The following is a 52593-nucleotide window of genomic DNA, read 5'->3' as shown; positions in this document are numbered from 1 at the left end:
ATATAATAGTACTATTTACAAGATATGTGTATTTTTTTGGGGATCTAACTGGTAGATTTTTTTATTTTATTTTTATTTTAGAGTAAGATTGTGAAATTCAATTTCAAAATAATGAAATGAGATTAAAGTTTCGTGATAATAACAAGTTAAAAGCAATCAAACTCAAATTAACAATATTAAATATAAAACTAAAATAAGAGAGACAAGATATGAAAATTTCTTTTCTCTCTTTTAAGTATCCATCATTTTTTATTTATAGAGTGTGGTTACAAAAGATTACTTTAAACACGACTAATTATTAAGATTATGGAGAAAGTTTTGAATTAATCAACATTTTCTATTGGTGGAGAGATACAACCTACAAGTAATAAAAATATTGCCTTTGCTTAATCCTTAAGGCAAGGCAAGAGAGAAGACAATTTTAATACTTAATACACATAATACTATAAGAAGTTAAATAAATATTGCAGTAGATTTTATAACAAAGTTTGTAAAAGGACTTTTCATTAAAACTTTGAAGGAGTGGATAGAGATATGTCATCATTTACTTATTCAAGTATTGTTTGCAATAAATAATAAATTGACAGAATAATAAATTGCAATCACAATAAAATAAGAAGAAATAATTTTATTGATAAATATTGCGGGTACAATTCTGAATGTAAACAACAAATTATAAATATAATAAAAATTTTAAAATTAAATTATTTATTCATAAATAAAGAAATATGATGTATATTTTTGGATGCAAGATTAAAAAAAAAACGTGTCACATAAATTATGATTAAGACTTAAGAGTGTACTTAATTCTATCAATTTATTAAGTGAAAAAAATAGATTTACAAAAGAGTTTAATTTATAATTGCACTAAAGATTCTTATTAGTCGCCATAATATTCCATTACACAAACAATAACATATTGATGAAACAAACACTAAATACAATAATCTTTAGGGAAAATTGTCCTCATTCCAAGTTAAGGCAAGTATTATAAAAAGAAAGAAATAATAATATTTTTTTTCATGAAAGGAACAATAAGAATTTAATACACAGTTGAATATTCAAAATAGGAATTACAACTTTTGAAACCTCATATTTTGACTAATAACCATGGCTTATAAATTATAATTCTGCATTTCATAGTATATCAAGGGAATGTTTGGTTTTGGGATTAAGGAAATCATAGTATTACTCTGTGTCATATAATTTGGTATTTTCTGTGTTCCTTTTAATGGATTATCTTTTGCCAAGTATGATTTCAATTTGTATATTATATAAGTCATTTAATTAAATTAGGGAAAAAAGTTTGAAAAATACTTCAACTTTGGCTGAAATTGCTGTTACGATATCAAACTTTGTGGAGGACCTTTTACCCCTACACTATTTAATAATGTATTTTAAAGGTATATATGTGCCCACGTGGACACATTACTATTTATAATGATGCAATTTTTATGATGTCCACGTGGACACATATATACCTTTAAAATACACTATTAAATAATGTAGGGTGGAGGGTAAAAGATCCTTTCCAAAGTTTGATATTGTTAAAGCAATTTCGATCAAAATTCGGATATATTTCACACCTTTTTCCCATTAAATTATTGTATAACTTTATTGTTGGACAAATAATGTTGAAATGATCACCCTTCTGCCGACTATAGCTTCGTCCTTGATATAATTTAAGCATGATACATAAATATATTTTTTAATTTAAATTTAGTAGATATTTGTGTTTACTAATTTTTAAATATGTACAAATAGACACTTAAACTTATATAAATTTGAATAAAGTAGACACATGCTTTTACATAGGGGTGACAATTTAGTGACGGTGGGTTGGATCAAATTTGGACGGATTATAATGAGTTAAGATAATAATCGAGTCAAGACCCAATCCAATCCAAATTTGTTTGGATCGAAATGAGTCGGATCAGAACGGATTAGGTAATGAGTTATATAATGGGTCAAAGATTCAACCCAACACAATTTTTACTAAGTTTAATTCTTTTATTTGTTCATTTTAGCACCTAATATTTTTTTTTCTTTATTATGGTTATATATAACATATCAAATTGAAAAAAAAAAGTTTTTAAAATATATTTTGACAAGATTTCTCATGAGTCAATTCGAGTTACATATCAACCCAATTTTTAATGGGTTGAAATGAGTTGAGTTGTACTGGGTTGAGCTAATAAATTAACCCGCTCAAATTTAAATGGATTGAACGAGTTGAGTTTGATTTTGCCTTTTGTACTTCTACCTGATAATCTGCATCCTTCATGACGACATATATATATTACGTCACGTATATCTACTCGTACACCTGAAGTTGAAGAATATATGCCGAAGGTGATTTAAATAAAAGTCTTTGAGTAAGAAAAGGTCTAACCGGCACCCAAAAATATTTTTGAAAAATTGTATTTAAATCAAATCAAAAGAGAATGAATATGAATATGTCAAAAACACCCACAAAAGGCACCTTGAGTCCTGACTTACTGTATATACAAGAAAGTCTCTCACTTTAGCCATCACTGTGTCTCTCTACGCGTCTTTTTCTTCTCTTCAATTCTCTTTTCTCTCAGTTCTATATTTATATATATATCAATTTTGGTACAGTTGGATTTTCCGCCAAAAAATTAAAAAAAAACAGAATCGCCGGCGGCAAACTACCGATCAGTTCCGATCGGGTGAAATTCTTTAAAGGGTATGAGTTTTTTGCCCTTATTTATCAATTTTCAATGTGATTTCATCTGGGTATTCAGTAATTTTAGTTCTAACGATTGAATTTTGTATAATGACGTTTTGTATTTACTGATATCTACTGAAAGATCTTTTGAAAATTTCATCATTGCCGGCTTTGACTCGGATCTATTCAATTTTTTGTGATTAACTGAAAAAAGGGTTTTAGATTTTTTTTAATTTTTTAATTTTTGTTTGTTAAATATATTTACAATGTTTTCTATTTTTAATGACAGTATCAGGATACATGGGGTATGTTGTTGGTTTTTATTCAGGATATGTAGAATCAAACAATTTTTTCATACCCTCAAAATATTTTTAATTACAAGAGTTGTTTTCAAATTTTAATCATAGATGAGAGGATCATACAATTCAGAAAAGAAAGGCGGTGGGTTGGAGTCTCACTCTAACCATAATTAAAAAAGAAGAATTATTTTCACATTGTTGGCCTATAAAGAATTAGGCTTATAATTATGTTAATAATATGTTCTCTCGTACAACTTAAAATTTTAGATGAGATGGTCACGCTTCGACAAGATGCATTTTACTTTTTTTTTTAATTCTAGTTGTAATCAATTTGAATAGTGGAAAATAAATAATATTAGATTAAAGGATTCTTTTTTGTTGTTGTTTTTGTTTTTGTGAAAGGTGATTAAAGGCACCAAGTTATTGGATTAGATAATTGTGATGGCTATGAGTATTAGGAAGGCAATTGGAGCAGTGAAAGATCAAACTAGTATAAGCCTAGCTAAAGTGACTGGCAATGTTGCGCCGGACCTTGAAGTATTGGTGGTGAAAGCAACCACTCATGATAATGATCCAGCAGATGAGAAATATATTAGGGAGATTTTGCACTTGACCTCTAATTCTCGAGGGTATGTTAGTGCTTTTGTTTTTGCAGTGTCAAAGAGGTTAAGCAAAACCCATGATTGGGTTGTGGCGTTGAAGGCCTTAGTGCTTGTGCATAGGCTATTAACTGATGGAGACCCTGAACTTGGTCAAGAGATCATGTATGCAAGTCGGAGAGGGATGAGGGTTTTGAATATGTCTGGTTTTCGTGATGAAGCGCACTCGAATTCCTGGGATCATTCTGGATTCGTTAGGACTTATGCCATTTATTTAGATCAGAAGCTTGAGTTTTCTACTTATGATAGGAAGTTGAATGACGGTGATGGTTATGGTCAGTATCGGTCCGATGGACATGGGATGGATAGGAGAAAGAGGTTCTTTAATGAGCCTGATGAGTCTACTGGAAGGGAAGAGAAAAGTGGGGTGACGCCAGCCAGAGAAATGAAGCCTGAGAAGGTTTTAGAGAGGTTGAATCAATTGCTTCAGCTTCTTGATAGGTTCTTGGCTTGTAGACCGACTGGTGCAGCCAAGGATAGTAGGATGGTGCTGGCGGCATTATATTCTCTTGTGAAGGAGAGCTTCAAGCTTTATGCTGATATTTGTGAGGTATTACATAATTTGTTGGATCGATTCACAGAGATGGAGTATGCTGATTGTGTCAAGACTTTTGATGCTTATGTTAGTGCAGCAAAGATGATCGATGAGCTTGTGGGCACTTACAATTGGTGCAAGGATGTTGGGATTGCAAGGCCATCCGAGTTCCCAGAGGTGCAAGTCATCACTGATAAGCTTTTGGGCACACTTGAGGGCTTCTTGAGAGAGAGGGCAAATAGGCCAAGGAGCCCTGAGGTAAATAGGGTGGAGAGTTCGTCAGCAGTTAAAGAGGAGAAAACACCAGATATGAACGAAATTAAAGCTCTCCCACCACCCGAGAATCACACACCTCCTCCTGCTCCTCCTCAACCTGTACCACAGCCAAGGCCACATGCTCAGCAGGTAACTGAAGACTTGGTGAATTTGAAGGATGATGGAGTGACAGCTGATGGTGAGGGCAATAAAATGGCATTAGCTCTATTTTCTGGGCCTGTAGCCAAGGGGAATGGCTCCTGGGAAGCATTCCCGTCTGATGGAGAGACTGGACAAGTAACTTCAGCTTGGCAGACACCAGCTGCTGAGATTGGCAAAGCTGACTGGGAGTTAGCATTGGTAGAAACCGCCAGTAATTTGTCAAAGCAGACGGCTGATTTAGCAGGTGGTTTTGATTCACTTTTGTTAAACGGGATGTACGATCAGGGAACCGTGAGGCAGCACGTGAGCAATACTCAGGTGACTGGTGGGAGTGCCAGCAGTGTAGCATTGCCTGGAGTGGGAAAGACTGCAACACCTATGCTTGCGTTACCTGCCCCTGATGGAACAGTCCAACCAGTAGGGAACCAAGATCCATTTGCTGCTTCCCTAGCTGTGCCACCTCCTTCTTACGTCCAAATGGCTGAACAGGAGAGGAAACAACATTTGTTAATGCAGGAACAACAGCTGTGGCAGCAATACGCAAGCAACGGGATGCAAGGCCAAATGGGTTTGTCCAGACTTGCAGGAGCTACCCCGGGCTACTATGGCGCTGGAATGCCACCATCAATGCCCTATGGGATGGGACAGCCAGCAGGTTATTACTTCACTCCCCTCTGAATCTCGCCTCTCGCGATACATGTGGTGCTTTTGCTACATTGCAGTTTTCTTTTATTATGCTACAATATTATCATATTCTTGAAACCTGTTATCAGGTCCTCTGCAACACCTATAAGCTGTGTATTCTGACATTTTTGCGAAAGTGAGTTGAAAAAAAGGATATGGAGATACCCATACAATAAGTAACTTTTTAAGATGTATCGCCCTGTTGAAATTTCCATTTCAATATTTTAAGCCAAAGTTTGCAATTGGTGATTGCTGAAAATTGAGAAGTGTTACCTGGTTTGAAGATAATGTGCAACTTTACTTTGTAAGGATGGTGACTTTAAGTTAAAAAAAGTTGGAAATAAACATATAGGTTGAATGAGACCAATTATATTGTTGATGAAGATATCATATCAAGAATAGGTTGGTCCATCCATCCGAAGGGGAAGGTCTTGTATGTTTCATTGATCATTTTGAAGACAAGTACAAACACTGAAACAAAACTCTCTCTCTATATATGGTATCTATATGCATGCCTATTTGTAAACCTTGTGGGATTATAGGACATCTGATTCTCCGGTTGCATACCATCCTCTAGCACATAGCTAGCCAAACCGCGTTGACAATTTAATACATGAGACAGGGACGACTCAAGCACATTTATCTTCTTAACAATAATTTGACTTGATTTTAAAAGAAGGATCATACTTTAAGAAATGATATGATGAGCTATGGTGTTTAAATTTCTAACAACTAGTTATTTGAGTTCAACAATGAAAATGATATGACCTAATTAATCAAAAGTGCAACTTACCTTTTTCTTTAAGATCAGTAGTTTACTATCCCTTCATTTCACAATACATAAAATAGGTTAAAAGGCACGTAATTATGATCGATCAGACTCGTATTTCTTGTGGCTGAACTTGGAAATATAGAAAAACTTTTTAAAGTGGAGTTTAAAATTATACAAAAGAAAATATTGGTGCTACAATTATAAAAGAGAAGTTAAAACTCATGATAAGATTTTCTTCAAATTATTTTGTTACAAACAAGCACTAATCCCACCCAAGGGAAAAGTTACGAATGCATGTTTTTATTGATTTTAATGATGATAACAATAATAATATATTCCGTGAAATCTCACGAATGAGGCATGAGAAGGATAAAATATTCGTAGATTTTACCACTAACTCGTGAACGTAGAGAGACTGTTTTCGAAAGACTCTCAGCTCGAGCGCAACAAATCCAGGCACAAAGAAGAAGGAGATAATGAAGAGAATATTACAAGTAACATGGAAACAATGCAAATTCTATCAGAAAGGAGTCAAAAACGACAATAAAATAATGTGACAATCAAAACACAATAAACAACATATTAGGATAGATCATTGAAAACAATAATAAACACTACATTATTAACCTTCTATCCTAATATGCGTTTTCCACTCCCTCGTTAACCTGAAGTTGCGTCATAACTTGTCTTATCACCTCTCCCAATACTTCTCCGGTCTACCTCTACCTCTCTTCGTACCTTCTATTACCAACCTCTTACATCATCACCTCTCAACATGTCCAAACCATCTCAGTCTCGCTTCCTTCATCTTGTCCACCACAGATCCCACTCCCATCTTATCCTGGATATCCTCATTTCTAATCTTATCACTCCTAGTATAACCACACATCCACGTCAACATCCTTATCTCCATAACATGCATCTTCTGTACATGAGAATTTTTTACTAGTCAAAACTTCTCCCCATACAACAATGTCGGTCTAATTACCATTTTATAGAACTTACCTTTGAATTTTGGCAGTACTTTTTTATCACACAAGACTCTAGAGGCAAGCCTCCACTTCATTCATGCCGCACCAATACAATGTGTGATATCATCGTGAATACTTGACTATTATGTTAGATGGAAAATGTTATGACTATAATAAATAAGATGTAACACCAAATCTTGCCAAAAGTAAAAGTAAAAGTAGATCATTACTTAATTATGTTAGATGGAAAATGTTGTGACTACAATAAAATGAGTCTTAGAGAGAACATGAACAAAAATATATTAATTGCATTTTCTTTTAGCAACTTGTTCACTATTAGGCTATTTACTTGTTTGTTACACCTTATTTCATTCATCATAGTATAAAATAGGTGTATTAGTATACAAAAAGGGACACATACATACATTAATATTTAAGCAGAATTTGTTTTCTTTCTGCTCTTGTCAGTACTACTATTAACTCTACGATTCCCTTGATTGTTACCCGCTCCACAAACAATTGTGAACTCGAAACAATATGCATTTCCAAAACATGAATACAATCCTCCGTCTGTATTCCTTCGTGTGTGTCCCTCTTTTGCTCGTTTCGTTTCCTCTAATCCTTTACCATATGCTTCCTCTGCTGTCAACTCCTCTAATATAGAACTCTCTCCGTCTTCATTTTCCCTATTTGATGGTGGCTGCAATTTCTTTGCTGCTGTCTCCGCTGCCACAATAGAAGCAGATGGACCAATGTCAGAGCACAGTTCTGACCCGTTTATTATCGACCCTGCTTGATTTGGAAATTCTCCATTATTGTTGATCTCGGAATAAGCTACGTTATGTGATTGCTGCCACATTTGAATTTTGTTGGTAATTTGCAATTTCTCATCGGTATGATTGTGGTTATTATTCATCATTTCATCTTGAGCATTGATATCATTTATTTTCCTGTCTAAAATATCTCTATGATCCAACGACAATGGCGTGAATAACGACGGCATACTCCGTTTCGATTTGTCAATTAGGGCAACACCCATATTGAGTATCCCCTGTGGATTACCAGAAGGTCGACGAATTTGAAGAGCTACAAATTTCTTACTCTGATTGCTGGTGTTTTCAAAAGGATTTACGAGATTGTTGATAATAACTTTTACGGTACCTACAAGAATATCACGAAACCATGAAACAGTATAAATTTCAACATGGATAGCTGATGAATCGGAGCTGAGGAATTCATCGTCTACACGGAAAGAGAACTTATCATTCCAATTGGGGTTATTGTGACCATGATTGTCAACACGGGTGGTGCGTTTACGATTGGGATTGACCCAAGTTAACGCATAGGTACGAAGGGATTTACAGACAGGAGATAGATCTTGAGCAGAAATGAGGGTGATTTCGAGAATATGATTATTGTTGTTTGGGGAAGCAGAAGGGAGATGCGGTTGAGATGAGAGGGAGGAATCTGCAGTTATGGTTGATGAAGGAGTCGGTGTTTGGTCCATAATTTCTTCTACCATGCTGCCATCATCCGTGGCGGAGATGACAGTCGAAGTTAGGGGTGGTAGATGGGATTGGAGAAAGAAAATGAATAATGATTTTTCTTTATTCATGGCAACGAGTAATAAGAGGAATTCAATTTCTTTGCACCTTATTTTATTGGTATGGTATCCGTTCATTTTTATTTGTACCATATACTAAAAAATACATATTAACAATCATTTCTCAACTATAGTAAAGTTTTGAGGGCTTAAAGCAAGAACTTAATCAGCTCACCACTTTTGTGTAGACACATATAATTGAAATAAATCACATCCTCATCATCCTCCAGCACAAAACCAGGATAATTTGTAATTCACAATTCAAAAGGCAAGCTAGATACAAGATTCGACTTTTTCCAATCACCATTCAATAAAGATTTTTCAAAAAAAAATTTGGGCGACTCTGAGACGTCAGATTCATGAGATAATACACATGATTTTTTTTTTTTTTTGCATAATTTGTAAAAATCGACTTGTAAATGCAAAAGTAAGCTTGAAAAAAATAGTAGGATTGTACGTAACGTTTCCCTAACTCATAAATGAGGTCTTCATAAATAATTTTTGAGTGCTCTGGGGCGCTAGATCCATGGACTAATATACACGAAAAACTAAGAAAGTCGCGTAATTTCAAAAAGTTGGCTTGTAAATGCGAAAATATACCTAAAAAAAAATGATGAGACTGTACGTAACGCTTCCCCAACTCATCATGATTTTTTTTCAAAATTTTTTTTGGGTGCTCCGAAGCGCCAGATCCATAGGCTAACAGGCATGAAAATTCACGAAAGTTGCGAAATTCCTAAAAGTTGGCTTGAAAATGCAAAAATATGCCTGCAAATGGTGGGACTGTACATAACACTTCCCCAACTCATTACAGAGTTTCTCATAAAATTTATTCAGAATTTTTTTGGGTGCTCCGAGGCCCAAGATCCATAGGTTAATACACATGAAAAAACAAGAAAGTCGCGTAATTTCTAAAAGTTGGCTCTTAAATGTAAAAAAATTGCCTGAAATAAACGGTGAGATTGTACGTAACGCTTCCCCAACTCGTTATGGAAGTCGTCATAAGAATTTTTCACGAAATTTTTTTGATTATTTCGAGGCGTCAGACTCATGGGCTAATACACAAGAAAAACCAAAAAATCGCGTAATTCCTAAAAGTTGGTTTGTAAATGCAAAAATATGCCTGAAACAAATGGTGGACTGTACGTAATGCTTCCCCAACTCATTACGGAGGTCCTCATAAAGTTTTTTTAGAAAATTTATTTGGGTTCTCTGAGGTGCCAGCTCCATGAGCTAATATACACGAAAAACCAAGAAAGTCACGTAATTCCTAAAAGTTGGCTTGTAAATGCAAAATATACCTAAAAAAATGGTGGGGCCATAAGTAACGCTTCCCCAACTCATTACGGAGGTCCTCACTGAAAAAAAATTGGTGCTTTGAGGCACTAGATCCATGGGCTAATACACACGAAAACCAAGAAAGTCACATAATTCCCAAAAGTTGGCTTGTAAATGTGAAAATTTGCTTGAAAAATTGTGGGACTGTACATAATGCTTCCCTAGTTCATTACGGAGGTCCTCATAAAGTTTTTCAGAAAAAAATATTTGGGTTCTTTGAGGCGCCAGATCCATGGGCTAATATACACGGAAAACCAAGAAATTCGCGTAATTTCTAAAACTTGGCTTGTAAATGCGAAAATATGCCTGAAAAAATTTGAAACTATACGTAACGTTTCTCCAACTCATTATGGAGGACCTCATAAAGTGTTTTAGAATTTTTTTGAGTGCTTCGAGACGCCAAATCCATGGGTTAATACACACGAAAAACCAAGAAAGTCGCGTAATTCCTAAAAGTTGGCTTGTAAACGTAAAAAAATTGCCTGAAACAAACTGTGGGACTGTACGTAACGCTTCCTCAACTCATTATGGAAGTCCTCAGAAAATTTTTTCAGATTTTTTTTTGATTACTCAGAGGCGTCGGACTAATGGGCTAATACACAAGAAAAACCAAGCGTATTTCCTAAAAGTTGACTTGTAAATGCGAAAATATGCCTGAAACAAATGGTGGACTGTACGTAATGCTTCCCGAACTCATTACGGAGGTTCTCATAAAGTTTTTTCAGAAAAAAAAAATTGGTTGCTCCAAGGTGCCAGATCCTTGAGCTTTAATACACACGAAAAAATAAGAAAGTCGTGCAATACCTAAAAGTTGGCTTGTAAATGCGAAAATATACTTGAAAAAAATGGTGGGGCTGTACGTAAAGCTTCCTCGACTCATTACGGAGGTCCTCATAAAGTTTTGTTTGAATTTTTTTTTGGTGCTTCGAGGCGCCAAATCTATGGGATAATAATACATACGAAAACCAAGGAAGTCATATAATTCCTAAAAGTTGGCTTGTAAATGTGAAAATTTGCTTGAAAAATTATGGGACTGTACATAACGCTTCCCCAACTCATTACAGATATCCTTATAAAGTTTTTTCAGAAAATTTATTTGGGTTCTCTGAGGCACCAGATCCATGGCCTAATATACACGAAAAACCAAGAAACACACGTAATTCCTAAAACTTGGCTTGTACATGCGAAAATATTCCTGAAAAAAGCTGTGAAACTATACGTACTGCTTCCCCAACTCATTACGGAGGACCTCATAAAGTTTTTTTAGAAATTTTTTTGGGTGCTCCGAGGCGCCAAATTCATGGGCTAATACACACTAAAAATCAAGAAAGTCGCGTAATTCCTAAAAGTTTGCTTGTAAATGTAAAAAATTACCTGAAATAAACGGTAAGATTGTACGTAACGCTTCCCCAACTCATTACGAAAGTCCTCATAAGATTTTTTCATAAAAATATTTGATTACTCAGAGGTGTCAGACTCATGAGCTAATACACAAGAAAAACTAAGAAAGTCGCGTAATTCCTAAAAGTTGGCTTGTAAATGCGAAAATATGCCTGAAACAAATGGTGGACTGTACGTAATGCTTCCCGAACTCATTACGGAGGTACTTATAAAGTTTTTTCAGAATATTTTTTTGGGTGCTCCAAGGTGCCAAATCCATGAGCTATAATACACACGAAAAAAAATAAGAAAGTCGCGTAATATCTAAAAGTTGGCTTGTAAATGCAAAAATATACCTGAAAAAATGGTAGGGCTGTATGTAATGCTACCCCAACTTATTACAGATGTCCTCATAAAGTTTTTTCTGAAAAATTTTTGGTGCTCCGAGGCGCCAGATTAATGGGCTAATACACACGAAAATAAAAAAAGTCACGTAATTCCTAAAAGTTGGCTTGTAAATGTGAAAATTTACCTCAAAAAATTGTGGGAATGTACATAATGCTTCCCCAATTCATTACGGAGGTCATCATAATTTTTTTTCAGAAAATGTATTTGGGTTCTTTGAGGCGCCAGATTCATGGGCTAATATACACGAAAAACCAAGATTGTCGCGTAATTTCTAAAACTTAGCTTGTAAATGCGAAAATATGCCTGAAAAATATGTGAAACTATACGTAACGCTTCCCTAACACATTACGGAGGACCTTATAAAGTGTTTTTAGAAAAAAAAATTGGATGATCCGAGGCGCCAGATCCATGGGCTAATACACACGATAAACTAAGAAAGTAGTGTAATTCTTAAAAGTTGGCTTGTAAATGCGAAAATATGCCTGAAAAAATAGTGAGACTATACGTAATGCTTCCCCAGTTCATTACGGAAGTCCTCATAAAAATTTTTCTTAATTTTTTTTTGTGCCCTGAGGCGCCAGATCCATGGGCTAATACACACGAAAAACCAAGAAAGTCACGTAATTTCTAAAAGTTGGCTTGTAAATGTGAAAATTTACTTGAAAAAATTGTGGAACTGTACATAACGCTTCCCCAACTCATTACGGAGGTCCTCATAAAGTTTTTTTAGAAAATTTATTTGGGTTCTCTGAGGCGCCAGTTCCATGGGCTAATATACACGAAAAACCAAGAAAGTCACGTAATTTCTAAAAGTTGGCTTGTAAATGAAAAATATACCTAAAAAAATGGTGGGGCCGTACATAACACTTTCCCAACTCATTACGGAGGTCCTCACTGAATTTTTTTTTGGTGTTTTGAGGCGCTAGATCCATGGGCTAATACACACAAAAACCAAGAAAGTCACATAATTTCCAAAAGTTGGCTTGTAAATGTGAAAATTTGCCTGAAAAAAAACTGTGAAACTATACGTAACGTTTCCCCAACTCATTACAGAGGACCTCATAAAGCTCTTTTAGAAAATATTTTGGGTACTCCGAGGCACCATATTCATGAACTAATACACACGAAAAATTAAGAAAGTCGCGTAATTTCTAAAAGTTGGCTTTTAAATGCGAAAATATGTCTGAAAAAAATAGTGAGACTATACGTAAAGCTTCCCCAACTCATTATGGAGGTCCTCATAAAGTTTTTTCTGAAAATTTTTTTGGTGCTCTGAGGCGCCAGATCCTTAGGCTAATACACACGAAAAATCAAGAAAGTCACGTTATTCTTAAAAGTTGGCTTGTAAATATGAAAATTTGCTTGAAAAAATTATGGGACTGTACATAACGCTTCCCCAACTCATTACGGAGGTCATCATAAAGTTTTTTCAGAAAATTTTATTTGGGTTCTCTGAGGCGCCAGTTCCATGGGCTAATATATACACGAAAAACCAAGAAAGTCACGTAATTCCTAAAAGTTGGCTTGTAAATGCGAAAATATGCCTGAAAAATCTGTGAAACTATATGTAACGCTTCCCCAACTCATTATGGAGGACCTCATAAAGTTTTTTTAGAAAATTTGTTGGGTGCTCCGAGGCACTAGATTCATGGGCTAATACACACGAAAAACCAAGAAAGTCGCGCAATTTTAAAAAGTTGGCTTGTAAATGCGAAAATTTGCCTGAAAAACAGTGAGACTATGTAACGCTTCCCCAACTCATTACGGAAGTCCTCATAATTTTTTTAGAAAAAAAATTCTGGTGCTACGAGGCGCCAGATTAATGGCCTAATACACACGAAAAACCAAAAAAATCGCATAATTCTTAAAAATTAACTTATAAATACGGAAATATATCCAAAAAAATGATTGAACGCTACATAACGTGATACTCTTCATAGTTGGTTTTTGCATACCAACTCGAAGTATTTCACAATTGATATTGCAAATAAATGTTACGGCTACACATGTATAAACATTGTGAGGTTGTGGAATGACATTGAATGCTCTATTGACAATATAAAGTAAATTTTCCTTGTAAAAGTCGGAGCAGCAGACAAGTAAACTGTTTGAATCTAAGTTAATGATTCATTTCAATTATAAGTAATTTTTTACACCTCACCTAACAAACACATCATAATTGTTTTTATTTTTGGTTTCACACCCGGTATTTGGTATCTACGTTAGAACTCGATTAAATTTGAATTTGTGTCGGAAGTCTCACATTGACGGGTAAAGCGCTTTCTAACAAAGGCAACTTCGAGTTCCCTTGGTATAGAGTCGCCTTTGTTAGGGAGCACTTTACCTCTAATGTGGCTTGTTGGGTTCGAAAATGATTAGAGCGTCATGCGAAAGCTTACAATTGCAAATCAAGACGTTGATAAATTAGATGACAAAAACTTATATTGAAAACATAATATTATTATGTGAAAACTAATATAAAAGAAAAATATTAAAACTATTGAGAGAATAAATCTCCCCATAGACAAAAGTGTCTAAATAACTATATTGTGGATGTTATTGTATTATTGATATGAGAATAAAGATCTTTAATTTATACATCTCCAAACTTTTCTTATAAGGAAAGAATAACCAAATATGTAAAAGAATTATATTTTACTTTCATGCAAAGTTAAAAAGCAATTATGGTAATGCTTTAACTTTCCTTCGAGTAAAATTAAAACTCAAATATGGTAAGAAAATCAGGGCAAAACCCTAACAAATCTCCACTTTTGGCTGAATTTTCTTGACAAAACTTGATCCGCCTTCTTCACATGCATGATATCTTTGTTCTTCACATAGTCTGCTTGTCATGGTTAAAAATAAAGTTTAAAATATATGGTTTAAAAATGATTTTAAAAATATTTTATTTTTTATTTTTTATTTTCAAAGATGCAACAATAGAAATGTTGAAAATATGATTCAAATCTCTTCTTCACATGTAGCTGGACAAAAGTCTTCTTTATCAACAAATTGATTGCAGATTGTTTTGAAACCACATGAACATGTCTTCAACCTTGATGATATGTCTTCAACCTCGATGAACCTGTGTCATTGAACCACTAGCTCTAGAGTTTAGGGTTGAGTAGCCTCCGAGAATTCTAACTGGAATCGAACACACCTTGTAGAGTCCCAACTCGAATTAAACACGTCTTTAGAGTCCTACAAAATTTTAATGTCTACCATTGTATAAGTAGAGAAATAAGAGAATATTTGAAGACAAGTGCAAGAATTGGAATACTTTGGCAAGAGAAATAGCTTATATATGTAATGTTATTCTAATTTGTTTACATTCCTATTGTTGCAGTCTTTGAGTTTTTTCTTCTCTACTTGATGAAGTAGCAATTCAATTATGTTGGGATTGTTATGGCTGAATTACTATAGGCTATAGCTATATATAAAAAAATGTTACTATTAATATTTAGGAAAGTTCATTCGTTTTTTTATATAGTTGCGATAGTAGGAATGTAGTAAATTTTCCTCTCAAATTTTTAAGTTTAAATAACAATAAAACTTTATTTGATATTTTAGAACTTTGAATTAAACTACTTAAAACTTATTATCTATCAATAAGATTTTTGAAAGCAAGAATCAATGTATCATATTGTAATAAATGACTAACATATTATTAACTCGAAAGAACATTTTTCAAGTTATATAATAAGATACCGACTCTTTGTATAAACTATAAACACGTATAAATGGCTAGTTATATAAAAAAAAATTGGGGCTGACCATTTCTCGTTTTAAGGTAGTATTGTTTGTTGATATTCATTTTCTTTTGATTAAAGTTTCAAGAGAATCACTATTTTTTATGTAAGATTTGTTGTTGTTCTTTTTCTCATTTCCCCCCAAAATTGTCCTTAAACTATTATTCATCCTGGTAGAAAGAAAACGAAATAGATAAAATATTGAATGGATCTCAAAGTATAATGGTGTACAAAGTTATTTGTCCAAACATTGAAAAGTTTATATTGTCGAGTGTAGCGTAGGATGAAAAAGAAATAGATAAAATATTTAATGGATCTCAAAGTATAATGGTGTATACAGTTATTTGTCCAAACATTGGAAAGTTTATATTGACGAGGGTAGCGTAGGATGAGAAACTTTACCTCAGATGTCGAGAGACGAAGGATGAGAAACTTTACCTAAACTTTACCCCAATAATTGATGGAGATATAAAATATGATCTTTTTACTTGAATCCATAATCTAAGATCATGACGAAAAGTCTTAGCTAACCAAAACGTCAAAGAAGAGAAATGAATCCCAACTTATCGCTTGTAGACAAAACTAGATTAAATGAAAAGTGAATCCTCAACCTATTGCTTATAAAATAAACTTTCGCTTACAAACTTACCCATTTAATGCGACGCACCTCTAATGCACCAAATTTCGGTTTCATGCATGTGCCATCCACTTTGGATTGGAGCAGTGGCTTACAGGTTATTGCTACCGGTTGATGTTCTTATTCACCCAGTTTTTCATGTTTCCCAACTAAAAAGATGCCTTGAAGTTCCTTCCATCATCAATCATCCTCCTGTTTTCCACCTTTCCAGTCCCTATTGACTTAGTCCTAAGGTTGTTCTCAACAGAAGGCTTGTGAAGAATAATAAAGCAGTGGGACAAGTCTTGGTGAAGTGGTTTGGTATTGATGACACTCAAACTACTTGGAGTTTGAATCTGAGTTGCTGCATAGGTTCCATACATTTCATCCTTGAGGACAAGGATTTTCTTCAGCAAGGGGTATTGATACAAGTTAGGTGTACACGAGCTGAGGTGACAAAAATAGTAGGTGATGTGGCAAGTTAGTTAGAGTTTATTGGAGCGGTTAGCTGTAGCAGTTATAATTTCAGATTTTGTTGTTAGATTCAATTCTATAAATATAGCAACTGCATGTAAGATGCGGTATTCATGAAATAAAATCTGATTCTCTCTTTCTCTTCTACATTCAATTCAGCCTCAATCCTCGATTATAACCCTGGTTTGGCTATCATCTTCTTCGAGTCTATCTCCTAGATTAACTACTTCCATTACAGATTTCTTAATTGCATCAATAACTTTCGCTTACGAACTTACCCATTTAATGCGACGCACCTCTAATGCACCAAAATTTGGTTTCATGCACGTGCCACCCACTTTGGAGCCACATAGGTCACAAATCGTGCCTAACTTGTAGCCGCATAAGTCGAAAATCGTGCATAACTTGTAGACGCATAAGTCGTAAGTCGTGCATAACTTGTGTCAAAGTCGAACCAAGGTTTTGGTTTCATGCACGTGCCACCCACTTTGGAACCACATAGATCGTAAATCATGCATAACTTATAGCCGCATAGGTCGTAAATCATGCATAACTTGTGTCAAAGTCGAATTGATGAGTGGTTTGTTTTGATGAAAACTATACTCGTAGATGTTTAATTTGATGGGCAATTCAACTCTTAAATCTTTATAAGTTATGGATATACTCATTAAAAATTGGATCTTATACAACTCACTAGTATTGTCGCTTGTAACTTAACTTATACTAATGTTTTTGCAAGCCCTTAAACCTTTCAATCCGGAGCCAAAAGGGTGAAAAAAAATTTCAAAAATTCCAAAAGGGCAATAAAATTCAGTTAAGAACCAAAAGGGCAACATTTTAACTCTCAAATTAACGCTGTTGAAATCAGGTCAAACTGGGTAAGACTCAAATTTTTATGTGCCTTACCGCTGTCAGCGTCTTGTAAGACGCACGACAGTTGCGCCTTATGACAAAAATGTAATGATAGGAAGAAAGCAGTAGTAAATTGAAACTTTTGCCATAATTTATACTTTGATTATAGGGAAAAAGGTCTGAAATATATTCGAACTTTGACCGAAATTATCATAACGATAGCAAACTTTGGAAAGGACCTTTTACCCCCTTCACTATTTAATAGTGTATTTTAAAGGTATATATGTGCCCACATGGACATCATAAATATTGAATAATTATAAATAGTAACATGTCCACGTAAGCATATATATACATTTAAAATAAAGATAACTGTAAAAAACACACTTAAACTATCCTCTCTTTTTTTAGTTTCATACCTAATATTGAGAGTGTGAGTTTCATACCTAAACTATCATTTTTTAGTTTGAGAAACACACCTTAGTGGTGTGTATAATGCACTCTCTCTTTTATTTTAAAAAAATCTTGACACATGGCATTCCACATTGATAAAATATTCCACCTTGACAAAAATTAAATAATAAATTATTAATATTAATTAAAAATTAAAGATTAAAATATTACTATCCATAAAAATAAAAAAAATTAAATTATTTTTCTTACCCCACTCCACCACCTCCTCCACGTAACCCTCCCAGACAACCCCCATCCTTTTTAAAAAAAATCTTTTATAAAATCTTTTTAAAAAATCCATACTTCACCCTCACCCGACCCCGCAAACCCTCACCCACCCCCCCAAAAAAAATTGATATTATTTTATTTTAAAAAAAATAAAAATTTACCCCATCCTATTTAATCCTCCACTCCTAATTTTTATTTTTTTTACATTTTTCTCATTTTGTGTTAGATATGTACGTACATATATTTTTAGAAAAAATAAATTCTACTAGTGTACCAAATATAACATAAATAAACAAAAAAATTAAAAAAATCTTGCGGCGGCAAGTAAAAAATATTTTCGATATGTATATATCTAACAATGAGAAAAAAATTTGGATGCGGAGGGTTAGGTGGGGTAGAATTTTATTTTTTTAAAATAAAATAATATCTAAATTAGTATTTGAAGTGGGGTGGGGGGAGGGGGAGGAGATGAAGTAAAAAAAATAAATATTTTTATAAAAGAAATTTAAAAAATAAATAATAATAAAAAGGGCCGAGGTGGGGTGGGGGGTGAGAGAAAGTGATGGAGTGGGGTAAGAAAAATATTTTACATTTTATTTTATTAGAGAAATATTATTTTTTTGGATAATAATTTTTTAATTTTTAATTTTTACTAATACTAATAATTTCTTTAAATTTTGTCAAGGTTGAATGTTTTGTCCATGTGGAGTGTGATGTGGAAATTCTTTAAAATAACAGAGAGAGTGTATTACACATACCATGATGAGAGTGATATACACATACCATGATGAGAGTGATATACACATAGAGAGGTGTGTTTCTCAAACTAAAAAGTGATAACTCACACTCTCAATAGTTTAGGTATGAAACTCAAAAAAAGATATAGTTTAGGTGTGTTTTTGACACTTATCTCTTTAAAATACACTATTAAATAGTGCAGGGGGTAAAAGATCATCCATAAAGTTTGGAATCATAATAGTAATTTCGACCAAAGTTGAAATATTTTTCATACTCTTTTTCCTTGATTATATATTGTGTCTGTGTTTTTGAGAAAATGTTGTGAATTATCTAGCCATGGTTAAAATATTTATATATTAAGATACAGTTATTATCATTTAGTCCATTTTATTATTCCTATAAATGTTCAGGAAAGCAACATTAAGGAGCCGTTTGGTAGGATGTATTAATTAAAATAGTCCTTGGATTAAAATTTAATCCCCCTAATACAATGTTTGGTTACACAATTCAACTCAAACATACATAATACATGGATAACTTAATACATCATATGTGGTCTTATCTAATACCAAGGATATCTAGGGATTACTAATCCCAGGTTTACTAATACTTGGACAAGGAAACGAAATGACTGAATTGCCCCTCAATTTCTATATACATCCTTCAGAATTGGTAAAGAATTCACGCTATTCTGCTTTTTGGCGACTTTCCTTTTTCTCTCGCAGTCTTTTCTCTTCTTTGGCTATGGAGAAGGCGTAGCGTGTAGGGTTAATTTCTGAACAACATCGTCACTATTAGCCGTGTAGGGTTTATACAGGTTTGAACTTTTTTTTTTCTTCTTTTCTTCTTTTCTTTCGTTCTTGTTCCCAAATGGTTGTAAATAGGTGAATTGAAATGTGCTTGCAAATTAATTAGTATTTTGTGGGTTGAAAGTTTCTGAACAACATCGTCACTATTAGTATCTATGCTTAAAATTTATAGATTTCTGTTCATATTGTGTGTATTGATTTTGTCTAATTTTTATGAAAAACTTAGGTGTTATTATGGATCTTCAACATCTTTCGAGTACTGATTATATTATTCTTGAGGAGATAATGTGCCAACAATTTCTTGTAGTCCTTATTTGCCTTTTTATGGCTATTCATGGTCTTTCACTAAGAAGGCAATACAGAAATGTGCATGAGATTAGGTACCGTATGAGTGTCCGAATACCAAAAGTTATTTCTCACTTAAATTGTATCATAAATGATAGTGACATTGTATGTATCGACAAGTTAAGAATGGATAGAAATGCCTTTCATAATTTAGTTCTATTAACTAAGGATGTCGGAGGTTTGACTGATGGTAAATATATGTCAAGTAGTGAAAAGCTAGCAATGTTCTTAAACATCTTGGCTCATCACGAGAAGAATAGATCTATCAAGGTCGATTATATTAGATCTGGATGGAGCGTAAGTCAAGCTTTTAATGAATGCTTGAGAACTATACTCAAACTAACTTCATTGTTCCTTGTCAATCCTAAACCGATCCTTGAAGATGAGATTGAAGATCGATGGAAAAGGTTTAAGGTAGGTGAGATTTTTAATTTTAGCATTTGTATATGACTAAATAATGTAATTTTACTAAGACTTCGTTTTAGTGCGAGATAACTCTATATTTTTTATAGGGTTGTTTAGGTGCACTAGATGGTACTTACATTCACATTAGAGTTTCATCTGAGTACAAACCAAGATACAGGACAAGGAAGGGAGATATAACTACTAATGTATTGGGAGTTTGTGATAGAAATCTCAATTTTACTTATGTGTTACATGGTTGGGAAGGATCAGCTGCTGATGGTCGTGTATTACGAGACGCTGTAGTGCGACGCAATGGTTTAAAAATTCCTGAGGGTATGCCATGTATATATGCATATAAGAACACAAAAAGAATGATGTATTTATTTTTTTGAGAAGGTAACTGTACATGAAAAGAATAGAAAGGTAACTAAATTTTATGTTTATATTATAGGTAATAATTATTTATGTGATGGAGGATATACAAATGGAAAAGGTTTTCTTTCACCTTACTGAGGGTATAGATATTGGTTAAGGGATTGGCAAGGTGACAACCCCCCACCTCGATGTCGAGAAGAACTTTTTAATATGAAGCATGCTAGGGCTCGTAATGTTATCGAAAGGGCGTTTGGTCTCTTGAAAGGGCATTGGGGAATTCTTAGGAGCTCTTCGTGGTACTCTGTTAAAGTTCATAATAGAATTATAAGTGCTTGTTGTTTGATTCACAACTATATCCGTAGAGAGATGGATGTGGATCCTTTAGACATGGATATGGAAGAACAAGTTGAGAATCAACCTGAACATATTGATGTTGTTGAATCATCTGAAGAGTGGACCACTTGGAGGGATGAGTTGGCTCAATCAATGTGGAATGCAAGATCTAATCAGTGATGACATGTTAAGTTTTATTTTTTGCGATGAATTTAGCTAACTTGGGCTTTTAAGGTCAGCCTTATATCAAAAGTTAGAATCTCTCCTCTGTTTCAGTGATCTGGTGATCTTATACAAGTTAATTGGGAGTCTTGAATCCTTTTTGTAACTTTTGGCATATGTTATTATGAAATTTGTAGTTTTCTTAATATGTTATAATTATTACTCTTCATCACTTCCTCTACTAGTAAAATTTGACTTTATTTTACAACTCCAATCTCCTAAAACTAAAAGAACCCTGCAACACTAGTGCAGATTATAATTTTTAAAAGTTGATAGAGGAAAAGAAAACTAAATGATAAGTATGCATATAGAGAGAAAGGAATTAGTATTGCTCTTCCTATATTTGATTTCCAGCAACCATGAAGATGGTCATTAGAGAAAGGAACAAATTGATAACGTCTACATAAAAGGATATAGAGAAAGGTTTTACCTATGTATTGTAGACAATGTATCCACATGAAGCTAGTCAGTTTCTCGACATAATTCCACTTGTGAATGTTTGCACGACCACCTGTTGAATGCAATATCTTTTAAGCTACTAATCTGGAGAGCCAACCACTTCCTGAATATATCAGTTTCTCCTACTTTTTTTTTTTTTATATAAAGTGTTTCTAGAATCAGTTCTTAAGTTCATGACAAGGTTATAGATTTGTTCAACTATTTAATGTGTGCATTATTGTTATTATCATTATAATTTTCTTCCTATTTATTTTTATAATCTATTCCACAAGAATATAAAGGCAAAATGAGCAGTCAAACATCTTCCCACGCATCAAAAAGATCAAGAAATTCAACTCCTTCGACTAGAAGGACATGGACTGCAGCAGAAGAACGAACTCTTATAGATGGATTAAAAGAGTTATGTGTTAATGGTTGGAGAGGTGATAATGGAACCTTCAAGCCAGGATACATAAAGGAATTAGAATGTTATTTATGTGAACATCATCCTAACAGCGGATTGAAAGGTGAACCACATGTCTTATCTAGAATAAGATATTGGAAGAGATGTTATGCAAGTATAGCTATGCTAAAGAGTCGAAGTGGATTGGGATTTTAATACGGTGATGGAGCTATAATAGTTGATGATCCCAAATTTTGGGATGACTTCCTAAAGGTAATTAATACTTTATTAAAGTTATTATAATTTTTTACACTATCTGCCTGATGCTTTTAATTGTTTAGATCTGCACTTCTTCACTAGGGAGTGAATTTGTTGAATATGTTTCATGTGGACTATCCACGACTATCACTAGAAAAGTAAGCGTGCTTCTGCATCCACTTCAATAATATCCATCATACTAGCCTCGTGTTCTCACGGATAAACAAATGAATGATCTTGTTTCAGACTTTACGCTCCTTGTGTTCTAAATTTATGGACAAAAGTTGTGGGTAATCCTCGATTTGCCCTCAACTATAAACATTGATTGGGGATAACTACCCACCAATCTCGTCTATATTTGTCTTGTTCCAGAGTTGAATATTGGTAAGGTTCAAGTCAACTACTGCTTTGGGAGTGCACACTCTGTCCCAGGCCACCAAAGCCTTTATGAATTAGTGTCAACCCAAACATAGCTGCTACAGTGAGCATTAATAAGTCTTTTAGCTTGAATACTGAAAAGTTGTGTCCAATAAATTTAGATTTCAAAGATACCGATTGCACAACTTAGAGAGCTTTTTAGTTGTTCATGATTATAGTTATGTATTTATTTATGTGTTCTATGAAAGAGTTATTAACTGAGTAATATTATATCACTTTGTTTTATTTTGTGATTATTTTCTAGGTTGATCCAAATGCCAAAAACATGAATAAGAAAAAATGGTCGATGTTTGTGGATTGGGAGGAAATCTTTGGCAAGGATAGAGCAACAGGGGAGTTTGCAGAAGGCCCATTAGATGCTGTTGAGGAAATTCAAAGGAGTCAATCCTCAGTACTGTTTAACGATATGAGTTTGGGATTTCCTATTGATCTTGATGGCGATGAAGAAGCTAGTTCTAGTCATAGACCTAATGTGACTACGGGAGAAGCTGGAAATACTACTGGAGCTACTACATTTCCTGAAGCATCTCAAAATGAAAATGCTGGAGCATTTGAACCTGAAGAAGCTGGATCTCAACAAACCAATAAACAAGGTGAGTATACCAAAAGGTCTTCTAATGTCAATGAAAAGGAGAAATGCAAGAAAAGAAAAAAGATCCCGGAGAATGATTCTGAGATATTTCTTAAAGGTATGGTTGAGGTTATAAAAAACTTTACTGACAGTCAAGACAAACGAATGGGTGCCTTGATTGACAAGATTGGAAATCATGACCAATCTGATCTTCGTGATCAAATTTATTCCATCATTGAATCCCCTATATTTGACTTGTACTCCACAGAGCAACGCATCAAAGCAACAATAGTTCTTTGTGATGACGTCAAAAAGATGGAATTATTTATACGCATGGGTGAACTTGAGCATCAAACTATGATGTTTATGATCATCAATGATAAACTTTAAAGTATGGTAGACTGCAAGATAAGTGGAAAGTTCATTTTGCTAGTTTTGCTTAATTGAAGACCTTTAAATATTTGAGTGTAGTGTCACTTTTTGATACCTCGGATTATGTCCTATATTGAAAATGATTGGCGTAAGACAGACACGAGGACAATAGGTTTTGTGTAACTAGAATCTATGGAAAAACTTGAATGTAGTGTCACTTGTGATAAACTCAAATGATGTATGTAAATGTGTTTATTTGGCTTGCTTTTGTCAATTGATGTACATGATTCTCGCTTCTCCTTTTCTCAGTATATACTGAAATGTGAAATGAATGGATTTTCTATATGTATATTCTTTCTTTTGCTTCTTTTCCTTTGTTGTGCTTCACTTCAAAGTCAAGCTGATATAAGTGAGACTGAGTTGTCTGGCCTTCTGTATTTGCTCACTGCACTTATTTTGTGTGGTTATTTAATTTCCATATCGCTCTATATCTTTATTGAAGTCGCGGAAGTCCTACATGCATCATTCATAAATCAGGAAATTACTATGTACGATGATGAGACAGGAACTCCTGCTCAAGCTCATACTTTAAACTTAAATGAGGAGTTGGGGTAAGTTCATATAGTCCTTTCGGACAAAACTGGCACTTTGACGTGCAGCCAAAAATAGACTTTGGATTCGCTTGAAACAGATGAAAGAAACCTCAAACCTGCAATAAAGGGGTTCGTCTTTGGATTATGCAGCATTGTCTATGATAGATTGGCAAAGAAAATGTTTGAAGTTTTACAATGTTCAATATTTGGGATAGAGACAATGTAGCAGGAAAGCTTCACGTGGCTTGCTCATGTTGCTTAATTTTACTAACTTTATATGAAGCTGTGATCAAACTATATTTCTTTTAACATTAGAAACTTCTGCTGCTGTCCACACTGCTTGAACTTTAGTTTTATTTTATATTTTCTTATTTTCTTAACAGAGGAGGGAGGTACGCCTTGGTCGGGGTACTTAAAATAACGTCTTCTCGTTTATGACTTGAGACTTCCTCAAGTGAATTAAATTTGTTAAGCACTTTGTATTCAAGTTTTAATCGTAATAAATATGGTAATTACATGAAATAGATAACATAATAATTCAAGGGTAAAATTGGAAAAAAGTTCTTTTTTAAGAGTTCTAAGCCAAACACAAGATTTGAATAAGCAATAAACCAAACACTGGATAAAAAATAATCCCTGCATTGCTAATCCCTGCATTACTAATCCCTGCATTATTAATCCCTGCGTTACTAATCCCTGCATTACTCATTTTTGTACCAAACGACCCCTAAATGGTTTTGGTCAAAATATGTAATTTTTGGCAAGGTTTGTATTTTAATTATTACTTTTTTAATTTTATTTTATTCAAAGCGTTACTTAGGTTACGAACCTATGGCGATAGGAAGTTTGACTCAAAGAAAATACTTTTTCTTTTGATCATTTTAATTCGATTATAATCAAATCTTATATGATGAAAAAGAAATTTAAATTTTACTATCATATAAGATTTGATTATAATCGAATTAAAATTATCCAATTTACTACTGCTTTCTTCTCATTACCAGAAGCATAGAAATTTGAGTCTTACCTAGTTTGACCTGATTTAAAAGACGTTAATTTGGGCGTTAAATGTTTCCCTTTGAAAATTTTTGACAAATTTTTGCCCTTTTGGCTCCGAACTCCAATATACTTCGTCATGCTCATACACGACTTTGCCCTCCCCTATTCGGGCAGATTCTTCAACATCTACAGTCGTATGCTATCTAAGGGTTATGGGGCTTCACGCAATATCCTAACTTTATAAGAATTTTCAACTTCATTTTTTGTACCAAACATTTTCTGTTTGCTCTAAAACCCTTCTAATAACCCGTCAATTTGACACCCAATCACCCCTTAACAATGAAGGTATGAACTCAATAACTCAATGCTATTACATAATCAATCAATCAATTTACAGTTCCATTCCAATACAAAAGAATTGATTTTGCAATGTGGCAAGCTTTCGAAGGACGTGTATTATGGCACAAAACACTTGAACAGAACAATCATCTCAGTGGTATGAAATTGTGAGTCGTATACATGTCAAGAACAACTGCAACCAGGATGAAAGCATCGTCCATTCTGCCATGGTCGACCCCCAAAGAACTGCAATTACTTCTGTATTGGATAACTTTAATTTGACAGGCTTAAGTCTTTTCAATCTGAGCTGATGCCAAACTGTAGTTCGGGCAAGGGTCTTGGCATTTTATGACAATCGCTTAAATGTCTCGAGTTTTTAGCTCAAATGTATGGTTAAGGATGGGGAGCTTGTTCTGATCACTCGGATTGCTGAGACAGAGATCTTAAGACACGTTGTAAAAGGAATCCCAGCAAAAGTTTTCTCAGTCGGAGAAAGGTTGGGAGTCCATGCAAAGATGGACCAGTTTTCTCTGGTATTGTCCATAGTATTCACCAACTGCATGGACATCTTCACTTTCTGGGTTCAGTCCAGGCAAGTTAACCAACTTATCTGAAGATCTTAATTCATCATCCAAGCTAGATAGATATTCACTATGGATTTCCTGGCAAGCCAGTATAAACATGGCTGCTGTGTCTGGTTGTTGTGCCCCACGAAGAGAAGCTAACGCCTCAGGCAGTGCACCAGCAGCAACATACAAGATCAGTGCCCTGCATTGAGTTATTACTAATTAAGGGAACCATGTGTTTTCTGGAAAATACCATATGAAGAAAAGATGATACCTCCAAATGTTGTGTTCAGAATGAAGAACATGCTGAGCCCACCTCAGCAAAACCCTGTAGGACCGAAATTTTAAGTTCGCCATTTTTGACAAGTATATTGTAAGCAAATCATAGTGGTCATAGAACTTCCATGTTCTCTTCTATCAGAGATAGGTACTAACCTTGCATAATCAGTTCCTTTAAGATGTGTTGCAGCTAATGTTGCAGCATCAGTCCAGCATCCAGCATCTTGTAACTGCCAAATAGATACAACATGAAATTAACCAACAAGTAGAGAAATATGAAATGTGGCATGTAACTGGAGTTGCAAAATCTGTGCAAGTCCATTTATAATGGCTAATGAAAGGAATAATTCTCAGAAAAATAGATTAGTAAGAGGAAGTAAAACTTGTAGCATGTAAGCAACTACAGAAGATGCCCTAGTTAGGGGACTACGAAGATGAAAACACGACCCAGCTATGGATGCATTTGGTACAAACGAAAATATTTTCAGTGGAAAACATTTTATGTGGAAAATGTTTTACCCTGGAAAAACATTTCTTGGATAATTTTCTGGTGTTTGGTAGGGTATAGGTGTAATTGTCACAGCTTAAACGTATAAAGTGTAAGATAGATTTTGATGATAGTGTCTTGGTGATATCTTTGAGTATTACAGATTGATAATAATGTATTCAAATGAAAATTAACAAAAAGATCCAAAAGTGGTTAAAGCAAGTGATAAGGAGTAAAGGTTGGGATATTTGCAAAAGAGAATGATGTTTCCCAAAAGCAATGGAAAGTCATTATCCCGATTTTGGTGGAAACAACATTTCTTGAATAAAACATTTCCCACAAGGAAAAGGCAGTTTTCGCCCATGAGTTGCTGCCTTTTTCTAAAAAAAAACTTCTCCATATTATTGGACTAACCGACTAAGTGCATTTGACCTTGAAATAGATTAGATACTTTGATCCTGACATGGACTGAATCCAATGCACTTTAATGTTTTCCAAGGGCAATTCTGGATTTGGAACTGTGTTGAATTCTTCACCTATAAATTCTTAAAGGAATGTAATCTGAAGACATGATGATAACTAGGGTGTCTCTCAAAGACATTGAACCTTCCTGAAGAGATCGGAACCCATGTTGATTGGACCCTCCAAAAATGCTGCCAGACCTGTGTCAGATCCTCCAAAAATAGATAGTTTTGGAGGATCCAACACACAATCAGCGGTATTTTTAAAGAGTCCAAGCAGCATAGTTACAACCAGTAATTTCCAGGCACGCTACAGTTTCTATTCATCTAACTGCCTCCAATTTCACCATGATGGAGTGGATCGGACAAACAAAATCAAGAACTGCACTTCCATTCTTTTTTTTGAACATTGGTAAAGTTGTATTCTTCAGCATTAAGGACATGCTGGCCACCTTCAAAAATTTACAGCCCTAACCAAAATTACAAGCTCCCTCTTAATTACTGCACTTCCACTCTTATCAATAAATATCGCCTCCCTTCCAATCACTCAATAAGTGATTGTCTTGTGGAGTCAAAATGAGTTTTAAGTTCATTATGCTATTCATCATCCCTGTCACATTCCACCCATAACTTCATAGTCAGCGCCTTCCACTAGTTGACAGAAGACTGCAAGGACCTTAACAATGTTTCCTCGTCAAATATCCTCACAAAGGAGCTAATTAATTCAACACGCTCACCAAGATCAAAAGGAACAAAAAATTTCACACTACTAAAATCTCCAATGGGCAAAATCTCATTCAAGGCCATGCTTCAGCTTACTTCAGATAATGTGCAATTGTACCATTGACATTGTAAGTCTTGGTTTTTACACAACAACTCATCTTTATCCTCCTTATCACAATCACTACCAGCACCCTTCAGGGCAGCAAAATTTTTGCTCGCAATTCAATTGCAGGATTTGGGAAATTTTTCATCACTAGATAAAAACGAGGCTAGAAACATTGCTCCAGTCTATGAGATGGTAAAATACCATATTTGACCTTGAAGTAGCGCAATGGAACCAGCATTTTCATTAATACGGATTACTGTCAGTTGACTTCCGTCAATTTAAGGACCAAATTTGAACCTTTAGTTTAATTAAAGGTTATATGTGCTTGGTTTAATATGATAGGGACAAAAATACTAATACTACAATAACTCAGGAAAAATCTTACTAGTGTCCTCCTTTCCCACTGGAAACTGATTTTCTGAAAAAAGAAGTCCACCATACCAAGCACAATTTATACACATCACATCATTCTTCACTCGCTTTTAGAAGATCAATAATGATTTAACATGGTGGAAAAAGATGCCCCGACCTATACATACATACATATATACAATATATGTGTATATTTCATACATATATCATTTATCAAGCTAGTCACAATTTTCAACATGCAGAAATCAGCCTGAGAACATAGAACCAGACAAGAACAGTGAATGGTTCCACCAAGTAGGAAAGATAAGTGAATAGATCAAGATGCTATAAGATTTAATCATGCATCAAGCTCAATCTGCAATAAGTACACTGCAGATAGTCGATAAATCTAGCCCATTAAAGTTCAATAAAATGAAGGCATGTAACTTTAGCATCAATCAATTTATGTTCAATGCATCAAGATCATTAACAAAAGAGAAAACATATGGAGAACATTACCTGAGAACAAGCTTCTTGATGCCTGCCAACGGCACAAAGAAGATGTGTTCCAGACAAGGACCGGTCTGTTCTAACCATATTGGCAGCAACAACCTACACAAGCATCACAACAAGTGACTTAACAAAGACACCAACACAAAGAAAGAGAAGGAATTTATCTGGAAAAGATAAAATGAAACATTGAAACGAAGAAGCACCTTCACAGCCAGCTCAAGTAAAGACGTCGATACAGCTGAAGAAAGGGCAACAGCACGCAATGCATTTGCAGAGAAATATGAGCTCTCTGGAGGCGTGGAGAGCAGTAAGCTAACTGCAGCTTCTAGGTTTCCAATCGATACTAATCTGGTAATCAGAAACAAAGCTATCTTATTCAACAATTCAAGGTCAAATGACAGTCACCTAATGAAATGCATGTGAAGGCCAGAAATTAATTTTCATATGATGAAAACCCTAATTCTTGATTCCTTTATATGTTCTTTTTTTTTTTTTTTTTTGATGAAAATAATTCCTTTATATGTTCTGTTGTTCCTAAAGAAAGCAATAAATGATATTGGTTCTGTTACGTCACTAGTTTCAGGGATTGGTGAGATTTCCAGGAATATTCGCAATAACAGACTCGTGATTCTGTTTCTTCTTTAATAAATGTAACTCTCAATCATTTCAAAAGCATCTGCATTCAGTCCAACCACTTGGGGCGCATCAAGAGATATCACACACACACACACCTTCTCATTTTGGCAATGTGAGCTCCTCCATGTAGACACTCAACAATGCAAATATTTCAGAAGAGCAAATAAAAGCAAGATGGGATTCATCATTCAATCACTAATTTGTTGAAGCTTATGACAGTATGCATCAGTAGTATTCTGGACTTCATCACTTGGATGGTAATGCTAATGACCAGGTTCTATCTCTCTCATTCTCTTTCCTTCATGTTCTGGTTATTATTTCTGAAACCTATCTTGTTGATCTATCTTACTAGTTTCTTCTTTCTTCTTGTTCTCTGCCTCTCTGCCTAGTTACAGATTACTTCTTGTTGTTTTGCCTTTAAGTTTCAGTTATCTCTTTGCTGTGGTCTACCATTTCTCGGCCTCTAGTTCTTGCCTCTTTTTTTTTCTTCTGATTTTGGTGTAGTTTCTTGACTGTTAGTTTCAGATTATTTCCTGCCTTGACAATTAACAAAGCTAAATATTCTCATGTTCACTACTTACAGATTGGAGGATATACAAGTTTCAAACTAAACTAGGCCAACCCTGTCAACCTCATTGACCAACAATCTTGGTGTGTTGGCATAAGCAGATATAAATAGACCAGTTATATAGAGGACACTCACTCATGTACACGGTTTTGAATTGCCTCTTCTCCTTCCAGCTTTTCATGCCAAGGAATCTGCTCATTAGCACGCCCCCACAACTCTTCTTGTTCAAAGGCCATCAGCTGAAGTTGACCATTTCCCTGCCGGAGAGAAGCCATAAGATCAACAGATATCCTGGGAATAGAATTAAAGGCACCTAATTCCTTTCTTCTTCTTCTATTTTTTTGTTTTTGGCAAGCCACTAAAGGCACCTAACTTAGAAGGTGAAAAACCATTCCTGAGAAATTGGTGAGCAGACACACAGTTAAGAGGTCAAACTATGAGCAGATTATCTGTTTCATGAACACTCAGCAGAATTTATTTGATAATACTAACCAAAGAATTATTTTTCCCCGTTTCGGTCCCCGACTTTCCCTTTGATGATATCCTATTTAACATTGATACTTCATCAAGTTCTGACGTGGAAGCTGATTGAGGGACTCTTGCTGGAGACTTGTTAGTCAATCTTTTCATCCAGTAGTTTAGAGCTCGCGGTAATTGCAGCCAGAAAAGAGCTTCCATGGGTTCCCCAAATATAGCAGCAGCAAAGGCAAACCTTACTGCAGAACCTTTATCCACTAGACCAGCATAGAGTCTAACCATCTCATCATTAAGTATGCACCCTTGAGTAACAGACGTAGAAACATGTCAAATACTTCACCAAGTGTACTGTCTTTTATGCAAAATTTAAGTGTAAATGCTGCTAGATAATATATCCTACAACATAATATAATATTACACTAAAATAATACCTTCTCTACGATAAGGCTCCAGTACTTTGAGAAGCATCTCAGGCACTACAGAATCGCCAATGCGGGGTGATTCAATCATGTGGTTACGAAGATCTCCAGATGTTGGAGTTCCAGGAACTTGGTGGTTCGCGTCATCTGTGGTTGTACTCCATGTATTAAACCATGATGGCTTCACACCTAACTGTAAGATTGTACGTAATGCCTGCAATAACCAGAAAAAAAAACAAAGAGGTAACAAAAATATTTATTTCCAACTTCGATATGAAAATTGTTAAACAAAAATAAAACCACAGGATTTTTTTTGAGAGAAGGGTAACTTTGTATTCACACCAAAAAATTCATCATCCAAAAAATGATGAATTGGAAACTTACATCCCACCCATGGGTATACTTTACAAGTTTCCTATAAAATCAACTAAATCTACTATATCCCCTACAAGATTCTGTTTACACCAAAAAAACAAAAGGCTTATACAATTCATTCTAACCTTCTGTAAGTTAGTCTTTTGTCCCTCAAAACTTCTTAAATTTCTTTCTTTCCAGAGGGTCCACCATATGCAAGCAGGGATAGTTCTCCACCAGTGTTCATTTCTTCCTCTGTTCCCAATACCTTTCCAGCTATTTAGTAGTTCCTTTGTTGTGCTAGGCATCACCCATTTAACTCCCAACAGAACCAAAAACATGTTCCATAGGCTCAACGCTGCTTACAATGAAGGAACAGATGGTCATTGACTTCTGCTTCCTGTTCACACATGACACATCTTGAACAAAATTGCCATCCCCTTTTCTGTAAGGCCTCATGTGTACAAACCAACCAACAAAAACAAGCTACCTTTGAGGGGCATTTGGTCTTCCAGATTAACTTCCAAGGCCAAATGTCTACCATTGACTGCCTTGTGTTAAGATTCCAGTAACATGATTTCACTGTGAACACACCCTTGTTATGTAATTTCCATCTAGGTTTGTCAGGCCTCATAAATAAAGCCACAGGATTTGTTGCATGCCAACGAAAGAACTGACAATTGTAATAATTTAATAACCTCAAACCAAAAAGTTAATTTTGATTGGACTTTGAGCCTGACAACCCTAAGAGCTAGCTTTTCAAGTGAGGGTTCTCCTAGAACATACCAGTAAAAAACTGCTCATTCCCTCAATTAGTATAGGAAACCAATAGCCGGGGCACGCGAAGACTGGAGTTCCAGCCAACATTAGCTAACACAACAATAGGGATCAGTCTGGCTATGATACACTGATAAGAAAAATGGACCTTCGTCCTAACTCGACTTCACAAGCTAGCTATGAGGTCAGAAATCTCCAAGGCCATATAAGGAGGCAACAACGGATCCCATCAACTAATTTGAGACACTTAACAGATTTAAATATTCTTCTCAATAAAGCAATCCTATCTATGTTAGTTTAGCATGCTTTGTGGAGAAAAGGAAAAGCAAAGTTACCAGGGCATGTGGTGTGGGTAGTAATATGGGAGAACACAAAGGCACTGGTCGAAATCTTTCTTTGACTGGTCGAGCTTGTGGACCATGGACCATTTTATTGTCACTCCTGCATAAGCAAAAAAAAAAACAGTTTTACAAAGTTACGCAAGTCAGAAACCAGGAACTCTGAAAAATAAATCCATCTAGAATAGACAAAGGGTTGAATTATAACAAGTGAGATAATTTTTGGGTTATTGGAGAAAGTAAGAAATTGCATCAAGTTAAAGTATTTCAAATTTCTACTGCAAACATCATATTTCTGCCTCCAAGGGTATAAATTGCTCAATATCAGACACAACCGCAGCAGTCACTTAAGTTGTTCTCCCTATGTGTTATACGGGGACTAGCATTTCTTAGTTTTCAAGGCTAATGCGGGGAACTTTAACAGTTTCTGGAAGCTTATTACAGTGTCAGGATTCTCTAAAATGTAGCAGGTAATGATAAGTCAAATTAAAGCCAATTTCCCTCAAAAAAGTGTGTGAAAGAAAGACAATCAGAATACCAAACAATTAAAATTAAACTTATTGAAAAGGACCAGTAATAAAACGAATTGAAACAGAATCACATAGCAAAATAACCAATCAAATCATGATAAACTTGTCCCAACTCCTAAGCACGAATGCAAACTTATGGAAAAAGAAGCAGAAACCAAGATAAAGGATTCTTCTGGCAACTCCAGACAAGCATTTACTTTCTTTCTTTTTATGAAGGCTCCAGGTAAGTGTTACTTCATCTGTAACTACGCATCTAGGAGCAGGACAAGAAATTTGATTAACCTACAGAGCCATTATTCAGACAAGCATTTACTTACTTTCTTTTTATGAAGGCTCCAGATGAGTATTACTTTATCTGTAACTACGCATCTAGGAGCAGGACAAGAAATCTCATTAACCTACAGAGCAATTATTCCAGAGTCTAGAGCACACAAGCTGCTTCCTACCCCATCAGATTTGTACATTTCAATTGTTACTGAATTTTTATTTTATAACCTGGGAGAACAGATAAAACAGATAATGAAACAGAATAGTAAGCTTGTTGGGACATACATATTGACTTCAACAAGGCGAAAGCTGCTATCAGCTCCAGCAATACATAGCACCAGTGGATCATTCTTATCTGATCGCAAAGGCAACCAATCGAGCTCCAATACAAGAGTTCCAGGAAATTGAGGTTGTAAAACTGAATTGGCTAATGGATCAGGTGAGTCCTGCAAATGAGAAATGTAATATAGTTTAGAAGCAATTAGAACACATAACCTTTGAACAGCTAATTATTGAATCTTCAGGCGAAACCCATGCAAAGAACTTGAGGGAAGGGTAATAGGAAGTTCAGTTATTCAAGTATTATGGATCTAAATGAGATAAGACTACAAATAAGGAATCACCCTTCGCTTCGGTTATCGTATTATGTGTTGTTTCTATTGTTCTCTTCTCCATTATGTTCAGGTCTGTTTCACTTTTGAATCTCCCTTTTCATACTTGATTTTATTATGCTTTACTTGAGCCAAGGGTCTATTAGAAAGACAGAAACAGCCTCTTTACTTTCACAAGGTAGGGGTAATGGCGTAAGGCTGCGTATACACCACCCTCCCTAGACCCCACCTGTGGAATTACACTGGGTACGTTGTTGTACAGATAAGGAATCACTCTACGAAATGAAGCAGTAATGGGATTCTGATACTACGGGAAATATATTCTCTCTTTTTTTTTTGACAAAGGTAAAGAGCTGGAAATATATTCTCTTAATCAACAGCAAAACTATAGATAATCTGTATTTCTAAGATAGGGAAAACTAATACAAATTTTCAGGTATGTCGACTTCCATAGAGAAGGAGGAAACAAATGCACTCAGAATATTGAGGCACATGCAAAGAAATCAACAAGGGGAATTTCTCGCTTACCAGATCAAATACCGAGAATGTGTTATCATAAAACAGAACAGCAATACGCCCACGACTACGATCTCCAGGAACAACTGGTGAGAACTTGATTCTACGGATGCCTTCCCTATGGGTGTTAAATGAGGACGACTGTCCAGTAGTAACATCCCACCAGCGAATGTTTCCTGACCTGTCGCCCATAACCTACAGAACGGATGCATTATTGCCAACCTTGTTAACAGATAAGCAATCAGACAGCAAATGACACTTCGATGTAAAAAGAACACACGGCATACCACATGAGGCAGACGATAGGCCATTGCTGTCACCAATCCCTCAGATGAAACAAATGAAGATGAAGGCCACTTTGGTCTAGAAAAATGACAATGTTATGTGAGGTACAATTGTACAGCTGATGGCAGAACAAAGACATTGAAAGAGGTAAGCAGATTCAAAGGTAAGGTAATCTGATTTTCGCTCTCACCCAGGCAACACTTTAAGGAAGGTGAAAAAAAATGTGACCTACACTTCTTTTTCTGAAACTGGTAACTTTGTATATTCCTCAAAAGTGGCCTACACTTCTATTTTAGATTGTCCCAGAAACTTGGCATCTTTACTTACCATTGAACCTAACAAAAACCGATAATACAGAATTTTTCTTTTCTTATTAATAAATTTTCTTTCTTGCTAGATGATACAATGACACATAAAAGAGACCACCAATAATCTGATAACTTGCAGTCTCTGCAACACATACCTCATAACAAAATAACAGAAACTTGCAATACAATTGAACACATGTTATGAAGTCCTTATTTTTGTTACCAAGTCATAAATAAAGCTACAAACCGGAGCTCAGAACTCAAGGAAAAGCAAAGGTTCACCAAAAGTATTCAATCAATTACATTGATTGCTAGTAGGCCACAGGGATACACATTTAAATTCTTGTTATATAATCAGCTTGTTCCCAGCATATAGGCCAGGATCAGAATTGTCCATTTAGCAGCTGACTGCTTGTAGCTTAAGCAGATTACAAAGACTCAGCATTATTTGATCCACAAAAGAACCTTTGCAGTAATTAAAAATTGAAATATAAAAAGATATAATTAGTTTCTGCCCAACTTGAAAGACAAATAATGCACACATACAGAGAGAGAGAGAGAGAAAGGACAGAGGAAACTAATCTAAAGGTCAGCCCTTTGCCAAATCCATATTGCTTCATAATACTGATTCAATCGTTAAACCAAAATATTCACTTTTTGATAAAGGATCACTATACCTTCGCATTATCTGCCAGGCTATAACAATAAAAAGTCAATTGCTCTTCCATAGCTTTGACCATGCATTCAAACACTCCCTACCACCCCCGAAATTTGATTGGATATAATATTCCTTGGTAAAATGAAATCAGAAGGGAAATATTTGTAACTAATTCTACAAGACCATAGGAAAAATATCAACTTAGACAGTTAGCCCACCAAATGCTAACTGATTGACTATCGTTGTTTTATAAACATTAGAAGAAAATACCTGAAGTCACGGATCCTTCGACCATGAACCTCAAAAACTCCAAGTGCACCATTGACTAGTGCAAAAGAGAAACTTTCTGAAAATTCATCTTGAGATCCATCTGTCCCAGCTCCTTCTGCAGTCAAAATTTACTCCATAAGTATTAGCATTCACAAAAAACAACAGTCATAGAAGGCATCATTTTGTAAGGAAATATGTACTCAAGTAATGCGTGAAAAATCAAGTAAACTGAGCTCACTAGCATCTGCTGCTGCAACTGCTTCTTTTGTTGGGGAGGATGTCTCTGTTGACGCTACGGCAGGACGATCTTTAGGCAATGGCCGTGGTACTGTTGGAAGAGTCCATTCTAGCACAGTGAATGGGAGAGCTAGTGATCTAAGCTGCATTGAAAAATATAATACAATAAAAGTTGGAAAGTAAAGAATAAATAATGCAATGGCAGATTAACGCCAACCAGGCAGACAAAAAGATGTTATTTTCTAACTATACATCAATATACTTGTGAGAGAACATCCTAAAATAATCAAGGAACCATCACCAAGCGGGATTAACTTAGTCAGCTTTTTCAGGAGTACTGGTGACACTAGGGTAGCTACAAGCATATGGTCATCATTTCCACAAGGTAGTTCACAATCCAGTTAGATCCAATTCAATATGTTGAATAAGTCTTTACAAGTAACTTGACGTGTTCAGATACAGAAACAGCACATGACTGAACAAGGGACTGACACTGAATTGCATGGTAAGCAAATCCTAAATAGCAAAGCGTTCATATTCCACGTTTCAAAACCTGATACAAACGCTGTGTTTTTTCCAAGGGAGCATCTTTTCAAAAGCCTAACTGCCTAAGTGTGAAGAAGGTTTGCAGCATGAAGTGAGAGAAACTGATCTTTTCATAGCTAATCTGGATATTAGATTCCTAAAGCTTTTCTTTTCTCTCTTTTTTTTGATGACCATGGTCTTCAAACAGGGGGTATTGATGCAAGGTTGGAGGCTTAAGATAGGGAATTAGAAGTTAATTAGAAGTCAATTCAGTTAGGAGCTGATGTGTCACAAAATCGGTTAGGCAGTTAGCACTTTCAGGAAAACAGTTAACACTGTTCATGTGTCACAAAGTTGGTTAGGAACTATCATCTATGTAGATGAAATTCTCAATTGTATAAATACAGTACTTGATGTACATTGCTATTCGTTCATGAATAATATCATACTCTTCTCTCTCTCTTCTACAATTCTATATCTCTGTTAGCTATAATTCTCGGAATTACTCATTCTTAAAGCTTTTCTTTGTCACTACTCGCTAATTTATTGAAAATTTGGAGTGAACTACAACATACCCATTGCAATCCTACAAGTGGGGTCTGGGGAGGGTGGTGTGTACACAATCTTACCCCACTACCTTGTGAAGGTAGAGAGCTTGTTTCCAATAGACCCTCGGCTGAAATAAAAACTGGGTATGAAAGAAAATACAGTAATGAAGAAGTCATGCTAAAACTAATGGGGAAAAAAACAATAGCAAAAATCAATAAAAGGATAACCAAAGCAAGGGAAATAACAATTAATAATAAAATCGAAGAATAAGATAGTAGGAGAGTAATAATAATAATATTGATAAGGAAAACTAGACAACAATTGAATACCTACTAGCTTTCTACCCTAATCTTCGTCCTTCATATCTTCCAATCTAGGGTCATATCCTTTGTAAGTTGCAGGTGTGTCATATCACTCATATCCTATCTAATCACCTCTTCACAATACTCCATTGTTGGACTCAACACCCCCTCCGCACGCCCATAATTGGAAATTTGGAGCGTAGATAATATAAGATGAGGCCAACATCGGGTGAAATAAGACTTGGGTGGACATGGCTCTGATGCCATGTTGAAATGTGTGATCATCTCATCTAAAAGCTTAAGCTTTTATAGAGAACACACTTTTATATTCTTAATTATATTCTCAACAACTATACCAAAATATAAGATGGTTGATCATTCTGGTAGAATTGGTCAGAAGATTATACAATCACCCATGAAGTCCTACATACTAAAATCAACCAAGATCCTAAAAGATTCTTTATTGATAGAATCTTAGAAAAACAACTCATATCTTAATCTAGAAAGACGTTCTTTGAGCAACAAGTAAAGTTTTGGCATGCAAGAACTTCACAGTTCTCATAGAAAAGAGGATGGAAAACAAACACATTTTTCTTTTCCTTTTATCCGTTAAGGGTGGGGAAGTAACTATCATCGTCAATGAAATAAGTGAAAACCTTGCAGAACAGTTCAACTCCCAGCAAAGACAAAAGACCAAAAAAAAAACTAAGTGATCTATTCCCATCTGCCTAGGCCTTGTGGCAGCATTACATACATGTGTGTTGTGGGTTGGTAACAAGTACTTGAATGAATAGCTGAGGTGCACTTTTACTAACCGGGTACCATTGTTATAAAAGAAAAGGGTAGGGAAGTAACTGTGTTCGCTATGAGCAACTTCAGAGCACTTAGAATCCACAGTTTAATAAAATATTACGCTTTAATCTCATTAATTGGGTCAACTTACAATCCACGATACCTTCATTTTTTGAAATGAATCCACAATACTTTCATTAATTTCAAAAATGCTATCTCAAGATCCAAACATTAATTGAAACAACCTGAAACCATATTTTACTCAACATGAATCATGGCGAGAATAGAGAAAGAACATATTTACCATGATTGGTGTCTTAGTCATAGCCCAAACTTCTACTGGTGCATCACGAAACAAAATCAATAGGTACCTACATGACAGACCATTTTTAGGCTTAAAAGATTAGGGAACATCAAAGACTTTTATCAGCTCAATGAGAGATGATAAAAAGGACATAGTATAAGATGCGGAATAAAGAGAACACACATGGTGAGTAAATCCACATTTTTTGGAACAAACCATTAGCTAGAAGCAATCACTTAAATCACAGTTATGTAGAAAGCAAAGAGAAAATCAATACCCATTCGGTTTATAATCTAAATTGTCCTAAAGAGTTTCCTTAGAATTCCCTTTCCCAAGCAATTATGCTGCGCTTAAAAGATTACATGTGTTATCAATGATCTAAATGGGTTAAGGAATGGAAGAAGAGGGTCAGTCATTGGGCAAGCCTGGAAAACAACCTCCCGAACACCCCACTCCAATTTTTTTCTTTATAAACAATGCAAAGGAATTACCAATAGAAAAAAACAATGTAGAGGAAGTAATACATGGGCACAAAGCTGTAATTCGACTAGAAGTTTCAAAAACACAAAAAAAGAATGAGCTTGAATTAAAACAATTTGAAGTGCATCAGCAATGGAGAACAGGAGGAAGAGACTGACTTATTTGTCTCTCTACATTTCTTTTTTCAGAAAATGTTTTTTATTTTATTAATTAAGAAAAACTTGTTTCCATGTTTCTTTTTTTTGATAATGGTAAAGTTGTATTCATCAGCAATGAGGGTATGCTGGCAACCAAACAAAAAAAAATAAAAATTCAAAGGTCAAGTAGTCATGATTACAAAGAGCCTAGGAAATCTACTAACTGATCTACTTCATATATACCCTCTTCTTTACACCAAAAATATAGAGTATTAATGCAGTTTTCTTTAACTTTCTGCATTGGGTTAGTAATATTCTTAAAGCACCTATTGTTTCTTTCCTTCCAAACTGACCACCACATGCAAGATGGAACTAGATTCCACCATTTTTTCTGTGTTTTACTCCCCCCTCTTCTCATCCAACAGTTTAGTAGGTCAGCAGTATGCTCAGGCACCACCCAAGGATCTTGAATAATGCTTTGAAACATATACCATATCTGGGAAGTCACTCTACAGTGAAGGAACAAATGATTGTTTGTTTCCTCCTTCTCATGGCAAAAGAAGCACCTAGAAACAATCTGAAATCCTCTTTTTTTCAGTCTCTCCTGAGTCAGACATGCTCTTCTGCACACTGACCATGCGAAACACTTTATCTTGGTTGGGATGTTGGATTTCCAAATTTGTTTCCAAGGTCCAAAATGCCCCCCGGCCCCCGGGTGTGTTGCCAGGTCTCTTTTGTACATTCTTCCAACACAAAATTCCCCATCCCTATCATGTTTCCATCTGATTGCATCAGGATTAGTGTTGAGTCCCGGAAAATCTTCCAACCTTTGCAGTAAATTGGCTACTCTATCCACCTCCCAGTCATTTAAGAGCCTCCAAAGGGTTATATTCCACCCTTGCTGAGACCACATCTCAGCAATAGATGCTCCAGGGTTGTCGCAAAAAGAGTACAAATCTGCAAAGTCCTCCATGAGGGAGTTCTGTCCTATCCACTTGTCTTTCCAAAAAAGGATCCTAGTCCCCTCACCCACCTTGTAGCATATGTTCCTCGCTAGTTTTGGCCACAAATTTCTGATAGACCTCCAAACTGAGACCCCATAGGTGTTGGTCACAGTGTTGGATGTCCATGAATCAGTTTGTCCATACTTGCTAACAATAACATCCTTCCACAGAGCCTGCCCCTCTTTACCAAACTTCCATAGCCATTTTGACAGTAAGCACCTATTTTGCAGACCTAGATTCTTAATGCCAAGACCTCCTGATTTCTTGCTTAGTTGGGCAGTTTGCCATTTGACCAAGTGAATGCCCTTTCCTTCCTTGTTGCCCAACCAAAGAAAATCTCTCCTTAGTTTATCTAATCTATCTTCCACCTTTGCAGGTAAGGGGAAGAGAGACATAACATAAGTAGGGAGAGCATCTAAAGACAGAATTGATCATTGTTATTCTTCCTCCCAGAGATGGGTATTGTGTCTTCCAGGTGGCTAATTTTTTCTCAGTCTTCTCCACAATTCCATCCCATATTTCTAATTCTTTGTGGTTGTTACCCAATGGCATCCCTAGATATGTAGTTGGGAGATTTTCTATCTTACAACTCAAAATATTTGCTAAACACTGGATGTTAGCTACTTCCTTGACTTGAAACATGCTGCTTTTTATCCAGTTCACAGAAAGCCCTGACACTGCCTCAAAGATTACTAATACTATTCTGATGAAACACACCTGCTCAGTCTTGGCGTCACAGAAGATCACAGTATCATCTGCATATAGTAATTCACAAATTTGTAGATCTTCCCCAGCCTTGTTTTCATGTTTCACAAGTCAATAACAGTAATGTCTTTAAATTCATGGGCTGGCAGGGACATCCTTGATATACTGAGATCCCATGACACATAAAATGGGTGCCACATTATCTTTTCTACTGTCAAAAGAATGTTCACACTAATGAACAGTCCATATAAATCTGAACTCAAAATTCATGAAAATGCTCTGGAGCTTGGCCAAATGAAATTTTGAAGATTTCCCATTCCCTAGCACATACATGCCTCTTATAATGAAATAGTACAATACTACATCCTTCAGCAAAGCTTAACTACTCCTGGTCATATAGAGTAAAGATCTCGCTAACACTATTGAGTCAAGAAAAACAAAAGCATTTCAACTTTTATTGCACACAATATTGACAAGTTGACAAATGCACCTGCCGGAAGATGAAGCCCTTAAAGCTCTAATAGGTGCTCGCTCTGGTTTCTGCAGAACTCGAAATGGTCGATTGAGTCCACTTCGAAGACATGTCACAACGAGCCTATTGATGTAGCCACCTGCTTTTTCTGTACCCTGAAGTCCAAAATGAAGATTCTGTGTGAGACCAGTCCTTTTTATATTGAAACTAGTGAATATGCCTATACTTCACATGGTTGCAAAAGATTTCTTTAATTAATGAAATGATCCTTTTAAATACTCAAATCTTAATCTAACTAAAAAAGAACAAGGTTTTTCCAAAAATAAAAATAATTTTAATTTTTCTTCGAAAGACAATATAAACATACAAGTTCAAAACTTAAACACAACAGTAATTTGCATAACTTAAACTTTCAAAGAGAAAAGGTTTGAAAACATAACAGTCAAGTCAAAACATAACCTTAAGTGAAAATAAAATGAAGTAGCCACAACATCACAGCAACAAAATCCAAAAGCAGAAGTGTTGAAACAGCTCTTGCATTCAAAGAGAAAAGGTTTTCACAACAATTGAACTACAAAGAAAATTAGCCCATAAAATATTACACTGCAAAATTTTAGCAATTTTAATAAGTAGATATCAATATCAACCTTAATTTCAACCAAAAAATACATATTGTAAATTCTTGTGTTTAACATTTGCCTTGGAAATTCCTTTCAAGAAAATCTAAGGAACAACTTGACAAATTTAAAAGAGCATTCTTCACATTTTAATACAGCAAAATTTAAACAATTTAAAAGGGAAAAAAGACTCTTAGGTCAACTCTGTATAAAATTAACCTATATAGTTGTTTTTTTATAATCGTGGTGTCCGGACCAGCTCTCATGCACCTCGACTAATTCCACGAGATACCCAGCCACCTCTCACCAGCAACTACCAGAGTACCAGGTAACTCTGTCCACTAAGGCTAGGAGCCTAGGACAGACGAGAAGAATCACCTAGTGCTTTTGTCTCCGTTGGGATTAGATCCTGAGACCTCATGGCTCTCAATCACTTCATTGACCACTAGGCCACACCCTTGGGTGCAACCTATACAGTTTCTTAGTAGCACTTTCGAAACAAGTGTAGATGCATAAATTTTACCCTTTTATTCCCTTCTCAATTGTATACATTTGAAGTATTCAAGTAGTTCCTTTTAAGATCTTCACTTGTCAAATTCAAACTAGTTGATTACTAATTTGTATCCCTCTTCTCCTTTTTCTTTTTTTTAATTTTACTTTTGGCTTTTCTTTTTCTCCTTCTTTCTTTCTTTGTTTTCTTCATCTTCCCTACACATTTTTTGCCTTTCTTCTGCAAAGAGTTTGTCTCCTACCATTTTAAGTTATTTTCTATATTTCTTCCCCAACTATCTCTCAAACACATCAGTAAATATTTTCTTTTCTTTCCTCAAAAAAAAAAAATTCTTTTCTCAAGTTTTCAACAAAATCCCTACATTTGATTCTTACGCCTAATAACTTTTCACACCAGTACACATTAATATGAAAATTTATTTCGTTACCTAAAGAAAGGACCATAAATAGGAGAAAAGAAACCCCAGGGGTGTGGGATGAAGTGGGTTGAAAATCATGAGGTCTCAGATTCAATTCCCTGCAAAAGGAAAAAAACTAGGTGATTTCTTCTCATTTGTCTAAGCCTTGGTGGATAGAGTCACCTAGATCATGAGTTGGTGGAAGGCAGCAGGTGCCTCATGGAATTAATCGAGGTGCACGCAAGCTGGCTAGAACACCACGATTATCAAAAATAAATAGGAGAAGAGGAATGAACAAAGACATATAATTGAAAGAAAAAGAAAGGCATAATCTGGAAGAGTAGATATATAAGAATCTTGGCTGCAGAGAGATGCCATATCACCTGACTATTAAATGGGAAGGGGAAATGGGGGAAAATCTGAGAAAATAAATAAATAGAATCACGTCTTAGGAGGTGCCGTAATGCCTCTCTATAGACTATGATTATATAGATTATAGATGTTACTTGTGATGATAGTCTATATGCAAGGGAAAAAAAATATACAATGGAAGATTCCTCGGTGATAGAAATCTAAACAGACACTCAACAGGTAGAGAAGATGCCAACATTATGTTTCTCCTTGGAAATAGTGAATTTTTTGCTGTTTATATTTGTCACCTGTGAGTACGAGAAAGAAACCAGCCGGGAATTCCCAAGCCACCTTAATCCCCTGACAACACTGTTATGGACTGCAAAGCTAACGCTGACAGCATTGGCAGAGACATCAATCACGTCTATTGTACCGCTTTGAGTTCCCACAGCAACAAGCGGAACAGCGACAGCTGGAGAGTTTCCTCCACCTTCATGATTGTAAGCTATTTAGTGGCAAAACCAGCACAACCTCATCCGAAATCTTGATAAATTTTGTATAATACAAAAAGAGTAGCAGTCCACAAATATACTTACGTCCCAAAGTAGCAGTCAAAGAAGGAGAAGGTACAGCCAACATAGTCACCGCTGAAGAAAGAAGATGAAGCTGGCCAACTAGACTAATCTACAATCAAAAAAATAACCTTCAGTGATGGGGGAAAAATCTTAAAATTCTAAAACAAAAGAAGACATTATTTTATTAGTGATCATTTATTTAAAAGCCCATGATGATACGCTTCCATTTTTTTCCTGTCAGCCAATGAAAGGAGGCCCTCCATGCCAGTAAGAATGACCAGAATGAATATTTTCTCCACTATTAATGCAGGTATATCTCAAAAAGGCATACCTTGCAAAACTATCACTAACCATAAAAGAACAGGAAATAGAACCAATTCTTTTTGTTGGGCACAGAGGCCCTATAAAAAGCTCACACAACTCAATTAACTGAGGACACCAAGTCTTGACTTGTATATTACTTTGTACATAACTATAAATAGGCTGAATAGGTCGCTTCATTTTAATCCTAGTATGCAACCAATAAGTCCAATATATTTACCCGTATGTTCACTGCACCAATTCATGAAAACATATTTGGAGGACGTCCAAGTTCAACCTTTAGCGACATTCTGCCTAATCTATATAATAACCAGTAACAAGAGAGTGTTGTAAGGTAAAAACAGAGAAAGTAAAACTACATTCCTTTTATGTTATTATCAATATTTAATCTCTGTGTGTGTTCAATGGGTGGGGGTGGGGGGTGGGGGTTGGGGTTGGGCGGGGCAATGTTTTGGACGGCGAGAGGAGACAAAAGGCGACAAGGGCCTGCCTCGCCACGCGGCGAGGCGAGCGGCGAGGCGCTCGCCTTTTTGAATCGAGGCGCCAATTAATACCAAATAAGTGGATATATATATATATATATATATATAATAAAATATTACTAAAAATATTTATGAAATATATATAATAATGAATTGCATATTTTGATATAATTACATACAAAATAAGAGGAGTATAATTGTTAAAGAAGAGAGAAAATATAATAAATATTAAAAGTATAATTTATTTTATAAATAAAAAAGGACACACTTATCTAGAGAAACTCTTTGTCTCTAGTTTTCTTTTTCAAGAAAAGTTGAAAAGACTCTACTTTTTGAAAAAAGATAAGAAAGCTGTGTACTTCCTTTACTTTTCAAGAAAAAACTCCTCCTCTTCTTCTTCTCTCTTCTTCTCTGTACTTTACTGTACTTTTCAAGAAAAAACTCCTCCTCTTCTTCTTCTCTGTACTTTTTCAAGCTGAGCAGCAGCAGCAGACGCGAACTCGCAGCAGCAGCAGTCGCGAACTCGCAGCAGCAGCAGTCGCGACAGTCGACTTCAAGTTTCCAATCGCAGCAGCAGCAGTCGCGAACTCTAATTCCAGTCGAGGGATTGATTTCAAGTCTCCGGTCGCGAAATGAGGAGCAGCAGTCGCGTCATAAGTTTGAAAAAATACCCAAAAAAAACCCTAATTTGATTATTTGGCTTTTTAATTATTAAAATTCAGACTTCTAAAAAAAAAAGAAGAAAAAGGCGACGCCTATTGCATCGCCAATTCCACGTCACCCCTCGCCTTGGCTCGCCTTTTTGATCTCGCCACGCCTTGCCTGAAATAGGCGCAAACCCCTCGCCTCGCCTCGCCTTGTCGCCAAAGGCGAGAGGCGCTCGCCTTTAAGAACACTGGGGCGGGGGGGGTTAAATTAGTAATGCCAACAATATGGATTATATACCCAAGTTCTGCCTGTGAATGTGGTTAAGACATTGTTCATAATTTTGTTTTGTACTGTACCAGTATAATCCAACTTGATTTGCAACATTGTTTAATGACCAAAGTTACACAAGTCTAACCAACCTTGAAGGACACTTCATCCAGGCTTGTAGTGGACTTTGACAGACAGGTCCTGCTTCTATTTGCATCAGTTGACAGTGGAACTGTGCTAATCTCAGAGTTGTGACCCATGGGAATCTCTGAAGGTACAGACTTACAGGCTTCTGCAACAATATCTGGATTTGTCACGTCCTTCTGAATATCTACAGATCCTTCAGCAGTCAGGAGCCATTTCCATACTTTCCCATCATCAGAAATGGTGATCAAACGCGTCTTAGATAAAACAAGGGATTCATCACAAAAATCAAATGGATTATCAAAATCCACATCAACTGAATGATGTGCATCGGAATATAGCTTGCCAATAGTTTGAAAGGCGGCATCTGAATGGGAGACAACAGCTGCAAGAATTGAGGGGGAAGGAACGGCTGTGCCTATTGAGGGCATCAATTCTTCCATCACACACATTGTGTGCACTTGCTCTCCGCTGTGACAACATGCAGATTATTATCCCTTTGAACTCCCATGAATACAGAAATTTGATATGTGCAAGGTTATGAAAATGGGAATATTAGAGTTTCAACTCACGGTCATGCAGAAACAAGGACAAAGAAAATGTTTTCCAAGGTAACGAAAAATGAACCATTAGACTAATGAAAAAGAGCATTGCAGCTGAGTGCTCACATGAGTTGGTGAATTCAATTAAAAGCAACTTATCTGGCTACCAGATAACAAATAGCTTCTGAGTTAAGTCATGGATGTCACTAGGAAACACCACAATCCGTACTACATACAATGCCACGATAGGTCGATACCTACAAATCAATCCAGCTATGAACTGATTGAACCCAGACTTAATCAGCTCACAAAGTTTTAGTTCAATCATGTTGAAGTGTGTGACCATCTCATCTAAAAGCTTAAGTTGTTAGAGAGATCACACTTTTAATTATTTAATTATATTCTCAATACGCCCCCTCACGTGCAGGCCTGATTCTTTTTCATGGCCAAGCACGTGGAAATTCTTTTTAATTTGGGTGGCGGTGAGATTCGATCCCAAGACCTCTTGGGCTCTGATACCATGTTGAAGTGTGTAACCATCTCATCTAAAAGCTTAAGTTGTCAGAGAAAGCACACTTTTAATTATTTAATTATATTCTCAACACGCCCCCTCACGTGTAGGCCTGATTCTTTTTCATGGGTCAAGCACGTGGAAATTCTTTTTAATTTGAGTGGCGGTAAGATTCGATCCCAGGGCCTTTGCCCGCTCTGATACCATGTTTAAGTGTGTAACCATCTCATCTAATGTTGGGGACCTAAAAATCAAAATTGCTCACCTCCAGATGCTAAGCTCCTCCTCCCTTTGAGCTAAGCTTGAGCTAGCTTTGGGGTGTGAGTTAGGCCCAAAACCTAATTTCACTGCTATCAGAGCAGGGCCCATCTCACCCAATGTTGGGGCCCCCAAAATCAAAATTGCCCACACACCAGATGCTAAGGATTGGGCGTAAGGTGAGGTGTTGAAGAATAACAAAAGTCTCACATTAGTGGTTAATGAGATGGGTGGACTGCTTATAAGATTTGGGCAATCCTCCTCCCTTTGAGCTAGCTTTTGGGTGTGAGTTAGGCCCAAAACCTAATTTCACAAAGCATATCAAGGTTGTATTTATAATTCCTAGTTCTGAGATGCAATAATGTTCTTTAAGGAAAATTAATTGTTCTTCAATGTTAAAGGATCTCCAAATCTCACACCTCTAAACACTGAGTTTCAAGTTTCTAACTATAATAAAACGATTTCTCGCTAACACCTAGCAAACTCTGAACTTAATGTAAGTATAACAACAATGACAAAGTTGTTTTGTCTCCCATATAGATCCTTTATTTGCATTATGTTTTATTCTTGCAAAGTCATAGTGATTCCAAGAGACTGGGTCTTTGGGACAATTTCCCTCGATGTGATTTTAGTTCTCCCTCATTCCTTTTAAATCATCTTTAATCATCATAGTACTGAACTAATGGACTCGGTGCAGTTGGAGGTCTACACCAGACATGTTTAAACTATCCAGTATCAGGTATGTACTCTCATTTTGTCTCTTGTGTGGTACTCTGTCAGGTGCTAGTAAATTACGTTCATTTGTTTTGTTTTTTGGGTTGTACAACTTAAACACCAAAAATAATTCTAATTTAACTTCATGAAACAACAGGGAAAGAAAATAAATGTTTGTGCATGAGAATCAATAGCCTAAACATCTAGACAGCTGCAGCTTAGCATAAGCTTTGGGAATTGAAGTATTTGTACATTTTATTTTGCCTCTCATAGAAAAACTACTAGTACCCTTCTAAGTTTGTGACAGGAAACATTGGGGTTCACCTTGACTGACGAATACAAAAGTCAATGTAGTGGACTATTCCTTGGCATAGCACTAAGTGATCCTAAAACAAAAACAAAGAGTGAACGCAACTCATACTTCTCGGTTAAATATGCCGAGTTCCAATAAGCATAGTACAATATGCTACAACAAATAAAAGATCACAGGTTGATCACATAAAGCTTCAGCAATCAGCGACTAGATAGTTGAATTCATGCCAAATACTCAAGTTTCTAAGTACTTACTCTTTCCGCCGCCAAGTACTGAGCTTTCCATCAAGATGAGCACAGTACAAAACTTCAATATTCGAGTCAGGTAACAACTCCAGAAACTTCCCACATCCCCGGGGCAGCCCAGACGAGAACAGCGCCGTCTCATACTGCAGATCAAACACTACCAATTCCCTCGGAAACGCCACAAAGATCAAATGCATCCAGTGTGGTGAAAATGCGAATTTCGAGATGTAGGTCGGAAATGTAGCTGATGCCGGAGCTCCATTACCTCCAGTAGATGAATCCCTCTCTAGTTTCTGCAATTCAGTAGTATCCGTACGAATTTGAAGTTCCTTAAGCACCACATCATTCTCTGTATCTCCCAATGCAGTCACTGAAAGCAAAAATCCTTTAAGTCCTAGTGCACAAAAATGCCGCGAATCAAACGGATCACGACGTAGACACGAGAAATACTCCGGCGCAGCATCATATTTGAAGAAACACCGACCCGTGGAAGTATTAAACAGAGAAAGCAACGAAGGTCCACATAGAGCAGCTAAGATCCATGAATCCGGTCCAGTTTGTACCCAACATAGATCCTGAATCCCAAGTTTAGAACCTGAACCAGTATCAAAGAAAATTGTCGGAGATTTAGACCGGAAATCAAGTAAACAAATTCGTCCTTGACGATCACCGACGGCGAGAAGAAGATGATGTTGAGGGACGTCGATTAAATGCGGAAGAGTCTGTGGGGACCACCTGACGGAAGTGATGAAAGGGGACAATGAGGTAGTAGAAGAGGACGGTGGTGGAAGAGGGATAGTAGTAACGAGTTGCATTGAATGAGTTTCGACGACGGATACAGAGCTACCGGAGGCGTAAGCGAATAGGCCGGCGGGAGAAATATCGGCGGATCCACCGTTGCTCCGGGAAGGTGGGCCAGGTAACATACAGTCCCATGACTCATTTGGTGGCTTTTGAATTTGTATCGACATGGCCGGAAAACGCAATATTTGGGAAATTCCGATCGGAGCTGAGATTTTGGAATTTGAACGGAAAGTTCAGTAGAGACTGAAGAAGATGGCCGGGGACATTGTAGCACGTTGAAGAGTCTTCATAGTTACTTCTGTTTTTTTTTTACGAAAAAAAAAATATTGTAGTATATACTATAAAGTTTTTGATAATTGATTCTAATAATATTTGGAATTTGTAGCTTTATTTTATGATAAAAATCTTAAATTTTAATCTAAACACTTTTTTAACTTGTATTTTAACACCTCGAAATTTGATCAACTTTTCAAATTTGACCACCTTGAAGCAACAATCAAGAGTGCTTGTGATCATATCAAAATCGACTATTCCTTATCTTAATAAAATATTTGAGATAGTCTCTAAATTATAATCATATAATTTTTATAGAAACGAGAAGCAATAACGGAGTTTATTGTCAGAATTGGCATGTAAAACTACTCAAGTAGATGATATTTGAAAAAAAATATGGGCTGACATAGAAAAGTATAAATCCTAGATCATGAGAATCTAGCGCGCAAAGAGAGAATATACTTATCGTTAAGACATTACTCACCTTTACATTTATCTTGTGAACTAATCATAGTGTCGGTCTGTTTATTTGAAGTATAAGCACCTTCATTGTGTGTAAAGCGCACAACCTAGATGGTATTGTAACTAGGAGAGGTATAAACGTAGTAGTTATGGACACTCTATGATGCATTGAAGAATCACTTTTTTTCTTCTAAAGCCTATTGCAATCTCTATAAATATAACATTTGATTCCGCAATATTGAAGATTATGATTCTCTTTACGCTATATAAGCCGATGACTCTGAGCAAATAAGTGGTATCCTTGGAGATTGAGCCTAGGGCATAGCCTCAGAGTTGGCCTAGAATATCCATTTGTCTCTCTATCTATGCCTTCTAAATGAAACAATATCAATTGACGGACTGATAAAAGCTCAGTCTAGAGTTTATCAATAGGTTAACACAATATAAATTGGCCATGACGGCCCTTTGTAGCCTCTCCCACTACAAATTGTTTAAACCTTCTTGTTCTGATCTCATTATATTTTTCTTTGTTTGTTTCAGTTTTTAGATCTCTCAACAAAACTATAACAACGAAAGAAAAAGAGTATGGAGAAATAATAACAACAATTGTATCTGAACATGTAAAGTAAGTATACATTTTTTACTGGTATGTTTTTTTTAAAAAAAATATATATATTCTATGTTGGTTTTCAATTTATTGAAATCGATGGACTGAATTGGTTGTCCCTCAAGTTAAACCAACCTTGTCTATTGATTTCGTGGATCAGACCCAAGCGAAATAGACAATCTGTCAATTTGGTGTTGATTTTTCTTAAAAAATCGTTTCAGTTAATTGATTTTGATCTAACTTTTAATCGTGATAACATATCAGGCAATTAGAATATAAATGTGTATATATTTAGTCGATCGATATTAAGTTCTGAATATGAAATAGAAAATTGTTGGACGGGCAATTAAAAATGGAAACACTTGTTATTGTTCGACAATCACTAGTTTTGGTTGAGGTAAACATAAGCACATTTACAGAAAAGGTAAAAGATCAAGCTAACTTGAAAGTTAAGAATTTGTGAGTGAATGAGTTTAAATATTATGTGTCTTGAAAGTCTTCCTTCTTTTCTTTTTTCTTTATTATTGTGTTATGTCAAATAGACACGAAATAAAAAGTGGGAGGTTTACCTGATGCGCACAAAATCCTCACTCTAAGGATAGAGATTGTGACAGAAATTATAGAGGCGGCCGATTATCCTGGAATTTCCAACCAAAAAAGAACAAATTACCACTAAAATATGAAATAAGTAGATGTAGTATAACCGCGTTTGAACATACAATAATCCGTTTTCAAACTTGAAAGATTCAACTTAAAATTGAAGTGAACTTTGATTTACAATTTATAACCAAAGAAGTTCTTTTAAAAAATAAAATAAAATTTGTATGCAAGTTTTAAATTTAAAAGAATGTGAAAATCCTTCAAAAATATTAATAGTTTCCCCTTGTCATACTGTTTTAGTACTCTCACATTTTTTAAAACTATTCCGAAATAATTTTCTTGAATCGAAGATTTATCATAAATATTTTTTCTATCTCACGAAGATAGAGATAATGTATGTATACACATCACCCTTTTTGAACTTTACTTGTAGAATTATTTTGAGTATATATGTTATTATTGTTAGATAACTTTTCCCTCAACTTATTTTTGGGATTTTCTTGAAGTAATGAGATACTTTCTCATAAATATTATGTAAGACCAAAGTAGAGCACAATAATAAATACATGCTAAATAAGACCCTAAATAATAGAAGTAATACAAAGTCTTAACTTATAAATAACTCAACTTTCCTATATAGGATTAAGAATTGCCTAATCACTCAATCATGACCTAACAAAAGTGTGTAATTTCAAGTGACCTTTCTGATACTTGTCAATTCATTGTGTTTTACTCGTTTAAGTATTTGACTAATGAAAAGGAATTTTAAAAAATAATTTTCCTTCTACTAGTGCTAACTTAAGGATGGGGAAGGGAAAAAATTAAGAGCAAACAGTACCAATTTTGCTAGTTTAGCTCGTAATTATGTTCGGACATAATAATTTATCAAATTACCATTCATATCACTTTTTGCTAGTTTAGGTCGTAATTATGTCCAGGCGCAGTAATTTATCAAATTACCATTTATATCACTTTTTGTTAGCTAGATATATGTATTTAACGGGTTCAGATATATGTACCTCGAATACATGTGGGTCAAATTAGGCGTAATTTGTTTTAGATATATTGTTTTCCTCCATGATTCGCATTAATCTAGGATACACTGTTTCTCTTGCTCACCTCTTTTATATCTCATTCGTCGCTCTCTCTATGTATTTGTATTGCAAAATGTATTCGAGT

General features: G+C 35.5%; 3 protein-coding genes across 3 annotated transcripts; 1 reads left to right on the top strand and 2 right to left on the bottom strand.

Moving 5' to 3' along the window:
- Positions 1 to 2545: 2545 nt before the first annotated feature.
- On the top strand, positions 2546 to 5517 carry LOC125876019 (putative clathrin assembly protein At2g25430). Its single transcript, XM_049557112.1, has 2 exons — positions 2546 to 2707; positions 3391 to 5517. Exon 2 carries the CDS (start codon positions 3430 to 3432, stop codon positions 5275 to 5277), a length of 1848 nt encoding a protein of 615 aa, XP_049413069.1. The 5' UTR covers positions 2546 to 2707; positions 3391 to 3429; the 3' UTR covers positions 5278 to 5517.
- Positions 5518 to 7428: 1911 nt separating this feature from the next.
- On the bottom strand, positions 7429 to 8568 carry LOC125876714 (uncharacterized). The gene has a single exon (XM_049557941.1). It carries the CDS (start codon positions 8546 to 8548, stop codon positions 7460 to 7462), a length of 1089 nt encoding a protein of 362 aa, XP_049413898.1. The 5' UTR covers positions 8549 to 8568; the 3' UTR covers positions 7429 to 7459.
- Positions 8569 to 25767: 17199 nt separating this feature from the next.
- On the bottom strand, positions 25768 to 49773 carry LOC125875705 (uncharacterized). The gene is made up of 20 exons (XM_049556723.1): positions 48678 to 49773; positions 46094 to 46556; positions 44245 to 44332; positions 43957 to 44138; positions 41791 to 41927; positions 38975 to 39041; positions 36504 to 36645; positions 36266 to 36380; positions 35032 to 35107; positions 34757 to 34939; positions 33903 to 34063; positions 32818 to 32923; positions 31364 to 31565; positions 30948 to 31234; positions 30591 to 30712; positions 29455 to 29599; positions 29258 to 29350; positions 26767 to 26840; positions 26606 to 26659; positions 25768 to 26533 (listed from the first exon to the last, which is right to left on the bottom strand). Exons 1-20 carry the CDS (start codon positions 49637 to 49639, stop codon positions 26248 to 26250), a joined length of 3945 nt encoding a protein of 1314 aa, XP_049412680.1. The 5' UTR covers positions 49640 to 49773; the 3' UTR covers positions 25768 to 26247.
- Positions 49774 to 52593: the final 2820 nt, after the last annotated feature.

Source organism: Solanum stenotomum, chromosome 9 (assembly GCF_019186545.1).
Source record: "Solanum stenotomum isolate F172 chromosome 9, ASM1918654v1, whole genome shotgun sequence".
NCBI lineage: Eukaryota > Viridiplantae > Streptophyta > Magnoliopsida > Solanales > Solanaceae > Solanum > Solanum stenotomum.
This window is presented reverse-complemented; position numbering and strand designations above follow the sequence as displayed.

What these genes read in the sequence shown, in the direction of transcription:
- LOC125876019 (XM_049557112.1), top strand. Translation starts at nt 3,430, where the DNA reads ATGGCTATGAGTATTAGGAAGGCAATTGGAGCAGTGAAAGATCAAACT.
- LOC125876714 (XM_049557941.1), bottom strand. Translation starts at nt 8,548, where the DNA reads ATGGTAGAAGAAATTATGGACCAAACACCGACTCCTTCATCAACCATA.
- LOC125875705 (XM_049556723.1), bottom strand. Translation starts at nt 49,639, where the DNA reads ATGTCGATACAAATTCAAAAGCCACCAAATGAGTCATGGGACTGTATG. An exon ending in AGTACTTGGCGGCGGAAAGA is followed by an intron (nt 46,557 to 48,677) that starts GTAAGTACTTAG and finishes ATGTTGTCACAG; the next exon opens with CGGAGAGCAAGTGCACACAA. An exon ending in TTTCTTTCTCGTACTCACAG is followed by an intron (nt 41,928 to 43,956) that starts GTGACAAATATA and finishes TTTGGACTTCAG; the next exon opens with GGTACAGAAAAAGCAGGTGG.